This window comes from Mercurialis annua, linkage group LG4 (genome assembly GCF_937616625.2).
Source record: "Mercurialis annua linkage group LG4, ddMerAnnu1.2, whole genome shotgun sequence".
In the NCBI taxonomy this organism is placed as follows: domain Eukaryota; kingdom Viridiplantae; phylum Streptophyta; class Magnoliopsida; order Malpighiales; family Euphorbiaceae; genus Mercurialis; species Mercurialis annua.
In genome coordinates, this window is record NC_065573.1 from 35,199,251 (window position 1) to 35,263,276 (window position 64,026).

Sequence of the window (64,026 nt, forward strand, 5' to 3'; positions counted from 1 at the left end):
TTTGTTATAAACAAATTTAAAATTTTATAATTAATGCTTATAAATATATTTCTATATTTTTTGTTCTTTTCATATTTTGAAAAGAAAAACATTCTGTGGTGTCTGCATCTGCATTCGTTTTGTTTTCATGCAACATAGACAACAATTGGACGATGAGGCTAATCAAACAATAAGAAAATTTGAAAGTGAAGTCAAATCCCAATTACTCTTAAAAGTGGCCAAATTGACGGTAGCACTAAAATTAAATGTCTAAGTGCACAATCGTACTTTTTTTGGTACCAATGGAATGCCACTTTATACCAAGTCAACCATGTATTATAGTAAATGACTATTATACGTTCTTGTGATTGTCATCACTTTCTAGATAATATAAAATTATATTATCATTTCTTTGAAATTAGGTGAAATATATACTTAATACTTTTAAAGATTTATTATTCTTTTATCAAATTTAAATCTTAAATAGCTGAATGTTTATTCCAAGAGGAACAGTAAAATCTTTAGGAGAGGCAACAAATTGTGTACTGCAAACAATTTATGCGCCATCTGCTACGAATAAAGATAACAAACAACAAAATAGAAACCAGCAAACTAGACTACCTTGGATCAATTATATGATTATACGAAAAAAAAATACAATTACTCCGAATTAACTTAAATTCTTTAGCGCAGAAAATCTTAGTTCGTCATGAGTTGAGATATCCAGAATTTTCAAAATAATTATGTATATTCCTATACTCTAAGAAAATGTTTACAAATTGCAGAAGTACAGCATAGCCAAATTTGTTCCTTTTACTGCCTGCAAATGCCTAAAGATCATGAAACAGCTTTAAATGACAACTACGTGTGTCTGACTCGGCACACACAGCAGTTACACAATAAGAAAACGGATGGCTAACTATTGTACAAAAATTCTCAAATCAAAGTCAGTACTGGTATGTGCCCTGCTGCGTGCTAATATTGTGAAAGGTCGCCTGAGGGGCATCGGGATTGCCGTAGACACCTTGAGGAGCATTATGAGAGTAGGGGTTATGTTGAATGTTCAGGTTAGGATAGGGGTTTTGCTGCGCGTTCATGTTCGGATAGGGATTTTGCTGCGCGTTCATGTTCGGATATGAATTTTGCTGAGAATTCGGGTGTTGATAGACACTCTGTTGAGCAGTCCCTGTCTGATAAGAGTTCTGGTAGAAACCTTGTTGGCCATTCATGTTCTGTCCGGAAGAAGCCACAAAAGGATGATGAATGCTTTGTCTGGAACTCAGATGCTCAGAAGATTGACGGAAATTTTCAGGGCCACCAGACATAGGATCTTGGAACTTCATCCTTGTTCCAGCAACCTAAGATTTCCAGAAATTATAATACATAAGAAGAAATAGAAACCTTGCCACAGATTTCAATACTTCACTCTTACATCGAAATCTTATCGATTTTATATTCCAATCATGAATCATGTTTGCAAGCCCCAAACTGGAACTCTACGAGTTAAAAATACACGAGAAAAAGGGGATTGTATGAAAAACAGTGAAACAAAAAGCTTGCAAATGAAAGTCACAAATCAACATTATTTTGTGACTAACAAATAAGTCATTTTCTGAATGTCCAAATCCAACTAACGCTTCTCCCAACAGCAAAGTTTGAGAGAATGGGTACAAGAATTTTTATTCTTGGATATCAACAGACATTTCGGATTTGATTTATGTAGGGCAATATTACACTAGGCATGGTATTAACATTTATCCATTTGTTTGTTCCCTTACGATGGAGAGAGAATGAATATGATAGACATACCTCACCAGCATAAGGCATTCCCCCAACTCCATTGTCCTCCAAACCACTGTTCACGTTTTGGTATCTGGAACTAGAGACAACAATAAGGAACTCAGCCACAGCATTGAAAGACACAATCATTAGTTTATGACTTAAAATAATAGTACGAATACCCAACAACAGGTGGAGGAACTGGATAACTGCGACGTTCATATTCATGTTCAACAGGTGGAGGAACTGGATAACTGCGACGTTCATATTCATGTTCACTACCCTGCGAGAAGCAAGAATTTTTTTCAAATAAAAAAAATTGCAAGTTCCCCAGCTATATGAATGCACCAAGCATACAAACCCTTAACTTGTATAAAATGTTTAAAATCACATAACCACAAGAATGCCAGTATTAAAAAAATATCAATTGAGCACATTCCACATCATATACACCGCACAAAATGGGATTCATTTCCCTAAGCTGATGCTGCAATTTCAATAGACAGAGCATGGCTGACATTAAAAATGTTTAATGACTTGTGAAAACCTATATAAATTATAATCCAGAGTTAACACTAACTAAGATAGAACTGATTACAGTTTGTTGCAGGCATTCAATTCAGTTCAGTTCATTCACTCGATCTGCATTTTTTTTTTGAGGAAACACTAGATCTATATTTAGTTGAACTTGAATCCAATAATTCTTCAGCATGATATATCCATTAGATAAAATAGTCACTATTCTAGAAATAAACACGGTAACAGAAATAAATAATATGTGCACAGAAGCAGCAAGAGGTCATGCGATGGCAGTTGAGATATCACCAAATCTAAATATCAACCAAATCTAAGACCATAGGCACTTGTCATTACAGTTGTGTGCTAAGTTAAAAAAAGGAAGTTGATTATCAGCATAAAAGTAAGAATGAAGCAAATGACTAAATTCGGTTTCAGAAGATAACCCTATAATAGTCAATTACTTTTAACCATGGATTGAAATTGCAGTAACAGCCACAATCCCAGCAGACCGTATATAAAGGAAAGGTATCAGTAATGACCGTAGCATTATGTACAGGGCCGGCCTTAGATGAACCGAGGCCCTAGGCGAGATCTTAGTATTTTTTTATAAATAAAATCTATTTTTGTAAAATTGTTCGTAAAAATAAACTCATTTTATTTTTCTCATAAAATATGTTCTTTTTCACTTTATAAATCTCGGTAGATTATTGATATATATTTAGTAGATTTTTGGTAAATATCGATAGATTTTTAGTAAATTTTTATAATATTTCTTTTTAAAAAAACATTTTTTTATATAAAAAGAATATATATAATGTAATTTAATCTTATTTGTATTGCTATATAGTTATTATTAAAAGAGCCTAATTTATTTTTGAATATAAATTACAACATTTACTACCATAAAAGAGGCCCTTTAAAATTTATTTTCTAATTACTAAAAGACCTAATTAAATTTTAAAAATGAAAATTTCATCTATCATAAAAAAAATTATTAAAATTTTAATATAATATTTATTTTTCCTATGGACCCCATATAATTATGAGGCCCTCTAAAATTTGTGGCTCTAGGCATAGCCCTTAGTGGCCTATGCCTAAGGCCGGGCATGATTATGTAACAGTCAATTGAGGCGCTATTTAATAAAAATTGTAAGAGTTGGTGGAATAGCAGATTTTAAAAGAGTTAAATGAAATTTAAGAATAGAAATATCTAACAAAAAAATTATGAGTAAAGGTAAATATGCTTAATTCGTTATTTTATAGTATAATGAAAAATAAATTATCCTAATAAGTAATAATAGAAACACAAGACAGTAGAATATAAATAGAATACAATACGACGGCTTCAATTACGTTTGATACTTTAAGATAAAGGCTGTTACAGCCGTTACCTGTGCAAAATATGATAACAATTAGAAAACGGTAAAAACAGTACCGGCAAGTTTAAAATTCTTTAAATGACAACCTTTACAAAAATAACTTAAAACCGTGAATTTAACCTAGTGCTCGCAAGTTCCGACTAAAAAACAAAAAGCCTCCTTGCAATGCAGAAAAAGGGAGTCATAATGTCATATCTAAATCTAGGTGCATGAATTTTTAGGCAATAGGACATCCTTTCTAAGATAAAAATTATCATAACCAAACCAACAAACATGTGATATAAATCAGAAAACTGAAAAGTGTGTACAATTTATGTCATTGAGCTACAAAAGCACATTCTACAAATCATGGAAACATAAAAAAAAAACCTACAAATAAATATGGAGCAAATTACAAAAACTATACTAAAAGATGATCTATGTGAAGGATATGGAGGAAAGGAAGCAAAAGATCTATTTTTGTATGCTTATACTACATAATCTATCTAGAATCACTTACATAAATATCATCTATGCATATGCGTACATGTACTGTAAAGACAGGCAGTATTATACAGGGGGAAATACATAAATTCAATGCATAAAGTACCATTGATTTGTTCCCAGGTAAGTGGAAAAATATACACATTCTATTCATCTGCCGGAGAATAGTGAAAATAGCATACAAGACAAGACAGCATTATAACCACAAAAAATAGAATGCCGAAAATAATTTACCATGATGTTAAATTCCACAACCACCAAGTTAAAATATCATCAGACTAGAAGATAAAGTACATAGTGCAGCACTAAAATTTTCCCTAAAACCATGCTCCTCTACACTAGTTGCCAAATTTTAACAGAAACTTAGCAGGTGTACATATTTAATGAACTATTACTTAAACCAGAACACAGATAAAGAGGAGGGAAATGTTACCCTTGAAGCTTCATATCCACCAGAACTACTTGGTCCCATCATACCAGATGGAGGAGGCCCTCTTCCTGGCAAGCTTCGTGCCGTCCCAAATCCCTGGCCAGGTCCAACAGGCCCAGGTTCTGTTCCACCATTTGCATCTCGTAAAGTTCTCACTCTTAGTCTTGATGCAATCTCTGACAAAGCATCTTTGGCAACACTAAAATTGCCGGATATCTAAAATAACCAATGAGGGTCATGTTAATACTGAAATTTCAAAACATAGCCAATTACAAAAATTCAGTATGTATTGATAAAAAAAATCATGGAATGCACCATTTGACCATGTCACCTGAACAAGCTCCTCATCTTCAGATGCAAACTTGGGTTTCTCATCCTTGGAGAAAACACGAATATCTGCTAGGGTTCTCCTCCTCATTTCATTGATAATTTGACCTCCTTGTCCAAGAAGACAGCCAACCTTACTTGATGGAACAAGAAGTCTGGTAATTATAGTACCTTTCTCAGAAAATTCACTTGTTTTATTCTGAAGCTGAAGGATTGCGTCAATTGTTTTTGATCTTGGATTCCAAAGAGCCTGAAATAGTCAGAACCAAGGTTTAAATTAGTATATCAGCTGCATGACAATCTTCAAGCAACTAAATTACAAAGAGGTTGCAACTTTTAAAAGCCAGGCAAACCTCAGAAGCAGAGATACGGATCACGCGTTCATCTGATTCCGCTGAAGCATCCTCAACATGAATACTAGCCCCTGTCTCCTGCTGAACCACTTTTACATTAGAGCCTCCCTTGCCAATCACCCCGCCGATTTTCCCAGCAGAACACAAAATTTTCAAAGAAAATTCAGCTGAAGGTTCGGCGCCATGTCCTGGAGGAACACCATCAAAGCCACCTTGCCCAAATCCTGAATGCTGACTGCCATATTTCCCCATCAATGGCATGGGAGGCATATTATGTGCTGAATTGTTCCTATGAGGCCACATTGGATTTCCTGGTGGCGGCATGTTCATCATGGGACCTCCAGGAGAATGAAAACTTTGACGAGCGTAAGGCATAGATACATCTAGGGGTTTGTCTTTTCGTGGATTTTGATGTAATAGAGTAGACACTTCATAAAGAGCCCTTTTTGCCACATTCGGATTTGCAGATATCTGAAAAACACCTTCCAAACTTACACTTCAGCTGAGAGTTACTAATAGATTACACTTTCCTACCGGGATAAGTGTTAAAACAAACAAAGAAGTGATCCGCATGCAACAATAGTTAGAATGATCACAAAAAAGCATAATAATACTTAAATAAATGAACATATCATATATTCATTAAAGCATCAATCATTTTTATATTAAAAAATTTAGTACTTATTCACCTAACAGGCAATTAACATATCATGTCCATACAAAGTTCGAAACAAATAAGCGCACGCAATCATCAAAATTACTACTCAACAAGAAATGGGACACTATAAGAGCCGATCAATGTAGATAGATATCACCATTTTCCACAGAAACTAAATAGATTTTATCATTCTAGGGATACGTGTGGGTGAAATCCTTCAAGCACTGAATGACAACAACCAAATGATTATTGATATCAACTTGAGAATTTCAGTATTTAAAATATCACACAATGAGAAAACCTTGAGTGAAAGTCCACACTAAATGAACTTGGCCAGAAAGGAGGGAAAGATAGCACATATGGGTAACTCATTCCAGAATCTATCAGTGTCTTCAACAAAAACGCATGAAAACAAGTTTGGCAATGAGGAAAAAGATAGATGGTCAAAGAAAAATGAGCGATATCACAATACTATGGATCCACTGACTATTTCTATTTGGCTAATACCAAATCCCTAGGTCAGTATCCCTATTCACATGATATCAATGGAGTGAATAAAGGTCACTCCACCCACCTCATTTTGGAGAACTCAACCCATCCTTTGCATCCATCATCCTAATCAAGGTATGCTTGGACCTTGCAGACGCATTCGCATTTGAGCATATATCTCTCATCCTTCCAAGAGAGAAGTGAAGATCCAACAGCTAATTTCAGCCAGCTGAGAAATTGATTGTGACATCATTGATGTTTAAGGCCAGGCCAGCACCAGTTTTAGTTGTAGAAGACATGTCTTAACAAGAGGGCATGCGTTTCACCATGCTGATTCACAAGGTGGAGTTCAAGTAAGAAATCCAGTATTACTCTGAAATCAGTAGAAAGTATAAATATTTTAATGCCAAAGGTCTTGAGAAAGCCAAACAACATCCACATTTCCAATTAAATTATGGAGTCAACAGCATCATAGTCCACTACTAACATGCTCATATCAAATTCAATAGGTCACTATGGAACACATATATAGTTTCAAATACCCATCTTCCACTTGCTGCAGTCATGTACATGGTCCGAGGATACTTTGTTATTCACGTTATATAAATTAAGCAAAATTTTCCAAAATTCCTAATGCTGAAAGGCTGTGGTTCTGAAAAGTTCTTAACATCTAAATTCTTGGCCACTCCTCATGTAGAGACAAAATAATGCTTAATTTGCTTACAATCCATAAACAACACTATTAAACCTTGTCTCGCATAGCCAATAAAGTTCAATAAGAGAGACAGCTGGAAGCTGTTAGCCTTGACAACCTAGGGTACAGAGACAAAGGAGAATCTCAGAACTAAGAGATATCTTTCGGCAAATTGCAGTGGTAAAAAATAAGTAAATAACTATATAACTTCAGCAGCAGTCATGTTCTTTCCCTTCACTTTTCCCTACACAATCAGGCTTCAAATTGGGTCCCACTGGTGGTAAAGGTTCATTTTACAGTGGCTGCACTTTGAAGGCGCAATCCTAAATAAGAACAGGCTATTTTCATTATGATAACCATATAAGTGGCAAGCGGTTCCCAAAAGGCACAACCAAATTTCAAAATGTGACTCATAATCAGTGAAGTAAGAAATACTTACAGATAAGCAATTATATTGATAAAGGGAACATACCACATAGGACCGCATCCATATCAAAGCAAGGCAATAACTCTTAAATAATAGCCATGTTTTTAAATCGGGCGAGCAACATTTCAGAGTCTCGTCTCAGATAGTACTAACACATAACAACTTATCAATCATTTCACTAGGGAACACATTAAACTAGCTCGCTGGCGATGCATATCGAAACTTGAATTAAGAGTGAAGTCTGATTGAGGATGAAAAATTGGTGCAATGAGCAAGAAAAATGTCGCAAATAATACTCCCAGACCAGACAAACAGCACACCAGTATAACATTTACCACATCCATATGATCCATGATTACTTTTACTTTAGAAGTTCATACAAAAAAAAAGCCATTTAGAAATGCCACTACAGGCATATCTCATTATAAAAAATCAATTAATAGTTCCTTTAGTCATGTTCAGAAAACATAATAGCTTTTCATGAAAAGTGAATGTGTTGAAAATCAATCCATCATTGAACTGGACAAAGGAAAGGGTAAAGCATCAAAAGCTGTTCCAGGACTAAACTGGACCTTCACTGCAACCAAATAATAAATATCATGACAGTACATGTATTATGATTAATAACGCTAGAATTCCAAGAAACAGCTAAGTATCAGTTTATTTCAGTAAATTCATTTTTTATTTTTTTGGCAAATGGCTTGTACAACCATAAATTGTTAGCATTTTTAACAAAAGAAATAATTAACAATTAATTGTTAATAACTCAAAATTTACTGGAATAGAACGGCTTTGATAGACTGGAAAATGGAAATGTGATTAATGTATCATGTTAAATCTAGCACGATAAATAGCAAACAACTTAACCAGCTGATGTTTACTAGACACATTGCTGTGCAGTTAAGTTGGTTAAGAATATGAGTTTGAGTGCCAAAATTCATATAAACTGTAATAATTATTTTAATTCAGAGTCACTGCAGCTTGTCAAGCAGCCACATCTACCTTGACTTCAATTATAGCATACCTGAACCATGTTTAAGTAAAATTATCAAAGGGAATTTATAGACTTAAGGCGGGTTTTTAGGATTTAATATGTTGGCGCTGGCCTGATCACTCAATGGTTGACCAACTCAAAAATTTGAATGTGACAATGATGTGAAAAAATAGCTAGGGGAGAGACATAGTGAACATGTTATGAAGTTCATGCCCAGGAATGTGCAAATGCAAAAACATAGAACTCCACGCCGCTATATGCTGCCAACACACTTATTAACATTATCAGAAAATTTAGCAAGCTAAGAGGAGAGAACAAAATCGTTTAACAATTTCAAAAGTTTACCAACTCGTCCAGATTTGTAGACAAAATCCTGGTAAAGTTCTACTTGTACATAACATAATAAGATTCCAGAGACGAAAGTGTGGAAAATAAGTATATAAAATATAATCAAGACTCTTCAAGAGCAAAAGCATGACTTGGGTCTACACCTCATAAAAACTCAAAAAACTAAAGAGGCTAATATCGTACCTGAACCAATTCATCGGTGCCCATAGCACAACTGGGAAGCTGATCTGCCGGAAGAACACGAACACTTGCACCTGTCTCGCTTCGCAACCTTTGAATGACATCTCCACGTTTTCCCAAAACACATCCTACCATGTTATATGGAACCAGAAGCCGTGACGTGACAACACTGTTCTCATTATCAGCTCCCTTTCCACCAAAAATATCCTCCTCAACAATCCGGTCATGAACTTTCAAGAGTGCATCTTGAGCAGCACAATGAGGTTCCATAGTATCCTGATTATTCTCCATAGTAGAACCCTTATCATTATTTTGGTTCCTAGAAATCTTTTCAGGGGAGCTATAGATGATTATTACTCTTTCGTCTGAACCAGGAACAGGATCAGCAACCGTTATCTTTGCATGGGTCTCTTCCCTTAGACCTTTAATTATACCACCACCCTTTCCAATAACACCCCCAATTTTTCTCGAAGGGCAGAGTATGCGATAGACAGTGTCAATAGGATGTGAATCCCCAGACAGTTCCTCATGGCTGGAATGATTCCAGTTTCCTTTTCTGCTGACTCCTTTTCTCTTGAATTGATTGCTTGGAAATTTCTTAAATATATTGCGCTTATTCCTATCCATACTGCCGCAGTAACTAATAAGAAAGTGGCAATTGGTTGGCCCTGTAGAAACAAGTTCCCATCATAATCTTAAAAATAAAAGCATTACCTACAGCATATTTAAGCCTGAAATTAACACGAGAATAACTGCAAATAGGCAGATCATTGCCTCTATACAAACTTCTACAACATCAACTCAAATACTACATTGTATCATTATATTTTAGAGAGAAAATCAATAGGCTGGTTATAATGGAGTTGTAGGGAAATTACTACAGCGAAGGAATAATAAAACTGGATTAAAAATTGGCGTGTAGTATAATCCTCAATTCCATATTCCCCATAGGCTATGTTTGGTTCATGGAATGAAATAGCATGGAACGAAATAGCATGGAACATAATAGCTATTGTATAAGGAATGGAATATCCATTCTTTAGTTTTTGAGAGGAGATCTTATTCCACAAAATCATGAAATAACAATTCCATGAACCAAAGCAAAAAATAGCATTTTTATACATAATAACCATTCCATTCCGCACCTTTTCTATGAACCAAACATAGCCGTAGACATGATAGATCAAAAAAACCTTCAATTAAGCATATCCTTACGCTCATTTAAGTTCTGGACATAGCCTTTTCTTCTCTTTTTTTTTCCTTTTTCAAATATAAGGCAAGTAAGATAAGATTCAAGATTTAATTTCCCTCCTAATTACAATATCGCTAATTCTAAGTAGACTTCTAAACCTCCAACATTGGGTCCGTCTATCGTAGAGTTCGTCTCTTAGCATACTATAACGCAAAGCTCATCGTATTCTCATCAACAACAGCAACATTCTCACCACTTCTTAATAAAATAACACATTGCAGAGTTCACGCGACAATTATGATAAGATAAAAGCAAAGAAAAATTCAAGAAGTGAATCAGACAATTACCTACGTGATTAAATACTACAAGTTCCAATTAATAGCTAGCCGAATCCCTCAAACACTTAATTATAAACAAACATACACATTTGCTTCAGTCTCGACTAAGAATTAGAATGTCTCACTTAATAAGAAATTTAGGGTTATTGAGAGCAGTAAAAGAGCGAGAGAAGGAATACCTGTGATATAAATGGAATAAATTGCCTATAAAAGAGAGTGAATTTAGGGTTACTGAGAGCATTCTAATGATTCCATGGAGAAGAAATGCACAACCGAAAGGGGTTAGCTTGATTTTGGCTGCAAAATTGTTCTTCCTTCATTCCTTTTTATTTTATTTTTTTATTTTTTCATTTCTAAGAAATGGAGTTTGTTTTGAAAGCCCATATCAAATTCTAAGATGGGCTTTTCGAGCCAATTACTTTGAGGAATTTGCACAAAAAACTCCTTTTTCTAACTTATTTGTTCTAAATAACTCAATTTCAAAAATTTACTTTTATACTCTATTTTTTTATTGTTTGTAGTTGTACTCTCAATTAGCAAAATAATTTATTTGTATTTTTACTCTCTTTCTTTTAAACATATGCATATCTCATTCTTTCTTTTTTTTCTTCTCTCTTCCTTCTCTTTTTTCTTTCTCTCTCATTTTTTCTCTCTTTTTTTTTCTCTTTCCTTCTCTTTTCTTTCTTCTTCTTCTTCTTCTTCTTTTCTCTGCAACTTTTTTTTTTTTCGTTTTTTTCGTTTTCTGCTTTTTCTATTTTCCACACTATATAAATGAACTCTAAGACAAAGAAATTTGAATAAAAAAAAGAGTTTAAGAGATAATATGATGGGTGATAGATGATAAAGTACTTCTTCTTCTTCTTCTTCTTCTTTTTCTACTTCTTTCTTTCTATGTTGTTTTAAATTATTAGATCATCGTTTTCTGTAATTTTTTACAACTTTTTTTGAAAAAATCGTAATTTTCTTCATTGATGATGTTTTGACATGGTTTTCAAATGTTTAAAATTAATTTTAGAAATCGTTTGAAACTGTTTTTTCGAAACTGTTTTATACTGTTCGAAACCTTTGTAAACGGTTTGAAACTGTTTTATACTGTTCGAAACTGTTTCAAACTGTTATTTTTTAAGTGTTTGAAAGTATTTTTCAGAAACTATTTTAGATTGTTTGAGACTTTTGTAAACGGTTTGCAACTGTTTTATACTGTTTGAAACTGTTTTTTTTTTTTGAAACTGTTATTTTTTATATAAACGGTTTGAAACTGTTTTATACTGTTTGAAACTGTTATTTTTTAAACTATTTGAAAGTATTTTTAGAAACTGTTTGAGACCTTTGTAAACGGTTTGCAACTATTTTATACTGTTCGAAACCTTTGTAAACGGTTTGAAACTATTTTTTGAAACTGTTATTTTTAGACTGTTCGAAAGCGTTTTTTAGAAACTGTTTTAGACTGTTTGAAACCTTCGTAAACGGTTTGAAACTGCAATTGAAACTGTATTTGGAAACCGTTTGAAACCGTTTTTAATAGATTTTTAATGAGAACAAATAAATTAATAATTTACAGTTTTCTTTGTTTTTTAAGAAAGTTATGATCGTTAGATTTAAATTCGAAGTGAAATTTGAAGCTATTTGATTAGGAATTAAAAATTCGAGCAGATCGAAATTAAATTTGAAAGTCACACTAAATTTTTAAAAAGTAATAATAGAATTAGAGAAATCAATTTGTTGAATTGTTATGAGCTGAAGATTTTAAATTTAATTGTTGATTTGTTGTTTTTTTTTTCTTTTTAAATGAGCTGAGAAGAGAAGAAGAAGAAGAAGAAACTTTGAATAAAGTGTGTTAGGTATAAGTGGAGTATAAAAAATAAAGAGCAGAGTAAAAAAATAAATGGTTGACACGCTTGGGGTATGTAAATCAAGTTATAATTTTAGGGTTACTAAATGCTAATATTTTTCTAATATAGGTAATTAGCTAATTCTCTCAATTACTTTTGGATCTCTTATGAAAATACCTATTCTCAGCTAGATATTTGTAAAACTATGTTTTGATTTGTTTTTTTATAAAAATACGCTCTTTTACTAAATTATTTATAAATTATTAGTAGATCATTGGTAGAGTATTGGTGTATTTTTTGCAAAAAAAAAAATAAACAGTTGAAAAAATGTATTTTTACAACAGCAAAAAATTAGAGCATATTGTCGTAAAAAAAAATTAAAAAAAAAAAGCGTACGAAGCGTAATTTTCTCAGTAACTTTTAGAAAGAATCATATATTATAATTTCCTTTTCTAAGATCTTGAATATGATGAGGAAAAGTCCAATGAAAGAAGGGTGGGGTATTTTTAGTTTAGGATATAGCTAATGGGTCATTTATCCATGTGGTTCCTTCTCTATGAATGTGATAAAATCAAATAGACCAATTCCAATTAGCGGTTTGATTTCTTTCAAGGTTGTGATAGTGTTGAAGCAACTAGTTTGGTGATGAAAAGATTAGATCCACGACACTTTTATTATCCGCTTTAAAGGTAACCTTCTCAACTTCCAGACCAGATGCTTTAAAGGTCATCTTTCATTGGGAACTCTATTGAGACACTACTACTTCTAAAAACCCCATTTGAGTTGACTTTTACTCGCCCTTCCTCCGGGTCCCTGTTTGCTGTAACATAAAATGAAATACAAATATCAAACTATTCTTAATAATGTTAATTTATTTAGTGAAAATACAGAAAATGAGGCGGAAAAAGTATTATTCACAATTTTTACTTTAAAAATTAGAGAATGTTTACTTTAATAGAAGACGGGTAAGAGAAGCATCTCAACAAAGTGTAAGAGTTTTACACGTAATTTACAAATCTTGATTCTCAGTTGAGTCACTTCACATCCTCAACCCATCATTTAAGCCGGTTCTTAGAGTAACCAACTACCCAATTATAATGAAGATTGAAGCCTAATCACGATTCCCCCTCCAATTATGCCGTCTTCGAAATGCACTTTGCAAACACATTTTAAAAATTGAATCTATGGCCTGTGGCCAAAACAGTTGTGTGATGCGTCCATCGGTTTGAAGTTTAATAGAGTACTCACTGGTTTAATCATTCAAATAAAAATAAACATATTTATAACTTTTGAAAGTATATATAAGACGTTATTAGAACAATATTAAATATAAATAGACTTTATATATGGAATTTTATAGTTTTAAAAAAAGTAGTGTAAACGGCTTATAATAAAATTTATAAGAAAAAGGTATTTAAGGTTCATACATTCATAATGATTTTTTCTAGTTTAAATTTTAAAACAACTTAACTACATTTATGGGTACTGTCCTGGTTTGGTTTTTAAATTAGCGATACCATTATAAGCTTATTTCGTTCCTTTTGGTTATCGCTCTATTCACCATGAACTTTGCACACAAATGCTCAATTTGGCAATAATGATTTAGAGTAAAAAAAACAACGTTTAATATTTAGTTTAATAAGGTCTAACAATCAAATAAATTAAAATGTTTATTGAGTGTTCCGGTTTTTTTTTTATATTTGTAAGGATCGCTTGTCGGAGGAATCGATCCCACAACTTAACAGATTGCTGTTTAATAATTATACTATTTGAGTTATAGTTCATTAGTGAGTGTTTCATTTTTAATCAAATAGTTTAATAATGTCAGTTGTAACCTTTTTAATTTATTCCGTAGCCAATAAATTCGGTCAAATTTTTGTATTTTTTTGGGTTGAAGATAAAACAAATGCAAATTAAGTAGAATAACCATCTAACACATGAAATTTAACATTCAACTATGGAATTAGATTTGTAATGAAGGCTTAATTAGCTTCAAAATTGAAACTACCAATTAGAAAATAAAAGCAGAAATGATGACAAGGACCCAACAAGATGGAAGTAATTAAGAAGAAAAAGTGTGGCAGGAGAAGAGCAGCGTATAAAGAGGTGCAATACATGCGCATGAAGATGGCAGGGTAATCCTGACACCTACCCATAGCTCAAACATACCTTATTTTAGCAGTTGACACTGATTTTCACTTGTACTTTTCCAAAACACAACCTCCCTCAGTCCCAGGTTTATAACGCATGTCTCAACTTGCACCATTTCTCTGTTTAACAAGGCAAATTATATATTTGGGTCCATATACTTGTCAACAGTTTCATTTTGATTCCTTATACTTTTATTTATTAATATTGAGTCTCTCTATTCTTAATTTTGTAGAAATTTAGTTTCTTGGTTACGAAGATAAAACATATGTACTTCATGCGTTGTTAGTGATACTTAAAAAAGATTTGTATTCCCTTTTATATTTTAACTTTATTAAAGTTTAATCAATGTACTTGACATTGAGCCATTAAATTTATTTATTCGGTCTGAACGATACTATTTAACTCTTTTTATGGCGGAACGACATTATGTCTGTAAAATTAAAACTATAGAGACTCATTTTTATAGAAGTGTTCAGTCAATGCCAACAACAAAACAAATACAAAGACTCAAATGTGTGATACGCAGACAATAAAATTAAAATAAATTAATATTCGTATATTTGATTTATAAAATGAAACTGTCAAAGATCAATATGTTAAACAATCAATCCATCCATAAGTTTAGATTTTAGATAAAACTCCAATAATAATGTTCGTATTTAACAATTACCACTACTCCTCCTGAGTCCTGATGGTAAAGACACAAAATTAAGAGAATGAAATAAAACGAAACAGCAGATATTGGGAGAATAAAGTGAAATAAACTAATTTGAATTTTGAAGAGAACAAATATACCCAAAACGACAAAATAAGTCATGATAAATAAATAATCATCGTATTAGGTTCACTATGTCTTTCCTGATTTTGTAAAAACATATAATATAGAATTTAAAAATTAAATTTAACAGAAAACAGTATTTTAGCAACAGATATTTCCATCGCTAAAAGGCTGAAATCCGTCGGTAAATCAGTTTCCCCTCGCTAAAAGATTAAAATCCGTCGTTAAATTAAGATTTTTCCGTCGGTAATTTGCTATTTTTTTATAGTGATATTTTGATATTAAAATCTCATTCCATTCTAAATTATTTGGAGTAATATTTTGGCCTAGTACCTTAAAATCCCGATCTTTTAACCTCTTTTCAATCATATCCAGGTGTTAAATATTGGTCAATTTTATCCTATTTCGCATGTCATTTTAATTGTACCCCAATTTTTAATTTTTGTTAATTTTTTAATTTAAAGGATGAAATCATTCAATTAACTAAGTTTAAAGATAAAAGTAAATTCATTTTCATTAAAAAAAAGTACAAATAAATCCTTTATTTTAAAACACTAACTAAAAACTATAATCAAATTAAAACTAATTTGCATTCTTAATTAATTTAACTAATTTTTAATAAATTTTAAACACATACAAATAATATATGCTAGACATGGAGAACCTTTTTGATTTTTTTCAAATGAAAAAGACGTCAATTAAATATTTCAGGGTACAATTGAAATACAGAAATGCGAAATAGGACAAAATTGACTGGTTTTTAAAGTTAAAGTAAGATTGAAAAGAAGCTAAAAGATCGGAGTTTTTAAAAGAATTAGGCTTAATATTTTTATGTTCAAAAAAATTAAAATGGAATGAGAGATGTATTTATTTATAACTGGAATACGAAACCTTAACGAAGAGAAGAAAATAAATTTTTTGGATTTTGGTTTTATGTAAACAAACATTAGTGCACATTATTTTCATTTAGCAACAACCATATCATCGACATTATTGTTGATTGCTCTTACGGGTTATTCTATCCTACCTATTACCAACCGATGCCCTATTTTATCCTACTACTGTACTATGGTCGACTGATTTAGGGCTACACATTCTTTTTATTATTATTTAATTTCAAATTCTTATATAATCCGAGACTGGTAATAATTTATTTATTTTTTAATAATTGGAGAGTGAAAGGGTATGTGGAAGAATTTAAACCCACGACTTAGCATTATAATACGCAACGCTTATACCATTATAGTTATAGTTCATTTTGTTAATTATTGCATAAATAATTTAATTAGTGATCAAGGTTGGTTGTTTTGTAATGTTAATATTAATATTTTAAGAATCGAACCGAACCAAATTTTTAAAAAGAATTAATTTAGTGAATATATTTATAAATATAGACATATATGGTACTTTCTTACTTTGTGTAAGAATTACTAAAATCCCATCTTTTTCAAATCTAAAAGATAACAAAAATTAAAATAATCCAATCAATCACATCTCTCAAATGGTATAAGCGCTAGTCAGCAAACTGCTAGGTCGTGGGTTCGATTCCTCCCACAAGAGCTCCCCCTACCCAATTATAAAAAAAAATTGTATGATTTTTTATTATTTGTTAGAGTGTGATTCATTTTTTATTCTTTTCTTAATTCATTTGCTAATATATCTATCTATCAGAAATTAAAAACATGTGAATATAAATGTTGTAAATAAACAAAGTTCCCATCTCTCTTGATTTACCATGCCTGTAAGTGTAAAACCACATTTGTATGTACCGTACCCTTCTAATAACGATTTAGGTTTTGATTCGTTTTACAATTGTCTCTTCTCTATAATTATATATATATAAAAAAATATCTGATCGAACCGAAAAATAAATAAACTAAAAACCTTACATTTTATATTATATAGTATAATATATGTCAGAAATTAAAAATATGGTACTATAAAATGTCAAAGATAAACACAGTTCCCCTGTCTATTGATTTACCATGTCTGTCAAACCACATTTGTACACCTCTCTAACATTTTAGCCATTAAGGGTGAAAACAAAAACAAACAAAAATAAATAAATAAACAAAAACTGCTTCTCTTCTAGACAGAAGCCGATGTGGAGCCAAGCCGCCAAAACTGAACCTTCTTCTTCTTACACTAATTACATCTTTAATTTAATTAATATCTGCTGATTGTTAATCAGTGATAGTCAAGCCCCAGCTCTATCTTACACGTGTCATCATCGGAATAACAAGACGACTCAATTTTTCTCTTCTTCACCGGAACCACGTGGGAGGCACGTGATGCAGGCTCCAATCCAAGAGTCAGCTCCAGTCCAAGTCCAACAACCATTTCAGTACTGCTACTGCCATGATCTTCAGAAATCCCCTCATTGCCCTTGGCGGCTGACTCCGGCTCGGCTCGGAACAGCAGCGAAACCTCCGCCGTTTCAACAGAAATCATACTCTCGGTTTCTTTGCTATCACCGTCCACCATTGCCAACTCGGACTGGTGACTCACTGATGACTCATGGCTCAACGACCGAGTCAACCCAGTACCCGGTTTGCTATTACTGTTTTTAGTTTCGTTGATGCCGATACCACCATCACTAGCTTTCGGCTTCATGGCTCTCCTGACACGGCAACGAGTTTTGACTCGGATGGGCTCATTAGAAGCAGCAGAGTTTTCATCTTTGGAAACGTGACGGATGTCATAAGCCTTCAACGGCGGTCCATGGCCATTGGCAGCCGCTTCAGAGTTGATCGGAGTAACCGGAATTCCTTTTAAAACAGATTCAACGGCGGCTTGGCAAAGCTGCCAGCTTCCAGACCATAACAGCCCAACAGAGCCATAAATAGGGTTAACAATCCGGCCGCATGCCTCGTAAAGCAAAGACCTGAAAATCGCTGCAAAACCAACAAAACCTAAAATTAACGGACATTCATTTTCAGTTCTTGAAATCAAAAACTCAAAAGAATCACAGTAAAACTAATTACCAGGACGAAGATGATCAGGGCCGGCGTTGATGAGGTTCATGAGCCCAGCACGGCCGTAAAACTTGGCAAGAAAAACAGTGGCATTAGCCTGAGACTCAGGGGTCTTGATCCATTGTAAACAAGGTCTGATACTACAATTCTCACTACACCCCTTACGCAAGACTCGACATCCATTGCAACTCATCCGCATTTTAGAGTTAAAGAAAAACAAGAAAAACTAAAGCAAGAACTTGATGTTGATCAAGAAAATAAAAGAGAGAAGAGGGTATTTAAAAAGAGTGCGCAACTTGTTTTTCTTTAATGTGTACAAAATAAAACACTGGTTTCCACATTCAAGGAGTTTTTATTTTATTTATTTTTAGTACTCATTTTTTTCTAATTAATTAAAGAATTACTATAAAATGTGACATTTTGGGGGCAATGATTATAGAGTACCAGTCTCAGTGATGGAGCGTGTGGTGGACTCCCAGTAAATGGAAGGGTGTTGAGTAAGGTATTGGTGAGTGTATAGTGTTGAATAGCTTGGTGTGAAAAATTAAAGGGTGTAAGTGAGGTCGCGGGTTCGAACCGTACTCATGTATGCAGCCGTTTAAAACTTGGGGCCAGAGTTTGCCTCCCGCAAGGGACCTACACGGCTCGAGTGGGGATTAGTCTGAATGTGGAAGGCTTAAAGGTGCCGTCTCATAGTTGAGACCCGTTCAGGAAACCTCATGGACCCTGTACCAAAAAAAAAAAAAATTAAAGGGTGTAGTTTATGGGCTGGCCTGGCTTGTTTGTATATGGAAAGTGGTGCATGAACTTGTTTTTATTACCTTAATGCATTGGATACAACTTTAACTTAACCAACCAATTGATCTACTTGTTTTTTAGGTTTTGGCTTCTTCACTAGTATTGCTAGTCTACTTGTTACTCAATTTGAATTTATTTACTATCAACCATGTTGGGCCAATTTAGTTCAGCTAGAAGCATGTATTCAATTTGAACTGAAACGAATTAAATTAATTAATTTTTTTTATTTAATTAAATTAAAATTTTAATTTTTTTAATATGTTGTAAGCTTTTAGAAATATAATTAGACGGTGCTAAACTAAAATTAAATCTAGATTTGAAATTAAAATTGAACTGAATGAAAAATATATTTTCCTTTCAAGCTAAATTTAACTGGATCAAAATAGATATTTATTATATTTAATCCAATAGAAAAATTAAAAATAATATTATTAAATCAATTAAATTTATTATTCCAATTATTTAATTTAATTTTTGCACATCCGCAGGTTTAAATGTGGTTATTGTTATTGTAGGATATTCCATAAATTTAAATTTTCAATAAGTTTGTTTAATTTTTTTAATTCAACGGATTATTTTAAAAAAATTAAACCAAACATACATATTTATAATACACTTTAGAATTAATTTAATAATTATATCACTAAATGTAATTATATGTGATATTTGTTTTGAGAAATAATTATATGTGATATACAAAATTACATATAAAAGTGGATTTGTTTTTAGAAATGAATGTACAAATTATTCACCCCATAAAATTAAGTATTACTACTAGTATTCAAGACTATCCAACTGTGTTAGTGAAAGAGGATTACGACAGTAAAAAGTTAAGCTAAGGCTATTACTACAATATTTGTGAAAATGAAAACAAATTAATAATCGATACTTACGAGGGAGAAGGGTCCATAATGCTAGTTACGTTAATTTGGAAAGCAACACACATAACTAATCATCTACTATGTTAATTTCTAGCAATATATTTATGAATCATCCTTTCTAATTTTTAATACTAACAACTTGTAGTTTAAATGGTATTTATGCTTGACATTAAATAGTTAAGATGGTGAGTTTAAATCCTCCTACATATAAAAAACTATAGTATTGAAAAAATACCACATCCATCAAATTTATTTTTTCATCATAAATCTACGTCATTTATAATATAAGTATATTGTTGGTTTAGTTACTCAAAATCCTCTCACCTTTAGTCCCCTCTTCAATTATATTTTAATGTAGGAATTGTTTCAATTTTATCCTAATTTATTTTTTTGGTGTTTCAATTGTACCTCAAAATATTAAATTAATCTTTTTTTATTTAAATTTTTTTTAAAATAATTCTTTATTTTTAATTTATATTTCAATTAGACTCTAATATTATTAATAATATAAAAAATAAAAGATATATTTTAAATTTTTTTAAATGAAAAGAGGTTAATTTATTTTTTACGATATAATTAAAATATAATATGTTAAATTAGAATAAAATTGAAAAAAAATTTACATTAGATAATTGAAAAAGGAATAAAGGTGAGGAGATTTTAAGTGATTAAGTCTTGAATTTTTTATTTTATCTTAAGCATTTCCAAAATTTCTGGTAGGATACGAGCAAAAGAAAAAACAAAGAAGGGCAAAATGGGAAAAGAGAAAAAGGGACAGGTGTGTATGAGAGAGTGAGAAAAGGTTAGAAGAGCCATGCAAGTGGGTTCAAAATTTAAGGAAGGAAGATGTTAGCGCGTGTCAATCACGTTCTGGTGTCAGAGTGCGGTCGAATCGCCACATATTGGGGAAGGAAAAAGAACAAAAAAACTGGGGTCCCACAGGTAGGTCGCAATTTTCAAATTATTTAATCTTGGATTAAATTAATTACGAAATTACTACAAAGCTCCTGGTTTTCGGGAGTTTCGTGTGCTCGAAAACCGCTTTTAGGATGTGAAACCAGTAGCTGGTTTTTGAATTTAGAGCGCGTGTATTGTATGTGGTGGGACTGTGGGCGAGATTCGCCAACGGTTTTGGAGGGTGAGAGGCTTGTTTTTATTTGTTGTTACTATCATATTTGGTTTAATTAATTAACATACTTTGACATAACAACTTTGATTAGATTAGATTATGAGTATTAGATTAGATTATGCTTTAATTAACCTTTTGCTTAATTCTAGAGTTTTAGCTCTCTTGTTTTAGTCTATTTATTTTATGATTTATTCATGGTTGGCACATTTAGTGTTTAGTTCTTTATTTTTAAAATATAACATAATTTACGCTTGTATTAATATTTATCCTGTTTCTTTAATTTTTAGTAATATATATTGTAGTCTTGCTCTAATTTTTGAATGATTAATATTAACGTAAAATTATATTTAAAAAGTTATATTAAAATTAATCTAAATAGTTAAACTCTATTGATCTTGGGATTACTGACCCGGTTACTTATATTCATAGTGACGTGACTTCTAAAATAATTACCCCTCCGTTCCAAAATAATAGTTCATATTTTTCTTTTCACACAGTTTAAGTAATATAATTAGTGCTTTAACTTTTCACAAATTTATTTTCATTTTTTCTACCATACCCTTATTAAATGTTATGAGTATAGTCTAATAGCAATAAATGATACATTTTAAATAAGAATAATACGGAAAATAAATACTCTAAATTGTGATTTATAAGAAAAGTAAAATGTTGGTTTGGGATAAGATAGATAAGAAAAGTGGACTATTGTTTTGGGACGGAGAAAGTATTTATTCAAAACATTATAGTAAATTCATAAAAATATCTCATTTGTCCCACATATATAACTAATTCACTGAACCTATATATAAAAAAGTTATTGAAACAAACCGCTACTAATACGTATCAATTTAGAATTAAGAATGATCAAATATATATAATTGTTACTTTATGCACCCAATTTAATTGGATAGAGAAATGAATCTAAAGAAAAGATGATCAGATCTGATGCTGCATAATTTTATCATAGCCGGGATTATAATTATAAGATGAAATTAAAGAGGATGAATGGTCATTCTCAAATTTATCAAAATTCATTCATTAAAATCACTTTAATATCCAACTACCTGAAATAAAAATTTAATTTTTAAAAGACAAAATATAGTCTATTTGTTAAATATACTACATTTTAAATTATGTGAGTTTGATCCATAATTTATTTGACATGTGCCAAAAAGACCTACAATTTTTTTTAGAACACGGTTTAAATTTTCAAATAACAACAATATAAATTACCTTAAAACGATGACATTTTGATAGTCTAAAGAATTTTGGATATATATGTCATATATTGAATGAATGATGGATCAAGCTAACACGATTTTAAAATCGTGTATATTGAACAAACAGACTATTATTATGGACATATAAAAAATTTATCTCTATAAAAATACTATAATTAGATATATGTTTTATCTTTTATTTTCGGATTATTTTATATGATTAACAAAGTGGACTACTATTTACCGCCCCAAATTACTATCCACCGCCCCAATTTTGACCAAACTACCCCTAATCCTTTTTCAACTCAAAAAACAAAAAACTCATCCTCTCAACTTCCTCTCAAACCAAAATCTATTACAAAATCTCAAGCAATAATCGAAGCCGATTTATGTCGGAATTGGCGAAAGATAAAAGACGGGGACCTCCGGTAAGTAATTTAATTTCAGTTTTTAATTTTTTTAATTTTTTTTTTTACGGAAACCGGTCATCGTCCGGCGTTGGCGATGACCGGTTGCACCATCGCCCGGCGATGGCGATGGTGCAGCAGACCATCGCCGGGCGATGGCGATGGTCCAGCAGACCATCGCCATCGCCAGGCGATGGTCTGCCATACTTTCGCCATCGCCAGGCGATGGCGCACGCCATCGCCTGGCGATGGCGAAAGACCGGCAGACCATCGCCGGGCGATGGCGCAGGCCGTCGCCGGCGATGGCCAGGAGCCGCCGGCGACGGCCTGGCCGCCGCCGCCGTCCGAGGGCCGTAAATCGATTTAAATTTTTTTTATATATATTTTTTAATTTAAAAAATTAAAATTAATGGATTTAATAAATAATAAAATAACCTAAAAATTAATTAGAAAAAAATAATTGAAAAATACAATTAAATTTATTAGTTATAGGTGTAATTAAATTAAATTTTATTAGTTATAGGTGTAGTTAAATTAAATTTTAGTAGTATAATTTTAGGTTGTATAATATAATTTTTTATTTAATTAAATTTTATTATATAGATTAAATTTAATTTTGATAGTGATATTATTTTAGATTTTAAGAAATAATCTTTAATTTTACGGACTAAATAAATTTAGATATTTACAATTTAGAATTTTATTAATATATTTTTATTTGCTTAAGTTTAATAGTATAATTTAATTAATATTATTGATTGTAAAATTGATAATTGCAGAAAGAAGGACCCGGTAATGGTGGCAGGGGAAAGAGTAAGCCTATTATAGCTGAATCTGATTTTGAGGAGTCGGGACAACGAAATGTTCGAAAGCGTGGTGTGAGTGCCTCAGTCCGACGACACAAGAAGGGGACTCCTGCTATTGAGGGAGCTAGTGAGACGCCAGTCGATGATCAGATACAGGATGATCGGATGGAGGATGATGACATGGAAGACCGTCGGATAGACGATGCTGATTTTGAGACTTCTGAGGACGAGAGTTTAGGACCAATCGTGAACATTCGACGGAAAAAGGGGAAAGATGGACGGTTTATTGCTGAAACGTCATCAGGTAAATAAAATTTAATTATTTCATTAATTTAATAATAATAGTTAAAAGATATTAAATTTATGTTAATTGTTGTAATTGTAATTTCAGTGACGAGTAGAAGAGCCAGGACTGAAATACCTGCTTGGACTGTTAGTGATCCAGTGCCAGGTGGACCTGAGGACGGGAGTATTATTCCCAGTTTCCTTGGACATGTCGCTTATGGAATATGGACAGGGAAGGAGGAGCGAGGCACTCTGAAGTGTCAGAGTAGACATGCAGTTTGTAAGAGGCTGTCAGCATGGCATCATGACGCCTCAGACGAGGTCAAACACCTGATAGCCGAGAGTGGTTTGGGGCATCTCCCTGATATTATGTTCAGTCACTTGGATATTCCGCTCCTTTCTGCATTTGTGGAGCGATGGCAGCCTGATACTAACTCTTTTCACCTGCCATTCGGGGAGATGACCATTACATTTGCTATATTCCTGTGGACGGGAAAGTGGTTTCAGGTAAATTTTACTATATTTTTGTTTAAATTACATATTCATTTTAATAATTTATTTTGTATTCCTTAAAATAATACATGACTGCAATATGTTTTCAGATAAGCCCGGGAAACAGTTGTTGCTTGCCTCCTGTGTAGAGATTTTAGGGATCTCTATGGATGACTTGTTAGCTAATTCGACGAAGCATTATGAAAATGGAGGGGTTCTGATTGAGTCCATTTTTAGGAATTGTGGACGGGGTTTGAGTGCTGAGGTTGAGGCAATAGCGTGGATGTGGCTGACGCTAGGTTGCACTCTTTTCGTCGATAAGACTGGCCACCGGGTTAAACCAGCCTGTCTTTGGGAGGTTAGGGATGGAGTCGCAGACGCGAAGGATTATTCTTGGGGTTCTGCTACACTGGCCTATTTATTTCGTCAGTTAGGAATCGCCTCCAGAGGCGACTGTCACGGTTTGTCTGGGTGTCTGACACTTCTCCAGGCTTGGATATACGAGTATTTTCCATGTTTCAGACCCCAGCGAGATAGGCTGATTACAGAGATTGGCACTCCTCGAGCACTCAGTTGGAGTGTATCCGGGACAGAGTGCACAGAGATCCGGCTTCAGTCATTGCGTGCCCGCATAGACAGTTTGACTGCCGACGAGGTACGTTGAATGTAATTGTATAGTTCAATTTTCTATATTTAGTTGAATTAAATTAACATGTTATTTTTTAATAATTTTATATATTTTGGGCAGGTGTCGTGGCTTCCCTTTGGTGGTGGCCCTGCTGCAGTCCTTCAGCGGACTGCTTACATGGGTTGGATAGCGTACAGGGACATTGTTGAGCCGTACATGTCCGCCAGATTTGTACGTCAGCTGGGGTATGTGCAGAGCATACCGTCGCCTATTCTTCGGCCGGAAAAGGCCGTTAGGGCGTGGAATTCAAAGTTGTACAATGTGGAGATGGCTCAGATTGGTGCGGTCGACGGGTGGCAGGGTTTTCCTATGACTTGCATGCTTCCTTTGACGTTGCTCGAGCCAGCCACTGTTCTTGCTGGAGCTTGCCATCCCGCGTACTTGGAGTGGTACGCACGATTTTCCCACCCGCAGGTCCTTAGCTCTGACGTTACAGCTTCACGAGGCCGTCCTTCTCGCTCCAACATTGATTATGTAAGTCTTTATTAACTTAGTAATTAATATATATATATATATTTAATTGTTTAACTGATCTTAATTTACTTTCCTTTTGTAGTGGGTAAATCGTTTCAGTTCCCTGAGCCAGAGAAATCTCACGCGTATCACTGCGGCTAGTGCGCCGTTTGCCATTCCGGAGATAGATCAGAGCATATCTGAGTCGACCACTGACTTGGAGCGACTCATTGCAGACTGGCGGCTGGCAGATTGAGATTATTGTTTTTAGTACTCTATGATATTATGGTTTTTTTTTATTTTGTTTGTTGTACTATTATGTTATGTTTTTACTACTCTATTATGTTATGTTTTTAGTACTCTATTATGTTATGTTTTTAGTACTCTATTATGTTATGTTTTTTTTTTGTTTTTTTTGCAACAATTTATATCTAAACATTTGGCAGCACTTCCTCTATACTACTAGCGTAATACATATATAGCATCAATCCCAACCTAAAAACACATTATTTTGAAAAATATAATTTTTAGCAACAAATTCTAACAAAAATTCGGCAGCATTTCCTCTATAATAGTAGCATCACCCATTTTCAGGGACTTCCTGTAAAACACACAAATACATATATATTTCCCAACAACACCAACCAAAAAACACATATTATATTTACAGAGTATTTTTAGCAACAAATTCTAACAAAAATTCGGCAGAGTTTGAACACTTTGTCTTCTACATCCTTATTTATGTGCCACGTACAAAGCAGATGAGGGGTATGTGGAAATATCTCTTTCACTGGTTTAAGCAGCCCCAACTCTCGATCAGTAAAAATACAAGTCGGCTGTAGGTGGTCGCCAATCAAAAACCTCAACCTTTCCAACACCCATCTGTAACTCCCCTCGGTCTCATCCTTCATAATTGCATATGCAATTAAGAAGTTCTTGTTAGAAGGAGTCATACCGATAATCTCAAAGAAAGGCATGTGGTATTTGTTGGTCTTATACGTGGAGTCCATACCGATCACCCAGGGGTAAGTTCGGACTAACCGCACGGAGTCAGGATGCGACATGAAAAGATGGGTCAACACACCTGTGCTCTCCTCAGAAAGCGTCCAGTGTAAATAGTTGTGCGTCAGAGCCAAATGAAACAACTGACCTACCATATCTCTATCCTCAAAGCTGGACTTTCTCAAATTATCTCTGTAATTATAAACTTGTCTTCTTGTAGGGTTGTCAGATGGAAATTTTTCTTGAACAGCCGCCAAAATAGCACACGGCTTAGCTTGTGCCGCACTCATATCCCGCACAATCATTTTGGCCGCAGCGCTCAGTCCGCTCATCTGACGGTGTCCCTCAGGATACACAGCTAACGCATGATTGTGCATACTTGAAATCCCAGACTTCGCAAGAACAATCCATGTGCCATTAATAAATTTCACCACAATCTTGAAAGGGCATTGGCAGGCCTTCGTCTTCGTATTCTTTCGTGCAAAAGAATCTAAATCTGTGTGCGACCCTCTATATCTCTCACCCCGATAACATTTCAAAAGTTTTACCAACCCCCCTTTCTTGTGAGACGAAATAACCAGCTCAAACCCAATCTGTATAGCAATTCCCTTTGCCCAATTTATTGCTTCGGTATCACTTTCAAACCCGTTTTCATAAAAAAACCGTTCACTGTAATCGATACCGTCACTGCCATAATCTTCTAAATGAACCTGCAAAACGAAAATAATTGTAACAATTTTCAGAAAAATAAATTAAAATTACACTAGTGAATACAAAAATTCGCTAACAAAAAAAGTTAAATTTAATCGAAACTCTAATTAAAAACACTAACAAATAAATAGTAGGCCACATAAAATTTAATTAAAACACTAAACTTATATTATAACTAATAGAATTTAATTGATCTCTAACTAATAAAAATTAATTAATTTAAAGACATTTAATTATCTATTTCATTAATTAAATTTTTTTTTATTTATTTAAATTAAAAAAAAAAGAAAAATATTGTCCCTCAGGGACGGAATCGTCCCTGAGGGACCCATGGCCGCATGGGCCATCGCCCAACGATGGCCCATGGCCGCATGGGCCATCGCCCAACGATGGCCCATGGCCGCATGGGCCATCGCCATCTTTGGGCGATGGCCCATATGGTCCATCGCCCACAGATGGCGATGGACCATATGGTCCATGGCCCACAGATGGCGATGGACCATGCGGCCATGGGCCATCGTTGGGCGATGGCCCATATGGTCCATCGCCATCTGTCGGCGATGGACCATTTAAAAATATTTAAAAAAAATTAAAAAAAATTTAAACGAACGTAAAATAGATAAAATACCTCGGCAAATCCGGATACGCTAGTTTCGGATGGTGGATATTCGTTTCCGGACGAATTACGAGCGTTATCCGTCATTTTAATCGAATTAGTAAATGTGGACTACTATCATTTGAGAGAACAAATTTTTTTTTTTGGTTCAGAATTTTTTTTTTTTTACAATAAGGGTAAAATGATAATTTTTGGAGCGGTGGCCAGTAATTTGGGGCGGCGAATAGTAAACCCCTTAACAAATGAAAGCTAGTTAATTTTTGTGGACAAAACATACTATGATGAGCAATATTGCTAAATACAAATTCCAAGTCCCAACCAACAACTTTTAGGTATAAACATTATAAATGACTTCATCATGGTTACGTTAGTTGTCATGTTCTAGTGATATATCTCCAAATTTATGTAAGGTCCATTTTTTTAACCTTTAGCAAACAAACATTTCTTGTATGCTTCAAATTTTTCCATAAAAAGAGTAAAACCTAAGTATTGTAGTTAGCTAAGCTTGGTATATATCATCAGTGTCTTCTTTCTCTAATGATGCAACCATAAGCATCAGACATCATTCTACTTAAATTGGAGGTTTAATTCTTCTTCTCTAATAATATAAATAAATAAAACAAACTATCCACACAAGTGTAATAACAAATATTGTTTTAAAATAAAATTAGTGTTTAAATTTTAAAATTGATATCAGTAAACTTTTTAATCAGAACAATAACTTTTAAAATAACTATTAAAATATCCATTAATATAGAATATAAATAACATAATTTTAATAAATATTAATTGTAAAATAGGTGATTTTTTAAACAAATAACGTTTTTTTTGGAAAAGGAACAATGTAACTAATTCATTAATTCAGAACACATACATCTGAAATAAAAGGAGGAGGGACAAATTCCCAACAATCCAGACCAGACATAGAACCCGATGCTCTAGCCAAAAATTCATAAATTACATCTATTTTTTCAATTCAATTACGGACTTTAAAACATTTAACTATATGCAAATATTATGATGTGGTTGTCAACAATAATGTACGCCTTAGTAAAGTCATATCAATGAATGAGTGTCACATCAGCATACGTATATTTATAAAAAACAAATTATGCATATGCTTGAGTGTAGTTTAAAGTTCGTAATTAAATTAAAAAAATATATAATTTATTATTTCATATAATATTATTTATTTATTTTTTGTCAAAAGTAATAATATTTATTTTTCAATGTTATGAGAAATTTGCTTACTTTCTAATTTATTTTGGTGATTTATATAACTATATGAAAAGAAAACTGTAATTTGCCTTGGCAAGTTGGGGTGATGAAGTGTCATGCATGCAATAGGGCTGAATACATAGTTTGACCCCTGAACTTGTACCCTTTTACCCATCTAACCTCTAAACTTAACGTCTCACCTATCGAACCTCTGAACTTGTTAAATAATCCGATTTGACCCCTGAACTTGATAAAAACATAAACATTGAACCCCTCCGTACACAATTTCTTCTAAAATGTTTCAAGTGACAGGTGGCACGGAGGGGTTCAATATTTACGTATTTATCAAGTTTAGGGGTTAAATCGGATTATTTAACAAGTTCAGAGGTTCGATAGGTGAGACGTTAAGTTTAGAGGTTAGATGGGTAAAAGTGTACAAGTTCAGGGGTCAAACTATGTATTAAGCCCATGCAATAGTAGCCAAAACATTATACAAAATGTTCAAGCAACACGTACACACTATTTTGTCATGAAACCTAATTCCGAATAAACTCATTCCTTATTTTTAGGAACGCCGATACACAGTGTCGGAACCAGGACTCCAATTTAAAAGGATTAAAATGCTTACGTTTGGCTATTTAAAAAAACTAAACGATTGTAAAACAATTCAAATATATAAAATTTTAGTTGTAGGAGCAGTTAAAACCGCCCCTATATAGAAAAAACCTCTCCTACTGAAAAAAAATCCGAAAATTTTATTTTAATTTTTAATTTTTTTCCGGCGAGGAGGGTCGACCGACCCTCCTCGATCCTCCCTAATTCCGCCCCTGAAGATACACTATACATCTCATTATCTTAAAGAAATATAAAATGATTTCGAGAACACATAAAATAATAGAGTTCTGTAATTAAAAAAAAAAGAAAATAAAATAAATAGCAGACAATCGACTATAATCAGTAATCGGTGGTTAGAAATTAAAATGACATATATTTTAAATTATATAAAAATGAATAGTTTTTTGAAACAGGCATGGAAGAGTTAATGTTTTCAAGTTAATTAATATGGAATATGAAAAATAATTTTAAAATCATTAAATTATATAAAAATAAAAAATGAACAATTTATTTAAGGAAAAAGCTATGCGGATAACAAGGAATGTGATCAGTGATGGAATTAAGAGTTTTTTCAGTTCGGATTTAATTTTTAATCCATCTCTAATTTTCCAACAACCTTAACTAAATCTCTATTTATCCATGTATTTACTACAAATTTTTCCATATTTTAAAAAGTTTACCTCTATTACTTTAAAAAAATCATTACAAAATTAAACATAAATTATTTTAAAAATTATAAATCAACAGTTGTTTTGAAATATATAAAAATAAAATAATAATAATAATTTGTTTGAAAAAACATATGAGCTGCTAAACAAATTCAATAAGTTTATATTATATATAATAAAATAATTTTGTATCCATAACTAGTTATCACCAAACATACTTAAATATTTCGAACAAATAATTTTGACAATCTAATCCATTAATTTTGCGAGTCGCGATGATAATTCCAACAATAAATAAAATTTATTTAATAAAAATATAAATATTTTAATTTATTTTTGTGATAAGTAGTCCATAATTAAAGATAATATCATAAAACTTAGAAAAAAATCATCAATTTAATTTAATAAAAAATTACATGGTACCATTAAAAAGAAAAGTTATTTATATATAACATTTCCACCTTTAGCGTTTATAGCGATATAACTATATTATTTAAAAAGTGGTATCTCACATTCTATTTATTTTAAATTTTGCATCATGTTGGCCAAAAATTAAATAACATAGCTCATTGCATTTTTCAGCTGTTGGAAGCTTATGAGACAAATAGGATTGAGCTACAAATTGTCAAATTTTAAAAAATCACTTTCAATCGCTACAAATATGAAATATTGTAATTTAATATACACATAAATTCATACAAATATGACAAGGTGTTACTGCTAATGCGATTTTTTCTCTGTATTGCCGCATGGGCCTGAACAGTAAAAAAACGACAATAAACCACACAATGTCAATTTTTTAAAGAATGAGACGTGTGATATCACATTTTGAATAATGCGCTACTTATCACAACAATAACATAGGACAATAAACTAAATTTATATTTGTTAATTGGACTATTCATATTTTTTATTTGTTTGTTGGCTATTATTTTTAGAATTTGTAAAATTGAGTACAAACCAAGCTGTTAAAATTACTTTTGAAACTATTTCTATTAATTATATCATAATTATGAATTAGATCTCATAAAATATTTAGAAAAACTTAATTACACGGATTTTTTAGAAATAATTTTAGAATTTATGCTTAATGCGACATCAACCAGTTTTATTTTTTTCCTGGGGATGGACTAATCTGTTACATAGATAACACCAAATCAATGCAAAATTATTTTCTGTTTTCCATATTTTTCTTGTTTTTTATGGATATCTTTTTATTTCTTCGTCCTGTTTTGTAATAAAGAGACAAAATATTATACATAAACAAACCGAAAATGTTAAAATTACGAAATTCTGATTCTTAACTCGCAAACCAAGTGGATGAGTTTTCAGCAGAAAGGCAGTCAAATTTTCATGCATGAACTTCCAAAATGCATGCGGAATGTCAACACAACGCGTGGTAATCCTTTTATTTTTCAACTTTTTTATTCTTGTGAAATTATTATTAGATCTAACCACAGTGTAAATAAATCAAACAAGCCTAGCCATCCACCACCGCATGTTCGGAAGTCGGCTAAATTAAAAAAGCTTTAGTAAAATATCTAAAGAAACAATAGTGATATTTAAAAAGTCTGATTTCAAAACCGCTACTTGAGGGTCATATTTTAGCGTGCTTAGAGTTTATTTTTTTAATCTAGCATTTTAAAATTTCACTTCAGATATCGTTCTAGTATGTTTTTTCCTTCAAAAAATAGTTTCAAACTGTTCCTAAAATATAATTTTGCAACCGTTTTTTAAAAATAATTTGTAAAAAATTTCAAATAGTTTCTAAAAACACAACTTGCCATCTTTTTTAAAAACAGTTTCTGACGATTTAACAAAAACCAGTTTTAAACAACTTTAAAAGTTTTAAACGGTTTCCAAAATACAATTTTACAACCACTTTTAAAAATAGTTTAGAAAAAGTTTTCTAATGGTTTTCATATAATTTCAAAAACAATGCTAAAATATAATTTCAAATGACTTTCATATAGTTTCAAACGGTTTTTCATTGTTTTCAATAAATAATTTACTAAAAAAATAGTTTCAGACAATTTTAAACAGTTTCACAAGTTAAAATAAATTATATGCATATAAAATCATAAAAATGACGAATCCATCAATTTTTTTGAAAAATGCAAGAAAAAATCTTAATATTTTCAAAAATATTACGAAAACAATACTCCACAAGAGAAATTCTTAGGTAGAATAATAATGCAAAGCGTCATTAGCTCCATGTTTTTAGGAGACTTAATGTTAGGACTTAGGAGCAACAAATAGCCAAATAGTACTGCCCCTTTGTAAAACCATGGGCTAGCTAAGTGCATGTTTTAACTTTTAAGTGATAATTTAATAAAATTAATTTATTTAGCTATTTGCCAATGAGGTGCTGAATGATTAAGTCATCAGAATTATCTCAAATTAATTCATAACCTATGTGATGGACGCCCACCACCTTCCATCATTTGTTTGTACAAATTATTCTAACCAAACAAATGTCTCCCTGCCGCATGAAAAGCATGTATTTCAACGGTTCGATACGTCTCATTTAAAAAGTCACATATTTTATTTTTAGTCATTTTAAAAAAAGTTTATGAAAAATTACACTATTATTAATAAAAATAAGATAAAGATGATAAATATTTTCTTAATTTATGTGTAAAAACAAATGAAATTTCTAAAATGGGATTGAGAAACCATAAAGTTAACTACATCCTAAAGTTTTTATAATATTAATTTTTATCTCACTTGATTCTTAACAAATATATTACATTTAAATCATTCGCTAACTATTTAATTTCGTATATACGCAGTCTTTTTAGGCATGAATGCTGTCATTTCAAGCCAATCAAAATGATGACGTTTTTAGAATTTTTATCCACAAAAATTACTATGTATATAAAATAAATAGTTAAATAATTATTTAAATATAAAATATTTGTCCATATTCGTAAAATTTAGCAACCCAGAATGACCAAGTATTAAAATTGTGGATATCTAAACAATCCTTTTACCTAGTCTATATCTCGACCACCTTAGTTGAACAAGAACCCTGAAACGAGCTAGATCGGCTTGCACCGAACGACTTCCTTCATCTCTGACTGCACACGAAATTTCGATGTCGTTGCTTTTTAGAAAGATAATTGCATTTATATTTTCCTTAATCTACCCAGCCGGTTGCTGACCAAATTGCACCTTCTTCGGTTTTATCTATTCTGACTATGGATGAGCTCGGTTTGGTTTGGTTCGTATGTTAAATATATACTGAGCATCAAAGACTCCAAATTTCGTATGTTAAAAAAAATTTCGTATGTTAAAAAAAATTCCCCCTTATTAGAGAATCAAAGACTCCAAATTTCGTATGTTAAAATTTCGTATGTTAAAATTTCGTATGTTAAAAATTCGTATGTTAAAAATTTCGTATGTTAAAAATTCGTAATTGGAAAAGAAATGAAGAAATTTCCCCTTATTAGAGAATCAAAGACTCCAAATTTCGTATGTTAAAAAAAATTATGTTAAAAAAAATCTTAGTAGTGTTTTAAGAGGGGAATGAAAATAATAAAACTATACACACAACGCTTTTTTGGATAAACTTACAATTAGATTCCTTAATTGTACGTTTTTAAATCAACTAGTCCCTGATTTTTAATTTAGAAAATGTTAATAATATATTACTATAATGCGATCGGCTCTAGTCATGAATAATGTAGGAGATAAAGTCTATTAAAAAAAGGCCTAATCACTCAAAAACCCCTCACCTTTAAACTTTTTTTCAATTCTACCCCGACGTTGAAAATTTGTCAATTTTACCCACTTTTGAATTTTCCGTTTTCAATTGTACCCCAATATTTTAATTTTTGTTAATTTTTTTACTTAAATGATGAAATCATTCAATTAATTAAGTCTAAACATGAAATTAAATTCTTTTTTATTCAAAAAAGTACAAATAAGTCCTTTATTTTTAAAAACTAACTAAAACCATAATCAAATTAACACTAATTTAAATTCTTAATTAATTTAACTAAATTTAAATAAATTTTAAAAATATACAATTAATATATGCGAGACATGTAAAATGTTTTAAACAAATTTCCAAACGCAAAAAACGTTAATTTAATTTTTCAGGGTACAATTGAAACACAAAAATATAAAATAGGGTAAAATTGACAAATTTGTAACGTCAGGGTATGATTGAAAAGGGGCTAAAAGGTCGGGGTTTTTTAAGACATTAGGCCTTAAAAAATCACCTTCTTATTATTGGATCTTAATTTATCTAATGTCCCACCGTTAACAAATAAAATAGAAATATTATTGCTGTGGGCTTATATGCTTGTATTTTAAAGACTTATTAGTCTAATTATATTATCTATAAGATTTAAATATTAAAAAAATATATGAGGTGTTTTTAACAGGTTACAACTATTAAATACACCTTTAAATATTTTACACCTAGGACTCGAGCATTATAAACTTATTGTAGAAACAAAGCTCTTGCCCCAAGCACTAAAATATTCATCTGATAATATAAAGGATTTATATGCATTTTTTTGCCTTATCAAGAGCAGAGGGGCGGCCGCTAGATCCCCGGAAGACTTTATCGCATGCAGTTTTCTTAGTTTTTCTTTTAATTACTTTGTCAAATGAATAATTTATTAGTTTTGTTGTATACTATACTCATTATCTTTCAAATCAATTCCAATGTCAACATCTTTTCTTTATTGATTTAATTAATAAAATATGATTTTTCCATTAATTACTGAATAATTTTATTATAGTTCAGCATCTTGACTATGTTGATGAAATTATGTGAGGATTCATACTAAAAAAACTATATAGATAATGTTGATAATTAATTAAATAAGTTAACTTTAATTAATATCCAATATATAATCTCGGTATCTTTTACCAAAAGAATAAGTTATCTTTGATTTATTAAGTCTATGGTAAATTGCATATATTTAATGGTATTTTGCTATGTGGTTTGCCTTCTATGAAAATAAATATTCCCCTCTTGCTTTACTTTAATGTTGTATATTGTCTTTGGTTCATTCCCCCTGAATAATTATTCTAAGACAAAACAGGCATTAAGGATAGTATATAATTATTCAAAAGCTCAATTGACACGGTTAGAATTAGGTCCTTGTTTATTTGTTAAATGTTAGTACATTTTAAGTAGAGGTGGCAAATATATGCCCAACCCAAGCACCCAACCCGCCCAAAAAAATACAGCCCCTTTGCACCCAAAAAAAGTTTGGGTAATTTTTGACCCAACCCATTTTAGCCCAAAATATTTTAGGGTAAAATGGGTTTATAAGAATGACCCAATGGGTGAAATTAAGTCCAAACAAATTTGAATATGAAAAGTATTTGAGTTTTTAAAATAATATTTATAAGTTGTATAATTTATTTTTCAAAATAATTTTTTCCATAATTTTTTTTTCCGGAAATTTATTTTTTTTCCATAAAATTAGTTTTTCCGGAAATTTATTTTTTTCCGGAAATTTATGTTTTTCCAGAAATTATTTTTTCCGGAAAATTTTTTTTTTCCAGAAAATTTTTTTTTTCGAAATTTTTTTTTCCAGAAAATTATTTTTTTAAGAAATTTATTTTTTTTCCCGGAAAATTAATTTTTCCCAGAAAATTATTTTTTCGGATATTATTTTTTCGGGAAAATTATTTTTTCCCGGAAAATATTTGTTTCTGAAAAATAATATTTTGAAAAGTAATTTCTTTGAAAAAAATTTAATTTGGTTTTTTTATTTTGAACTCTTTATCTCAAATATAGATTTCAAGTATCTCACTTTCTATTTTGGGTAATTTTGGGTTTTCATGACCCAACCCAACCCAAAATTACCCAACCCAAAATTTCCCAACCCAAAACTACCCAAAAATATTATGACCCAAAATTACCCAACCCAAAAATGCCCAAATCCAAAGAAGCCCACCCAAACCCGCCCAAGAACACCCATTTGCCACCTCTAATTTTAAGACAATTTGCATAAAATTGACACAGCTACAGTAAGATAAAATAAAGCAATAAAAGAACGTATCAAGAGAGATAGAAAATATAACTAAATATGACCGAGTAATTGGTAATTAAGAAGCAGCCGTCTATTCCCATAATTCTGTCCATGTCCCGACATTATTAAACGATTAAGAAGCATGTATCTAGTATATGTTGGAACAATTAATCGTTGTTTGAAACTTTGAATATAAAAAAGACTGAGCTGTGGACTAATTCGTTTTCTTAAATGTTCCATGCTTCAACTTGGAAATACAAAATTGACGATCAACTACGTTATTTTTAGAATAAAACAGTCGAATAATACTGTTACCACTACACTGTGATAGCAGCAAAATTACACTTGCTCGTATTGCTCAAGAAGAAAATTTAACACAAAAATTATGATTCTGAACTCAAAAAATGAACTCTTATTTTTGTGTAGAAAACAAATGAGAGGAGAATCTCTATTTATACAAAAACTAAAAGAGGATAAAGAAATAAATTTTATTTAATTCAAAATCCGTTCCCATAAAAATAATACTCCGGTCAAACAAAAATTAAAAAAATGAAGTGCTCGAACCCAACCAACCACACCAGGCCGACCAGACGGTGTGCGTATGGTAAATCGATAAGGATTTAATTCCTAACCCACTTATAAATTTAGTACCCCAAATCCAAGTGAATAAACCACTACATATAATTCATGATAAGTCATATTCCTTATTGATGAAGAAATTTAAGGCACTTTACTTATTTTAAATTTTTACGCTAAAGTGTGTTTATACGCATTTAATCAAGTGTATATGTTGAGATTTTTTTTGTTTTTGAAAGTGGGAGCATTTGTGAAAGAACTTGAACTCACGACTTAACAGTTTGCTACTTAACGCTTATAACATTTGAGTTGTATCTCATTGGTACGTCAGAAAATTTATTATTATTGTTTGTGTTTTTAAAATTTGACTGTGTAGTTCAAAAAGAAAATTATTAAATCAGAATTCACTTGAATAATAAGTAAATATGCTAGTGAATTAATTATAAAATGTTAGCTTAGATATTACAGAACTTAAATCATATAAAATTTGCTTTAGAATCAATTAATAATGATGTATGCTGAATAATAAAATGTTAATCATTAACAAAAAGAAAATATTACAGTGATTTGAGAATGTATTTGCATAATATTATAACAGTAGTAGAATTTAGTGACACTATTAATAAAGAGGACCAAGAAAATTAATACACTCTCCGTCTCAATAGAATTGTCCACTTTAAAAAAAAAAATGTTCCAAAATTCTTGTCAACTTTTTAAAAATAACTAAGTTTTACACTCAATTTTTCTATATTATCTCTATTTAAAATCCACTAATGAGTGAAGTGAAAGTAAATTGCAAGTGAACCTATATAAAATAGGGGTATGGTAAGAAAAATAAAGAAAATTTTGCAAAATCTATAAATAATAATTGCTTTTAGAAATTGTGATAAAAGCAAAGTGAATAATTCTATTACTCCTTCCGGTCCATAATATTTGTCGCATTTGATAAATTTTTTTGGTTCATAATATTTGTCATGTTATAATATCAAAAGAGCATTAATTGCTATTTTTCCATGTTTACCTCCCATTAATTTATTGAAAGAATACAACAAACAAATGAAAATGGTAATTATAAATATAAATAATTTTCAATATAGAGCTAACTTAGTAAAAGTGTTTACAAATTAAGATATATTAATTGTTTTTTTAATTCTTGTGGCAAAGTAAATGCGACAAATATTATGGACCGGAGGGAGTAGAACAGAGAAAACATGAGCAAGCAAAGAGCCGAGTGGTGGTTACGCGCATAAGAGTGCGGCTGTGAGAGTATGTAATATCCAAATGTACACGTTGGAAAATGCTTTGTCTAAGCTTAAGCTCCTGGTTTTGAGGAAGCGTTTAAACTTGAGAGTTTTTGGGTCAAAACTAATGAAAGGTTTTCCGATCGCTGGTTTTTGGAGGTTATACGACTATGGGCGCCTTATAAATGGCAATTCCTTAAATAAGTGGGTGATATGATATAATCTTAATATGGAAATTATCTAATCGTATAATTTAGAAGTAAAAATAATTAATAGTATTAAATGGTAGATTTATCTATTTTTAAATAAACAAAAAATCAATTTACCTACTCAACTTGATACAAAATATAAAAAAAAATTCAAATTTATAAAAGCGGATCATTTTTCCTCTGTACTTGGCAAAACCTGATCGGTTTCACCCTTTTGACAAAAAAAAGTGAAACTATCTAATTAAAAAAATTAATTTTAATTAAAACTTTAATTAATAAAAAATTAGGGACCTTTTTCTGCCCTTTTTATGATTAAGTTTAGTTAAGCAAGTTTATCATAATTTTACTCAATATATCCTTAATTAACCTTATCAAAATCTAATTTAAAATACCAAAATAAAACCTAAACTTCTTTTTCATCCCTCCATCGTCGCCACACATCCCCAAAACTTCTTCGCTTCTTCTTCATCCATCGCTGATGTCGAGCCTCCGCCAACAAATGTCCTCCCGCCCCTGATGCTCCTCTTTGTTGTTGCTCGTTGCAGTTGTGAAGAAAGGAGCGAGAGAAGAGATCTTCGACCATTCGTGATCAGCGACAAGAGAGAGGTCAAGAGATGGGTGTTGTTGTTCATCCAATGGTTGAGCAACGACAGTTCATCTCCTGCCGATGAAAATGAGTATGTAAAATTGAGAAGTTTTTAGTCATTGGATCGGAGAAACGATTCAAACAAACGATGTCCCAAGTTTGTGGTTTTGTTATGAAAATGGTGAAAGACAAGAGATAAGAACTAGAGAAGTTTTAGGGTGCCGATTGGGCTGATTTCAAGCCGGAGAGATGGCTCCGACAAGAAGAAGAGAAATGGAGTTTTGTCGGAAGAGACCCATTCAGCTACCCGGTGTTTCAAGCCGGACCGAAAGTTTGTCTGGGTAAAGAAATTGATTTTTGCAAATGAAGAGGGTGGTTGTCGGAGTTTTGAGCGGAGTTAAGATTATTAGTTAGATAGAATTAGAAAATAAGTATAAAAAGATTCTTGAATATACCAATAAAAATTTACAAGATTTTTGAAGTTTTATAATTATATAAATCAAATTGATATTTATAATTAAATTATTAATCGCTAATTTAAAGAATGTGATAAATACTAAGGACCAGATTTACTATTCTTTCCATTAGAAATCCAAGAGTGTCTCGCAAGGGAAAATGAGGAGGGGAGATTTGATACAATTTAGCTAAATTTAGGAGAAAAGTGTCGCCACTCTCAGAGGTGAAAGTAGAGAGGGAATATTATAAAATTATTTATGAATATTTACAAAACACAGATGGGTTTATAAAACTTTATATGAAAAGTTATAAAGCTTTTATGAAAAAAAATTACCACATTATTTTGTTTATGCAACAAACTCATCAAATTATTGTGAAGCTGTTAGTGAAGTAATTATAAAAAATTATTATAAAACTGTAGTATATAGGAGTTTGATAAAAAAATTCATTCAAAAATCTAACAAAAATGTTGACATGTCACTGTCCAATTTCCAATTCAGTAATTTTTCACCGGATTTTTAGATGGTGTATGAATTTGAAAAAAATTGATAGTTCGTGCATGAAAATGACAATTTTTAAACGGTGTGATTAAAAGAAAAAAAACGTGTAAATTTGATAAATTTTTATGACATTAATCTTCTATAAATAGATAAATATGTAAAAAAAAAAAATTAACGTCAATTAAGCTTGATTTCATTTTAAATATTTGTATAGTTAGGCAAATTGCACATTCCTGACACTAACGTCGCTTTGGCCGAGTGGTTAAGGCGCTTGCCTGCTAAGTAAGTGGGGTTTCCCCGCGTGAGTTCGAATCTCACAGGCGACGTTCAATTTATTTTTCGGATTTTGCTTTAACAAGGATCTGTACCTCTCAAAGTATATGGGTGAAGGTATGAGGGCTTCAATTCTCGAGTTGGGCCCGGAGTTCAATTAAAAAACTATATTTATTTTTTTTTATTTTAAAAATTAGAAGATATATAATTAATTTAAAAATCTAAAAATGCCAATATCATAATACAAAATTATTATTTTCATTTATAAGAGGTTTCTTTATATTCACGAGCATATTGACATTTAAGCTCGGCTTAAAATTAATTTTCAATACTTATATTTTGAATAACTTACGAGTAGCTCTACTCATTTATACTTCTATGATCAAAGGTGGAGTATATTTAAAAATCAAAAAGGCACAATTGCAAAGTTCAGATAGTGTTTATGTCACGGTCTACAATCGAGATAGAGCTAGTTAAGCATAAAACAAAACTCACCCCAGTGTTATACAAGCACATTGTAAAACTCACTTCCGAACTAGGTTAACAACAAATGCAATAATTTTATTTTCTCAGATAAAAATTTATAACTGTTTAGAGTTTTTTTTATAAGTGTCTTTTCAGTTGCCATTAATAATTTATTTTTATCATTGGCAGTAGTTGTCTTTTCTTTATATTGTTATTTTCATAAAATAATAATAATAAATAGTCAATATACTTTTATGTTTTTATTTTGGTTGGTTAATTCATCGATGACGCATATATATATATATATATATATATATATATATATATATATATGAAGTTCAATTTATATGTGTATCAAGAATCATAGATAGATTAAAACCTTTTAAGACTAAAGATAAAATCTCCAAAAAACTATATCTGCTTTATTTTTATATTTTAAAAGTATTTTGTTATGTTGGTTATTTTTTATGAAAATTTTGTATCTACTTTAAATAAAAGTTTTGTTTGTTCTTTTTTATGAAGAGTTACTTAGTATTTTATTAGAAAGTTAATATTTTGATTTTTTTTTGTTATAACGGTGATGTAAATTTGATTTTTTTATCTTATAATATGATTCGCGAATAATGTTATGCGTCTTCTTTTATGTGAGATTATTAATTTTTTAAACTTTTATACCTGTAATTGTTTAAAATTAATAAAAAGCTATTTTATATATATACCACACACATATGCACAAATAGGAAAGGAAGGACATGCACACTTATATTTATAAACTAATTACTTTAATTTTTATTTGATATAATTATTAAATTTGTTTATCATTAACTAATGTTGAGTACCAACTAAATTAATACACTTCTGTTTTCATTTCATTTAAAATAATAATAATAATACAGAATCTTACCAAAATAAGAGTTCTATATAGTTTCATAATACAATTGCTTTAATCTAGCATTTTTTCATGAACATTTAAATAAACACGTTCAATCTTAGTTAAAAAATAATTAGTAAAATAATTTTATATATATACATTCTTATTAAAATTGATAAAAATATCCTTTAAAATATAAAAAAATGATCTGTCAATATTATAATTTGTGATAATTATATTCACCCCTCAATTTAAATTTATTCTAACTCTATACCTAATTTTTCCTATGTTAAATAATCATTTATACCACCAAAATGAAATTATCAATAATAAAAGAGTTAATTGCAAATTAATACACGATTTTTATCCTGATTTGCAATCAAAACACGAACTTTAAAACTTAACAATTACCACAACAATTTTCATTTTTTTGGCAAATTGGTAAACCAAATTAGAAAAACACTAACCTGGATATTGTAATTTATAGTCACGTGTTGTTCCATGATTGTTTGGTGTATTAATTTATCAAAAAAATAAAAATCAGTACGGTAATTTTCAAGTTTCATAGTTCGTGTTGTTATTGCAAATTAGGGTAAAATTCGTATATTAATTTGCAATTAACCCATAACAAAAATTGTTGAAATATCTCACATTGAATATGTGTGTATGAATGAATGTGTTTATATAATATTTGAACGTTTCATTTATTATTAATTGATTTTAAGATGAAATCTACATCACGTGGTATGAAAATGTCAAATAGCTTAATCGTCATGTAATTCTAGGCTCATTATTTATAGACTTAACTGGGCTAACAGAAAAAAAAATTAGACCCGATTTTTTGAATCTCAGTGTGATAGACCAAGAAATGTTAAAAATGGAAGAGTTGCTCATCCATACTAAGCAAGTGAAAGTGATTAGTAAGTGATGGTTAATATTGATTTTGTACAAGATGGGTTACAGCCCTACCATTCGTCATTTGGCCCAACACTCTCAAAGCCCATAAAATTACAACATGGTATGAGTGCATGTCCACCCATACAATTTGAAGTTTAAATTGTTGGAATACGCAACGTATAAAGGCAGATTAGTTGCTTGAATTGGTCACGCTACTTTAAAAGAGACTGTCGAAAGTGAAGTTATCCCACATTAGTTATGGGGTGAATGAATATGTATTTATGTATCAGATGAAATCTAACAAAAATAAATATCGACAGTAAATTAAAATCGAAGAGTTAGATATAATCGTTATAAATCGCAAAATCGCAAAATTATATGTTATATATTATTCTTAAATGTTTTATTTTTACTATTTTTCGCCTGTTACATTGGTGAAAATATGGATATAACGTTTATGAACATTATTATTATTTTTAAATATTATATTTTTTATTATTTATAGTATCGCTATTCTATAGTTTTCCAAATGCATGTTTTCAATTCTATTTTAAGTACCAATTAAATTGAAACATGCTAAAAAATTAAAACGTTTATGAACATTTAAATCAAAGTAATTGTGGTTAAAGTAATTACTTATATGTTAAATGATATAATCATTGTTTAAACAATTTATTTATATTCAGAGGCGGGGCGAGGGTGGGCGGTCGCTAGGGTATTCATAAGAGGTAACTCAGCTAGTTGCCCCTTCTGCTCCTGCTCCTCCATGGATATTTTACCAGCTAGTTCGGGTGCTGTATGGTGGGTTTGGGGGAAGGAGAAAAAAGGTTCGAGAAAAACAACTATGGGCCTAAACGAACATAGTTCAAAACAAAACATCATGAATGAAGATACATATGGGCTTTAAAAGGAAAAAGTTGAGCCCAAAATATTTCTGATGTCAAGTTGTTAACCATTTAACTTAAAATTTGAATTTGTAAAATAATATCTAACCAATAGTTAGAAATAACTAATTTTTTTTATATCAGAGATAGAACTATACTATAAATTAATTGTTAGCCGAAATTAGTAAAAAAATCAAGTCGAAACCCTAACCCCCAAACGTATAAAGAGAGACTTGGCCAACATGCCAAGCTCTCAAGTACAATTAATAATTTATTAGTTCACATATAATATGTTATTATCGGTCAATTTTTTATGTTCGTATAAACCATATAAAAGTCTTCAATAAACTTTTATTTATGAATTTTATAATAAAATAAAAATTAGTCACAATACTCTTATTTGAAAGCGTAAAATACTAAAAATATGCGACTTTTATTGGAGTAAACCACATATTATTTGTCTAGAAAAATTAAAAGTTAATAGCTTCATTGGACTCAAAAAGCATTTAAAACATCGAATGATAAAAAAATTTGCTCTCTCGAAGTAATTTTTTTTTCATTTCGTCACTATTTATATGTATTTCTCCTATATTCTATTTTAGAAGTCTCATATTCCATTTTGAAAGGTTTCATTTTAAGTCTTATTTTTATTTTTAGATTAATTTTTTTTGTCCTTCATTTAGTTATTCAAATAAACTCTATGAAAAATGCCACTATTATTAATAGGAATAAAACACGTGAAAATATAAAAAGATAAAAATAATAATTTTTTTTTAATCTGTATATAAAAACAAATGAAACAAAGAGGCTATTAATTATTAATTTAGCCAACATTTACTCCACCATCAAGAATTACTGCATGAACCTTATTATAATAGTTTGAAAAGAATAATGCTTTATAATACACCTATTTAATCCACCTTATATAATTTTTCTTACGCGGTAAAATTTCATTCGTCCAATTTCTATTTTATATCTCAAAATATAAAATTTAATACATCCATTTTTTGATTGTCATGCCAGACAATACAGAAAGTTGTGTTAAAAAAAGTATTATATAGCATTACTTGTTAAAAAAGACGTTCCATGTTTGTCATTTTTAATACTATCTATATCATTCATACTTGGTAAATATGCCTTGTTTACATGTTAAAACGGTATTACTAACGGTCTATTTTATAAGAAGTTAAATGAATGCGTAGTTCATGCAATCCATATCTCTTTACATTCTAGATAAGTTTTTTATGGCTTTAAAGTTTAAAATCTGAGAGCCAATTGATAAGTTTATTTCCTTTTTTTAAAATTACAAAATATATGACTACTCTATTAATAAACTATTTAATTATTAATCAAAATTGCACTCTGAATTATTACTTTAATTAGTTAATAAGGTTAATTATTTTTACTATTTCAATTTACTAATTTAGTAAAAAAATTAACTAATATATTAATAAACAATTATTATTAACGTGTCACGCTACGAGCCATGTGAAAACATGTAAAATAATACTAATATGTATAAAAGTATAAAAATAAAATAAAATAATTTTTTTAAAAGATGTGTATATAAATTTTTCCAATTCATCATAAAAACACTATACGTATACTTCCTCTGTCTCATTTTAGAAATTTCATTTACTTTTACACACAGATTAAAAAAAATTATTATCTTTGTCTTTTCATATTTTTTTTACATTTTATTAATGATAGTGAATTTTTTTATAAAATTTATTTGACATGACTAAATGAAGGATTAAAAGAAAATTCAATGTAAACATACTTTAAAAATAAAAATGATACTATTAAAATGGAACATTTTAAAATGAAAAATGAAATTTTTAAAATCGGACGGAGGAAGTATGTTAAACTAAACTATTAGTAAAATTAGCTTAATTAGGATATACTTATTATCATCCTTTTTAGGATACAATTGTGAAATTATAAATTTGGTTAAATTTATAAAAAAAACAAAAAAATATGAATCCTTTTTGGAATGGCCTAATGAAAAATTTGCAGCCAATGAAAGAGAAGAGTGCAAAAGAAAAGATTGAGGCAAGTAAAACCCTAAAACAAAAACTCACCACCATCACACATTCACATGCCTCCCTTGGATGAGATAAGATCAGCCACTTACCGCCACGTGGCACGAATATAATGGTGACTGACGATAAGGTTAGCTTTCAAAAAAAATTCCACCTTCATGTGGTCATTAATCTTAATGTCATCACCTAATCTATCCAATGGTCCAGATGTGTTTAACATCGTCCACACAAGCTTGTGACCGTAAGATTAGAGTTACCTTAGCTGAACCATTATATATAGGATGTGAAACAAGGAGAAGCTCACTGAATATCAAGCAACTGTAGAAGCAAAGAGCAAGGGAGTCAACAAGAAGCAGAAAGAAATGGCTTCCTCTATGATCTCATCCGCCACTGTCGCCACCGTGAGCAGGGCCAGCCCAGCTCAGGCCACCATGGTCGCTCCATTCACCGGTCTCAAGTCTGCCGCAGCTTTCCCCGTCACAAGGAAGGCTAACAATGACATTACTTCCATTGCAAGCAATGGCGGTAGAGTGCAATGCATGCAGGTACTTAACTCGTTTTTTATTATCTATTCTTGCAAAAAGTATTGTTGCAGGTGAAATAATTTTATTTATTTATAATTTTCTAAATTGATAGAAATATTTGTCTAAAAATAACTTCAATAGTCTGGTCAATTAATTTTATGTATTAATTCAGTATGGGAGGCAATTAAAAAAGATGAAGTTTTCAATTAATATTTATAAATACAATTCATTATCTTAATCATGTTAATTATATGATAATTATTCATATATATTTGAAGAGCTTTTTTATAAAATTTTCTATAGTAATAAAATTATTTTTAAAATAACATACAAATTTTTCATAAACTTAGATAGATAATAAAATTTCATGATTTTCTCTTAATTATGGACTTATTTTTAAAAAAACATTTTTTTGATTAAATTACTAATTTATTTTTTACTGCTTAAATATAATTGTCAGAACTATATTTATGTTAATTTGATCATATTTATAGATATAACAAATCATTTTTGCTTTCATTATTTTTCTTTGCTATTTGTGTTGAATGTTTAAGAAAATTTGAATAAAAATCGCTTTAATTTATTGAATATAATTTAAACTTTTCTTCCGACTATAATTTATAGGTGTGGCCACCACTTGGATTGAAGAAGTTCGAGACTCTTTCTTACCTTCCACCTCTAACCCCGGAGCAATTGGGAAAAGAAGTAGATTACCTTCTCCGCAAGGGATGGGTTCCTTGCTTGGAATTCGAAGTCGGGGTATAATTCTATTACAATTTTCTGGCTATAATTAATTAATGAATTAAATAAATTCGCGTTCTTTATAATCAAATTATGAAAATTTTCATTCAGAACGCTTTCGTCCACCGTGAGTTCCACGCATCACCCGGATACTATGACGGTCGTTACTGGACAATGTGGAAGCTGCCCATGTTTGGATGCACTGACTCATCTCAGGTGTTGAAGGAGTTGGAGGAGGCCATTAAAGCTTACCCTGCAGCTCACATCCGTATTATCGGATTCGACAACAACCGTCAAGTGCAGTGCATCAGTTTCATTGCCTACAAGCCCCCAAGCTAAGCTCATGGTCATTTCTGAACAAAATGTACCTTAACTATTAGGGTCATTCTTTGTTCTAGTTGTACTTATTTTTTTAAACCAAAATATGTTATTTTCTGTTTTTTGAATGTTTCCATTTGGCTTGTGTTTATTGTATTCTCGGATGTTGAATGAACTGGTTGAGAATTATTTGTTGAATAAAGCCTTGTTTCTTCTCAATCTATATATTGATTTTTTTTTAAGATATTTGTCCAATGCAGCAATTATTCAAGCTTGTGATAAATGGTAGAAATAAAATTTATGATATTTTTGTTAATTGGCTCTAATTATCCATTATCATTTAATTTATTTATTTTGATGAATCCATTATCATTTAATTAATATATATATATATATATATATATATATAATATATATATATATATATATATATATATATATATATATATATATTATATATATATATATATATATATATATATTATTTTATTTTATTAATTATTAACTAAAGTTACTTCTATTGTTCTGTTGTTTATTGTAATTTGAATTAATTTATAACTTCTATAGCATTCATTAGTTATAATTTTAGTCTATATAGTATATCAATCTCATTAGTAATTAATAGTAATATAAATAATTTTAGATTTAATTATATTATTAAATAGTAAAAAAATATTCAAACAATCCTTACAAGTAGATTTTAATAGATATTATATTGTAACTTTTCTTATCCAGATCTTTATATAATATATATATATATATATATATATATAATGATATGAGTAGTTTTGTTCTAATAAAAGCTGTAGAAATCATAGTAATTTCGATTGATTTAAAATTCGGTAACGTATCTGCTAGAGAAGTGCAAATACAAAAATATCTGATAATAATTTAGGTAGCTCTAAGTTGAGTGGACAAAATTTCCCCAATTATCTATTTGGATGTGTGCTGTTGATATTTGATAGGTATATTTGTGGACATGCCCTGATTTGGATAAAGATAGAGATAAGTTCTGTAACTGTTCCCTTCATGGAGTTAATCATACTGTAATTTTTCATTTGCCTTAATTTTTTTGTTAATGATATCTTACTTCGTTGAAGACACACCAGTATTCTAAAAAAAATAACCCAACACCTAAAAAATTAAGAAATAAATGTCAAACAAAAGAAACAATTTTAAGAAACAACGCATGGAATTCATGACTTGGTAGGTTTAGAAAATATTCTAAGCTGTTTATGAAAGAAATAATGTTACAGATTAAAACAAAGAATTTAAATTTTTATAATTGATCATAGTTCTTTTATTTAATAATATATAAAGTAGTTAAGTTTTCTAATTGTTTTGGAATAATTTAAAATAGCTAAAATTTAATCATTTACAAAAACAAATAAAATTTTAAAATAAAAAATAAATTATATAAATAAAAATTATTAGTTAAATATTGTCATTCTATAATAATAATTGAAAAAAATATTTTTTTTCTTATCAAACTTTTTAAAATATTGTAAAACTTCTGAAAATTTGTTAATATAACTTTTTTATAAACCCGTTAAAATTTAGAAATGTATTAAAAAATACTGGCATTTTATTAAAGGTTATTTAAATGTTTATTATAAATGTTACTAAATTATTGTTCATCCACTTAAATAAACCTTTAATTTACTTTTATATCATAATTTTCAATACCAATATGATTATATTGTGATGGAATCCACACGCGCATGGAAGTCGAAATTATTTAGTAGACATTGAATTATGTTTTTCAACGATAAATCCTACATTTACGAGTAAAAGAATTGAGGCAATACTAATTATCGAAAGTAGTATAAAATAGATAAAAAATTACTAAAAGAGAATTCTTCGAACTATGCCTTTGGAACAAAAAATAATCTAAAAATATTAGGAACAACTTAGATTCTTCATGTCTCACACACTCATGATTAATTTTAAAAGTCATATGTGTGATCATATACAGTGAACAAGAATCAACTTTACAATACTAAGAATATTGTTCTTAATTAGAATATACTACTGCATACTTGACCAATTAACTATTTCTAGCAACAAAATTATCCTAATCCTAAGTTACCTTAAAATAGAATCATAAACCGAACAGAACTCTAGGCATATCAGCATTGCTGCACCTTCTTTATTTTACGGCTTAATTGGACTAATCTAAACGTTTTGAAGAAGACCATACACGGAAAATTATTATAATTTAAACTTGCTGAACTGAAATAATTTTAAAGATTAACTATTTTTAGGTAGATCAATCAAACATAAACTTCCATGGAAAAACATGCTCTATAAGTTTTTTTTTATGAATGAAAATATTATAAAAACAACCACGAGAAGTGGTTAAAAAAATCCCTACGACTCAAGAGTTTACGCACAATTAAGGCTACGACTCTGAGAGAGAATACAAAATCATCCCAAAATACAATCTGGATTTTTAAGAAATTTCAAGCAAGAATACGGAAAAGAAAGGTTGCAAAACTTGTAAGAGTTACAAGCCTTAATGAAACAACTATGAACTAAATTCTCAATACTAGTCAGCTTTTGTTGGAAGATATAAACTTCCATTGACTAAATAAATTAAATCTATAAATTTATTAAAATATAATATTCTTAACTTTATAGTCTAAATATGCATTATAAATATATAATCTACTATTATTTAAATAAATGAGATACTTTAATCAATAGTCTTTAATTGGTTAAAAATCAACTATAAAATGCCATTAATAAAATATAAAAAGTCCAAGAACCAAACTGGATATTTTTCAATACTAATATAACACTGTCACTACTTGCGCAAACAGACAAACCTCAGAAGGTGAAAGTTCCAAGTGCAGGGACCTCGAGTACCATTTTTTTGTGTATGGATTGCAAAAAACAAAATCACCAAAAGCAGGGACCTAGAAAGAGGTTTAGCCAATTTCTGATGTATACCAAATGTTACCTTCAAAAGTAACTTTTTTCTCGTACCGATCATCTCCATTCGCTAAACCAATACCATTCATCACCTCCGGCAAAGAGCGGTAGCAACAACCGCATTCCGCCTCGAACCACAGCCATTCCTCCTCGTAAGTCCAGTACAGCGGCCACTCTTCCCACCAAACCGCCCCGCCCTCCCATTTCTCCATCTTCGCGCCCCTTTTCGCAATGTCCCCGAGTACATCAATGTCGCGGCTTTCATCAGCTTCAAAAATAGCGTACTCTTGTTCAGTTATATCACTATTTCTTCTATCAGTAGCCATGATCTTATAAAGAGCTTTCAAATTTCTTCTTGCTCTTGCATTGATTCTTGCTTTTCTTGAGCTATAATCGTTTTCCTCTTTGGTTCTTTTAATTCTTCTTCCTTCGTACACTGAGCTTACTTTTGCTCTTTTCATTCTTGAGAAGAGAATGGTGCATATGGAGTGAAGGGAAATGTGTTCGTGAATTTGCATAAATAGTAGCTGAATGTTTAAGATTAGATTGTGAAAAATTAATGTTTGAAGATGTAATTAGCAAATAAATTTTTATGTTTACAATTAATACATAACTAATTAACCTGGAATAGAAGATCTTTTCTTTTTTCTTTAAAACTTTTCTATGTGTGCTTTTAAAAAAGGCAAAATATCTCAAAAATCATTTTGAACTTTTTTCAATAGCACCTGACTTTTGTAAATTCGCTATTTTGTATTTTTGATTTTAAATTGTACAATAAATTGTTAATTTTGGATGATTTTATTACTCTAAGAATGAAACCACTTAAAACAACTAAATAAAAAGATAATATTATATTTTTTTCCATTTGATTTTTTTTAAAAATATATTTTAAAAAAATACAAATAAATCCTAAGTAAGAAATTTATAGATATATAATTAATTTTTAAAATTTAAATAAATTACAAACCAACAATCGTTAACGCTGCCGCCGCCCTTCGACCCCGACTTTCAATTATAACATCAAAGACTATTTAGGATATATGCTAAACATGAAGGATTCATTTGAATTTTATCTGAGTGAAAAAGAAGTCAATTTCATGCTTCAAATAATTAAAAGTTGAAAACACGAAATAGATAAAATTGATGATTTTACAAGATCAAGATGTTACTGAAGAAATTCTAAAAGTCGATAGTTTTTTAGACATTTTGCCTATAAAAAATATATAAAATTATCATTACACCTATCAAGGTGGTTATAAAAGTTAGAGATAAAATATAATAAGGATTTGGATGTGTCTAAAAACCTGATATAAAATGAAAATTTTAAGTTTTGATTAAAAAGGGATATAATAGAGTTTTTATACGTATGAAAAAAATAAAAATAAAAATGCCATAGTTTTGCAATTTTATGATGTTAAAATATAAAACTACCTTTTGTGCCCTAAAAATAGAAAAAATTATTATTATTAGTGTTCCATACAACAAAAGAAATATTTGTAATGTTGCTTAAAGATAGAATTATCAAAAAATTATTCCAGACATAACATACGAGTCTTAAATTAATATAGTCAATTTAAATTTTAATTTAAATTTTTAAATATTTTATCGATATAAATGGACAATGATTCACTAAATTTTTAATTCGCGTGAAAATATAATTTTTTTTCTTTCTTTAAAAAATGGAGGAAGTAACATTAATTATGACGTAGACTAACGATTCACTCCGAAAATCAAATTGTTGAACAAACTTTAACAATAATATTGTCTCTAAAAATAGTCTTAGGTAGACTCCATCACGTAATCCATAAATTAAACTCATCATCTTAAAACACATCATTAAATGTGTAATATTTAACAAAAATTACATTAATGTCATTATTTTAATAATATATTTTAAAGTGGCTGGTTTAGTCCACGGATGATACGGTGGACTGAATCTACCAAACAATTTCTCTGTTTCTAATTCATCTTTTCACATGAATGTTAATCGAACTTGACGCATATGCGTTTATGTCCATTTAATTTTTTATTTTAATTAAATGATATGGATAAGAATCAAAATCTTAAATTTTTAAATTATAAAGACTTTGATACCCATCAAATAATTAACCCATTCTAAATTTTAAGGTGTCAGGTGAGAATTCAACATAGTATTATTTTTAACAAAATTTAATACTTATGATAAAATAATTAATTTATTTTAAAATTTAATTTTACATGAATTTTTTTGACAAATATAATTGTATTAGATTAGATTGGGAGAGTGATCACTAGTGATTGTGTTATTTAATACATTTAAATCTTAAATCTAGTATAGATTTTGGTGTGAGAATATATTCCATTTTAGATTGTGAAAATAAATGAGATATTCACCATAGGACTCTTAAGTATCTAAAAGCAATTATGATTTTTAAATACTAGATTACCAAAATCTGCTTTATGGCAAAAAGAGTTCAATAATTAATAGGTAGACCAGAGATATAATTTTGGAGCGTCAACTTAGGACTATGCAGTACAGACCCATGTATAAAAAAACGGATATTACTTAAACATGGACAGAAGAAAATAAGGCCTATAAATTTTTCAAATTTAAATTTGGTCGTTTTATCAAAGATGAAAAAACATTTTAACTTTGTAATTATGTAAAAAAAAAATCTATTTATTTATATTTAAATTTTAATTTTAAATATTTGTGTCTTTTATTATTGTGATTAAGTTTTCATAGCGATTTTTTTTAGAAGTTAGACAATATTTTAAAATTTACTTGTAATTATTAAAGGACACAAATGTTTTGACTAAAACAGTAAACATTAAGATTTTGGACACAATTGTAAAAAAATAAACTCTTTCAAATCAGATATAATTAAAAAGAATTGTTGGAACTGGTAAAAGACATAAATATTTGCATAAAAAAATAGTTAAGCCATAAAGATAATGTTATTACAAGGTCATTTATGCTAAAAATGAATTTCCATCTCTTTAATGCTAACAAAATATACATATTTAAAACATAAATCGTTATTGAATGAAATGTCCATGCTAATTAACTTTTGACTAAATCACCATACACAATTTTCTATATATTTAATATAATAAATTTTAAACAATTCAAAAATAATGACTTACATAATTATGTCATTGCATATGAATATAGCAAAAAAAAAAAAAATCAATATCTAAAGTAGGATAGAAATTAATAAGTAAGTTAGCAGGTGTACACAAATAGGAGTGTGCTTGAGCCAAATCACATTAGGTCGAGTGTGTTATAAAAATTCAAATTCAAATAAATTTAAATTTTTTAAAATGGAGTTCGAGTTTGAATGATATTTGAATTATCCGAATCTGACGGGTACCACAAGTTTTTTTTGATAATTAGGAAGGGGGGAGTGAGACTCGAATAAGAGACTTCTTACCAAGAAGTCTGTGACTATTACCACTGTGTTACAAAAGTATCACGAGTTTTGATCGAGATAAAATTCAAATAGCTCGATTTCAAATTTGGCTCCAGATAAAATTTAAGTAGCTCAAGGTAGATTTTGAATCAATCTCAATCATTTTACAAGTTAATATTACCGAGTAAAGTTGCGAATAGCTCAATTAGTTTACATCCCTCGAAAAGGAGTTTGAAATTTTAGGTCAAAAATTATATACACACGCACACATATATGATCGGAGTCGCGGCTAGGAGCTAGGCATTCCAAATGTGCACCCCCACCAAGAGAACCTTATCATTATAGGTCCCCATTCATGGGACAATGTATGGCAGTCACTCACTATTATTCATAATCGCAGTTGTCATTCGGAGCCATGAAGATGTCAATAGGATATTCGAGACCCAACCTCACCTCTTCAGAAATTCTGAATTAATAATATGGACAAATACTAATTTACATGATACCCACAAAACCCAAAAGCTTGACCGTCGAGTCTGTTAACCGGGATCATTTTCACTTTTATTAACAAGTATTTATCCAATTCAATGTTAAAGTTTGCATCTTGAGGCGAACTTTTATACATTTTTCAATTTTCTATCACCAATATTAATATATAATCCATTTCATGCATTTCTTGGTGAGTTGACATGTGCTGCACTAAATATAGTATAATTTAAACTCAATAATATGATAAAACTGATTATAAAAAAAATATATGATAAAGCTACAACATCAAAATTGTATCCCGGTTATTTGTAAGCAAACTAGTAAAACTTAGTTTCACAAGGATTGATTTGTATCCTTGCGCCTAAATACCAAATGACAAAGGTTTGTTTGAAAAAAATTCTTAGATGTATCAAATCCACCGCATAGTACTATTAACTATCTATTTAATGTTTTATATGTGGCGTGATTATTTATAACAACCAATTAATGACAAGCATGTATATAATTGACTTAATGGTATAAGAAACTATGAATTTTAGCTTGTTTTGTAAATTTAACACGAACTTTTAATTTTGGCAAATCAAACATGAATTATCGTTTTTTTACAATTTTAGATACCGAACAATTTTTTATCAAAAAAACACTGATGTGCATACTTAAATAATCACTGTTCCGGTGTCTACATTTCAGATAGAAAATTGTTCAATCATTATATCATACTACATATAAGCATGTAGAAAAAAATCATAAAGGGAAAGTAATTAGGTGTTATATTGTTAATGAACGTTGAATCGCTTAAATTAAATTTATCTTAAATTTTATTTATTTTAAAAAGCCTAATGTCTAAATAAATTTTAACACCCTTCCTGCTTTTTTTTCTTGGCTTAATACATCATTTGACCCCTAAACTATACACTTTTATTCTCTGAGACTCTTAAACTAATTTAATATTCTATTAGACCTCTTAACTTTATTTTTTGTTCTATTTAACCCGTCAACTGCAATTTTTTTGCCGATCTGACCTTTTTCCTCCAACGTGGCAAAAGCACGTGTTTTCAAACGCTTTGAAGCGCGTAAAGGATAATTAAAATGCATAAATTGTTCTATTGAACTCCCGAACTACACTATTTTGTTCTATTTGACCCCTGAACTTATTTTATTTTTCTATTGCACCTTCAAACTTTTAATTTTTACCCATTTAACCTTCTCGAAAATACAATTATTTAATTTTTATTCATTTAATCTTCTAGAAAAATAAAAAAATATTGAAATTTAGTCAAATAATTGCATAATATAACTTCTTGTACATGTAAATATTCGTTTACATTTCAATAATGATAAATAAAGTATGTCTGTTTTTAACGATATTATAAAATATATAAATTTACTATATTGTGATAATTTTAAAAAAAGACTAATTTTTTTAAAAAATTATAATTTTTAGTGTGTTTCACGAATTTTCAATTTTAAAATTTTTAATACACCAGCTTTTAGTTTTTTGCGATTTCAAACTTTTCAAATTAATTCTGAATTATTAAAATTTATGTTAAAATTGGAAATCACGCTAAATTTCATGATTTTTAAAGTCTTAAATGATTTTTTCAAATAACATGTAAAGTACATCACTTTTTATTTTAAATTTAAAAAAATATTTAGGCTTAATATATTTTTTGAACCCTAAACCTTACCCTTTTATTTCCTATGACCTCTAAATTATTTTAGTGTTCCATTGGACCTCTTAACTATTTTTTTTATTCTATTTAACTCCATGTCAGCAAAGCCATGTCAGCAATATCATCCACGTCATCGCGCGTGGTGTTCACATTCCGAATGAGGGGTTAAATAGAACAAAAAAAAAGAGTTAAGAGGTTCAAAATAACATAAAATTAGTTTAGAGGTCGCAGAGAATAAAATGGTATAGTTTAGAGTTCAAATGATGTACTAAACCTTTCTTCTTTCTAGCGCAAAGGTATCACTAACTCTATGAGAGATAATAATTTGATGGAGCTTTGCTATGAGAATTTTCGATCATTGTCAATCTGCAACTATGAAAAATGTTGAGTTTATAGCAAAAGGATTTTGTTTACAATTAGATAACGAATATGCTATTAAACTTTGGTCGAGAAGAAGCTGTGTCACTTTGTTCTAGTTTAGTCGACCATGGCGCAAGAAGAAAGAGATTTCCTACTTTGTATATTATCGTATTAAATGTATAAAAAATATATTAATAATATCTTCTTTAAATTATCAAATGTGTATTTGGCAAAAAAAAAATTATCAAATGTGTATAATAAATAAGTATGTAAAAATATAAAAAAATCATTTATTAGGTTAAATTGAAATATTTTAATTTACATAGTATTTTTAAAAAATTAAATGATTTATTGAGATAATATTGTGGTTAACCCAAAAGTCAGTCCTTGCGGTTACAATTACTTAGCACCAATTGGGCAGTTTTCATAAATGTCCAATAATTTGGTCACAACAAAATATTTGGAATATAGATTGGGTTTTTTACACAAATCCCCTAAAAATGCTATGGTGTTTCACTTTTTCCTCACCATTTTGATTTTGGCAAAAATCTCTCAAAAAAAAATAAAAAGTTTACAAAAATCCCTCATAACCCAAAAAAAAAAAAGAGACAATATTGTCCTTAATATTTTTCAACATTTCATTGGTCTATGTTTGAATCAATCAAATGATGACACGTGGCAAATGTGGATTTGGTTAGACAAACTAACCAACCGCCACCGACCAATTTTCGGTCCGACCGGCCGGACCACCGCGGTCAACGCCCGGACCGCCGTGGTCAACGCTGGTCAACGGCCGGTCAACGCCCGGACCACCGCGGTCAACGCCGGTCAACGGCCGGACCATCGCGGTCAACGCTCGAACCACCGCGGTCAACGGCGGTCAACGGCAATCAACTATAGTGGTGAGATTTTAAAAGAATTAAATAAAATACAAATTTGCTATTAGTAGGAATAGAACCCATGACCTCTCACTCTTTGTCCATGTGTCTAAGCATTAAGGCAAGACATGTTTGTTGTCTTTATTTACTCTTTTATATATATATATATACATATACTATTTAATAATATATAAGAAAGCATTTAAACTAAATATAAACATATTAAAATGGTTGATTATAAATAATATATTATTATAAAATATTACGCTTGTTAAAATTTAAATTAATTTATTCTAATTAAATTAATACTAGTGTAAATTAAATATTAACTTAAAGTAAATTAAGTTAAAATAAATTTATAAATTAATGTATTAGAAACACAATTAACTTAATGTCAACTCGATATAAACTCAAAATAAATTATATAAGTTAATTTAGTTGATATTAAGTTAGTTTTTAAAATTATAATAAATTACTAAAAAAATTGCTTCAAATTGACATGTAACCTTCATCAAGTTTACATTGAGTTGACATTAGGTTCACATCGAGTAGACATTAGGTTCACATTGAGTTTACATTGAGTTAATATTAAGTTACATTTCAAAATTAAAATAATTTACTTTTTCAGATTGACATTAAATTTATATTGAGTTTACATTAGGTTTGCATTGCATTGACATGATATTTACACTGAGTTGACATTAGGATTACATTGAATTGACATTACGTTTACATTGAGTCGTCATTAAGTTGATATTAAGTTGACGTTGAGTTGATATTAAGTTAATTTTTAAAATTATAATAATTTACTAAAACATTTACTTTGAATTGACATGTAGTTTACATCAATTTTACATTGAGTTGATATTAGATTTACATTCACTTGACATTGAGTCGACATTGAGTTGATATTAAGTTTAATTTATATTAAGTTTACATTTAGTTGATATTAGGTTTATATTGAGTTGACATTGAGTCATCATTGAGTTTACATTGATTCGACGTTGAGTTGACATTAGATTTATATTGGGTTGACACTGAATCATCATTGAATTTAAATTGATTTGACGTTAAGTTGACATTAATTTACAAAAATAATTACAAAAAATCTTAAATAATTTACTTTCAATATACAATTAGTTTATTTTTCAAAGTATGAATTATAAAAAAATAATTTTACTATTATAATAAAAAATAATTTCATTTAAAATTTATAATTATTTATCAAAATATTTACTTTGAGTTGATATTTAGTGAACATTAAATTTACATTAAGTTGACATAAATTTATATTAAGTTCACATTAAGTTTACTTTGAGTTTATATTGAGTTGACATTGAGTTCATATTAAGTTTATATTCAGTTCATATTAAGTTTATATTGAGTTGACATTGAGTCATCATTGAGTTTACATTGATTCGACGTTGAGTTGACATTAGGTTTATATTGGGTTGACACTGAGTCATCATTGAGTTTACATTGATTCGACGTTGAGTTGACATTAAATTTACATAAATCATTGCGAAAAATCTTAAATAATATACTTTCATTCTAAAATTAGTTTATTTTTAAAAGTATGAATTATAAAAAAATAATTTTACTATTATAATAAAACAAATAATTTCATTTAAAATTTATAATTATTTATCAAAATATTTACTTTGAGTTGATATTTAGTGAACATTAAATTTACATTAAGTTGACATAAATTTATATTAAGTTCACATTAAGTTTACTTTGAGTTTATATTAAATTGACATTGAGTTCATATTAAGTTTATATTCAGTTCATTTATTATAAATTTACTTTCGACTCATGTCAATAAAATCTTAGATAGTTTGCTTTTAAATTACTATTACTTTATTTGTCATTTTATAAATTATTTTTAATAGTATAAATAATAAAGTTAACATTAAGTTGTCATTGAGTTGACATTAAGTCGTTATTAGGTTTATATTGAATTTTTGCCCACCATGGCGGGTCCCACCACCACGTATCCGACCACGACCACCTCGGGTTTGACCAACAAACTATTATATTTTTTAATTTTAACAAGTGAAATATCTTACTAGTCTTACTCATATTAATAGAGAGTGTAAAATATAAATATATGTATATTTTATATTTTTACTGTGTAAATATTTATTAAATAAATTAAATTAGACTTATTTAATAGTAACTTAAATTTAAACTGATATTTAGTTTATATTTAATTTATACTATAAAAATAATTTCATTCTAATAAATTTATAATCAGATGTATATAATATATATATACATTATAGAGCAAATGTTGACAGCAATAAGCCTTTACCTTAATGGCAAAGCACTTGGTCATTCTTGTAAAAGGTTAAGGGTTCAAATCCCCTTAACCCCAATATGATGTTTTATTTAATTTTTAATTATTAAACAAGTATTGGTCCAACCATTAAAAATGGTCAGACCACCAACCATTGGTGATCCGACCGGCGTTCACCAGCATTGGTCTGACCGTTGACCGCGGTGGTCCGGCCGTTGACCGCTGTGGTCCGGCCGTTGACCGGCCAATAATGGTCTGACCGGTGGTGGTTCGGTTAGAATTGGCCGGTTTATGTAAAATGAGGAGAAATTATTAGGTGTAATGAAAACACAATAAGTAAAATACACCATAGGGATAAAATAGTAATCACAACTACTAAAGGGTAGGAATGAAAAGAATCTTTTAAAATTGAGGGATTTTTGCAAAAAAAAAAAATTGGGTGATTTATACAAACTTTTGAGTTTTTGGGTGATTTGGTATAATTTTCTCATATAGATTTGTAATTTATTAGGTATAAATGAAATTATTTGTTTTTATTCTTAAATGTACCTTTTGTTCATATAGTTTGTTGGGCTTGAATTATGGGTTAGGCCCATTCAAATGGAGCAAGGGAAATCAAGAAACAGAAAGGTGAGCGAGGGAAGCCCGTTTGGCCTGGTGAAGCTAAAGAAGAGGGGGGGAAGGTGGGCTGGAAATGGGCTGACAGGAATGGTTCACAGAAAAATAAAGATTCTTTTTAATTTTAATTTATAAATTAATTGACCTAAAAAAATTGCAACTAATTAACCTCAATTTTGTCGACAAAAAAAAGACCCTCAATTCTGTCGCTTGATATTTTTACTCCTCCTTTATACAACTTTATCATTTAATTTATTTCTACTGCAGATCTTGATCACACATATGGAGCCAAAATAATATTTTAATCAATAATAAAAATAATAGCTTATAAAATAAACTCTTAAATTATCCATCAAATGCTAATTCTACAAGTTGTGCATTTGAAGATAAATAATAATAAATAAACTCTAATGTTTAGATCTAATTGGCTTTATAAAACTATCTTAAAAAAAATATTAAAATATACCTCTAATTATGAATAAATTCAATCCAAAGTTTCTAAATCAGTTGGTATTTTTATTAAACTTCTAAGTATCCCAATTTGATCTGGAAAATTAGAATAATAATAAACCAAGTATATAAAGGTTATTCATGCATATATAATCAATTTTAAACATGCAAAATAATTTGAACACAAGAAACATGATCAAAATAATTAAAATCAAATAAAAAACAAGTGATAAGGTATGACAAAAAGAACATTGATAAGCCGTAAAATAATTTGAGAGTTGGATATTATTTATCATAAATTGTAAAATTAACGGATCCAATTATCACAAGTATTTTCTAAGGATTTATTTATCATTTTAATAAAAAAATATGGATATATAAAACCATATTGCCATTTTAATTTGTACTTTTCCGGTAAGATTTCTTTTTGTAAACATTAAAAACTAATTCTCCCTCCGTTCTATAAATATATAAAAGATTGACTCACTTGAGTAAAATTCCTAATTCCGCCACTCTCTCTATATCTATAAACGGTTTCCAAAGATTCAAAGTGTAAAAGAAAAAGAAACGATGTAGTACAACTACAAGGATATGCTACCCAAAAAAAAAAGGAATGGTTTCGTAAAGAGAGAAGCAATTAGATGATACCTCTCTCACATTTGAGGCATTCATCAACTATTTCACCCTTTTTTTTCTCCCTTTTCTCATGCCTTGTATTTTTGGATAGCGATAGAACATAACTATTTATTCAGATTCATAAAAAAAAAACTATTTATTCAGGTTTTTGTAAGGTGTGAAGAGTTATTGGCAACTATATATTAGACTAATGTGACAACGATAATTATTGACAACTATATCGTTAATGTCTTAAACTTAAATACCGTTGTTTGGGTTGAAATTTTTTAAAATTTGTAAATTTAGTACACTTCATAAATTTTAAATTTATAAAATATGGTATACGAAATGTATGATTTAAAATCACATAGTTTGAATTAAATGTATATTTGATGGGTTTATAAGGATTTTTTTAAAATTATAAAATATTACAACATCGCATCACATATTAAAAGAAGTGACGGATTTCAACTAATGCGAGAATTATGACATTTAATGATTTAGTTTTTCTTCTTTGCTGTGATTTTTTTATACAATTTAAACACTACACCATTTAATTAAATTAAGAGTGAGAATTGTACGGGCAAATATTTACCGAATTAATGTGAATGTTTAGGCATCAAAATACAAGAAGATTTAATTTACAATAATATATATTTCGATTTGTCTTAATTTATCGAAGTAGTTTGAAGAATTCAAAATAAGATAATATTCATAGATTTTTAAAAGCAATATTTTATGTTATTGTATAGTGAATTTTGTCTCGCGAGTCTAAAAGAATAATTTTAAAATTATTTGAAATTCTAAGATGATCTTTTATTTTTTTAAAACAAACAGTCGGATTTATAAATGAAGCAGTCATAAGGGATTCAATAGTTTCTTTTTCAATCTTGAATTAACTAATGGAATAATAATGATCTTTTGTACTATCTAGTGTATTTCTAATCAGAAGACCGAAGTTCCAAGGTTTAATTATACGTTAGAGTTTGGCAAAAAATTATAAGTTAGAGTAATTAAAAACAAATTTAGAAATTAAGAAAAGATAAACAATTAAGAAGAGAAAGTGAAAATATCTTTAGTTGAGAGGGACATATAGAGTTGTTAGACCTCCTTATAGGAGACAATAAGGGGTTAGCAGCAATACCTTTAGATGTGATGATAGTGACAAGTAGGGTGTTCATTTACTTCAAAATATGAAAATAAACCGAACCAGATTCAAATCGAATCGATATGAAAATATTAAAAAAATATAATTTTAGAAATAAATTAAATTGGCCGCGTTGTTAAATTTTTTAGCTTGATTTCATTATTTTAGTTTGACTTGCATTATTATTTAACTAATCTATTTTTTTTTCTCTAAAATCGCATTGAATTAATTCACATTGAATTTTTGATTTAGTTTGTTTTTTTAAATTTGATTTGATTTTCACGTAACCTTAGTGACAAGTTAGTGACTGGTATTTCATGTTTACTTCATGGGACGGCTTATTCCTTCTTTTTAAAATTTGAGTCCAACATTCTATTGGGGTTCTCCCCCTTTTATTTAATAATTAATTGCCTTTTTCTTTTCTCCAAACTTGATTTATTATGTCTTTTTTACACTTCTCTTATACTTCTACAGTTCTACTTCTACTTCATGGCAAAGAAAGAAGATCTCGTCAACAATAAGATCACTAGACCAATCCTAAATCCCTTTTCCATTCTACAAATCAATGAATCGATAACACAAAAAGACATTAATTCCAGTTGTGTCTTGTTGCTTTTAAGGAAGTCTGGTTTTCTCTTGTTTTTTTCAAAAATTATATATGTAACGCACCAATAAAATTCAGTAAAATAACATTTTTATACGAATAAATAATATACATGTATGAATATAATTTTTTTAAAATAAATAATCTTTAAAATAAAAATAAAATTTTAAATATAGAAAATCAATAAAACATAGAACTCAACATACATGTTGAAAATCTATTGTTTGTTGACAATAATTAAACATCATCCACTTTAATTCCGTCAAAAATACCTTTTTATCGGATAATCAACTAAATAGAGACTAATTAAATAGATGAATTTATTAGAGACCAGATAAGTAAAATTCAAATAGTAATATTAAGAGGTTCAGTGGTAGATATTTTTTTTTTTACAAAATCGGCACAACTATACTGAAAATTTGGTATAATATACATTTGAGATGGCATATTATAAACTTTATGGTGGAAAAATAATATTATTCTTTGAACAATAATTAAAATCACAACATAGACAATTATTTATTATACGCTCGTTTTAGGGTGGCCCTACTAAGAGAATTAGAGCACTTTAGCCTACTTAAAATTTTAAAATAATTTAATATGAAAATAGAGTTAATTGTTCTCTAGTTAGAAACTATATTTGTAAGGGGATGCTTGGTAAATTTCTTATTGCTTAAATTAATTTAACAATACTAATTATTTTAAATTGATTTCATAATTTAATTGGATTCAACTTAATTTATCTAATTAATTTATAGATAAGTTAAAATAATAAATTAATTTTTTGTATCGAACATGTTAAAATATAAAAAATTAATTTTTTCCCGTAAATTTTTTTATACTATCCCTATTTAAAATTCACTATCTATATTGAAAGTGAAACCTATATTAAATAAAGAAATGATAAAAAAAAGTAGGAAAGGATTTTAAAATTTATGATAATAATTACTCCCTCCGTCCCACTTAAGAAGGGACATATCCCTTTTACACATAAATTAAGAAAATAATAATTACTCTTGGCTTTTTTTATTTTACCCCTATTAATTATTGTCTTGTAGTTTGTGTGTAGAGTATTACTCCCTCCGTCCCACTCTAATTGACAAAATATGGAGTTTTTGGTGTCCCATTCTAATTGACAAAACTAACATAACTATAATTTTTTTCTTTAGTTTTCCATCTTTACCCTCATTTAAAGTCATGTCTTTTATGGAAAAATGGTAAATATTTAATGAAAATTTGATTAATATACTAATAGCATTAATTAGCTCTATTATCAATAGTAGGGTATACAAGTAATTTTTTATGTAATTTATTAGTTTGTATTGGTTATTGTAATTTAGTTATTTTGTCAATTAGAGTGGGACGGAGGGAGTAGTTTTAATTAAAGAAAGAGAAAATGAGGGTATAAAAGAGAATTCTTTATAAAATGGCACAAAAATCATGATTTGGCCTTTTTATGTGGGACAAAAAAAATTGAGATATGTCCCTTCTTAAACGGGACGGAGGGAGTATGTTTTTTAAACTGTGTGATAATAATAAAGTAAACAATTCTACTGAGACGGAAAAAATAATTAAAAAAACTTAAAAGGATTAGTTAATATGACTACATGCATGTAATGCATGCGTTCACACGTGGCATTTAGAAGAGTGATGAATTAATTTAATGATGATAATTAATTAGAGTGGTCTTA

At 29.7% G+C, this 64,026-nt stretch overlaps 6 protein-coding genes and 1 non-coding gene across 8 annotated transcripts; 3 read left to right on the plus strand and 4 right to left on the minus strand.

Annotated features, from left to right (window-relative positions):
* Nucleotides 1-639: 639 nt before the first annotated feature.
* On the minus strand, nt 640-10,912 carry LOC126677296 (KH domain-containing protein At4g18375-like). 2 transcript variants are annotated; one of them, XM_050371846.1, is made up of 9 exons: nt 10,749-10,912; nt 10,579-10,633; nt 9,043-9,707; nt 5,250-5,720; nt 4,901-5,146; nt 4,573-4,785; nt 1,941-2,041; nt 1,789-1,858; nt 640-1,337 (listed from the first exon to the last, which is right to left on the minus strand). In XM_050371846.1, exons 3-9 carry the CDS (start codon nt 9,664-9,666, stop codon nt 927-929), a joined length of 2,136 nt encoding a protein of 711 aa, XP_050227803.1. In that variant the 5' UTR covers nt 9,667-9,707; nt 10,579-10,633; nt 10,749-10,912; the 3' UTR covers nt 640-926. The 2 variants fall into 2 exon arrangements, with proteins under 2 accessions (XP_050227803.1, XP_050227802.1); XM_050371845.2 differs by lacking the exon at nt 10,579-10,633 and having other exon boundaries at nt 10,749-10,911.
* Nucleotides 10,913-17,277: 6,365 nt separating this feature from the next.
* On the minus strand, nt 17,278-18,621 carry LOC126676452 (LOB domain-containing protein 40). Its single transcript, XM_050370661.2, has 2 exons — nt 18,315-18,621; nt 17,278-18,224 (listed from the first exon to the last, which is right to left on the minus strand). Exons 1-2 carry the CDS (start codon nt 18,502-18,504, stop codon nt 17,518-17,520), a joined length of 897 nt encoding a protein of 298 aa, XP_050226618.1. The 5' UTR covers nt 18,505-18,621; the 3' UTR covers nt 17,278-17,517.
* Nucleotides 18,622-22,988: 4,367 nt separating this feature from the next.
* Nucleotides 22,989-25,826, plus strand: LOC126678631 (protein MAIN-LIKE 1-like). The gene is made up of 7 exons (XM_050373526.1): nt 22,989-23,093; nt 23,520-23,850; nt 23,938-24,177; nt 24,291-24,338; nt 24,434-24,978; nt 25,072-25,485; nt 25,568-25,826. The coding sequence occupies exons 1-7, from the start codon at nt 22,989-22,991 to the stop codon at nt 25,718-25,720; spliced, it is 1,836 nt and encodes a 611-aa protein (XP_050229483.1). The 3' UTR covers nt 25,721-25,826.
* Nucleotides 25,827-26,044: 218 nt separating this feature from the next.
* On the minus strand, nt 26,045-27,926 carry LOC126678632 (protein FAR1-RELATED SEQUENCE 5-like). The gene is made up of 3 exons (XM_050373527.2): nt 27,806-27,926; nt 26,184-27,176; nt 26,045-26,065 (listed from the first exon to the last, which is right to left on the minus strand). The coding sequence occupies exons 1-3, from the start codon at nt 27,878-27,880 to the stop codon at nt 26,045-26,047; spliced, it is 1,089 nt and encodes a 362-aa protein (XP_050229484.1). The 5' UTR covers nt 27,881-27,926.
* A 12,179-nt stretch (nt 27,927-40,105) lies between these two features.
* TRNAS-GCU (transfer RNA serine (anticodon GCU)) lies at nt 40,106-40,187 on the plus strand. The gene has a single exon. It is a non-coding gene; the product is annotated as a tRNA-Ser (tRNA).
* Nucleotides 40,188-45,583: 5,396 nt separating this feature from the next.
* LOC126677526 (ribulose bisphosphate carboxylase small subunit, chloroplastic-like) lies at nt 45,584-47,095 on the plus strand. Its single transcript, XM_050372190.2, has 3 exons — nt 45,584-45,838; nt 46,442-46,576; nt 46,670-47,095. Exons 1-3 carry the CDS (start codon nt 45,656-45,658, stop codon nt 46,895-46,897), a joined length of 546 nt encoding a protein of 181 aa, XP_050228147.1. The 5' UTR covers nt 45,584-45,655; the 3' UTR covers nt 46,898-47,095.
* Nucleotides 47,096-49,277: 2,182 nt separating this feature from the next.
* Nucleotides 49,278-50,271, minus strand: LOC126678633 (uncharacterized). The gene is made up of 2 exons (XM_050373528.1): nt 49,839-50,271; nt 49,278-49,285 (listed from the first exon to the last, which is right to left on the minus strand). The coding sequence occupies exons 1-2, from the start codon at nt 50,269-50,271 to the stop codon at nt 49,278-49,280; spliced, it is 441 nt and encodes a 146-aa protein (XP_050229485.1).
* Between the last annotated feature and the right edge of the window lie 13,755 nt (nt 50,272-64,026).

Bases quoted from the DNA above. Each gene is read 5' to 3' on its own strand.
- LOC126677296 (XM_050371846.1), bottom strand. From the start codon at position 9,666: ATGGATAGGAATAAGCGCAATATATTTAAGAAATTTCCAAGCAATCAA. The intron at 1,859-1,940 runs GTATTCGTACTA...TGTTGTCTCTAG, and splicing joins GTTCCTCCACCTGTTGTTGG to TTCCAGATACCAAAACGTGA. The intron at 1,338-1,788 runs GTATGTCTATCA...TGGAAATCTTAG, and splicing joins GAATGCCTTATGCTGGTGAG to GTTGCTGGAACAAGGATGAA.
- LOC126676452 (XM_050370661.2), bottom strand. From the start codon at position 18,504: ATGCGGATGAGTTGCAATGGATGTCGAGTCTTGCGTAAGGGGTGTAGT. The intron at 18,225-18,314 runs GTAATTAGTTTT...TTGGTTTTGCAG, and splicing joins CCCTGATCATCTTCGTCCTG to CGATTTTCAGGTCTTTGCTT.
- LOC126678631 (XM_050373526.1), top strand. From the start codon at position 22,989: ATGGCGAAAGACCGGCAGACCATCGCCGGGCGATGGCGCAGGCCGTCG. The intron at 23,851-23,937 runs GTAAATAAAATT...TTGTAATTTCAG, and splicing joins TATTGCTGAAACGTCATCAG to TGACGAGTAGAAGAGCCAGG. The intron at 24,178-24,290 runs GTTTGGGGCATC...CCATTCGGGGAG, and splicing joins ACACCTGATAGCCGAGAGTG to ATGACCATTACATTTGCTAT.
- LOC126678632 (XM_050373527.2), bottom strand. From the start codon at position 27,880: ATGACGGATAACGCTCGTAATTCGTCCGGAAACGAATATCCACCATCC. The intron at 27,177-27,805 runs GTATTTTATCTA...TTCGTTTTGCAG, and splicing joins GCGTATCCGGATTTGCCGAG to GTTCATTTAGAAGATTATGG. The intron at 26,066-26,183 runs GTGTTCAAACTC...TGTGTTTTACAG, and splicing joins ATAAGGATGTAGAAGACAAA to GAAGTCCCTGAAAATGGGTG.
- LOC126677526 (XM_050372190.2), top strand. From the start codon at position 45,656: ATGGCTTCCTCTATGATCTCATCCGCCACTGTCGCCACCGTGAGCAGG. The intron at 45,839-46,441 runs GTACTTAACTCG...TATAATTTATAG, and splicing joins GTAGAGTGCAATGCATGCAG to GTGTGGCCACCACTTGGATT. The intron at 46,577-46,669 runs GTATAATTCTAT...ATTTTCATTCAG, and splicing joins GCTTGGAATTCGAAGTCGGG to AACGCTTTCGTCCACCGTGA.
- LOC126678633 (XM_050373528.1), bottom strand. From the start codon at position 50,271: ATGAAAAGAGCAAAAGTAAGCTCAGTGTACGAAGGAAGAAGAATTAAA.